Source organism: Amblyomma maculatum, chromosome 7 (assembly GCF_055883805.1).
Source record: "Amblyomma maculatum isolate TAMU_Amacu chromosome 7, ASM5588380v1, whole genome shotgun sequence".
Lineage (NCBI taxonomy): Eukaryota > Metazoa > Arthropoda > Arachnida > Ixodida > Ixodidae > Amblyomma > Amblyomma maculatum.
In genome coordinates this window covers 33,877,502-33,949,590 of record NC_139350.1, presented here as the reverse complement: position 1 = coordinate 33,949,590, position 72,089 = coordinate 33,877,502, and positions in this window count along the sequence as shown.

Genomic DNA, 72,089 nt, shown 5'->3' with positions numbered 1-72,089 from the left:
TTTTGAACCCTTTGCCATACGACTTGCCATTACTCGAACAGTAGCAAGACAGGATCGGGCTCCGTGCACCTACCATGCTTACACAGATTCACAAGCAGCGTACGCTGCATGCCGCGCAGGGGGAGCAGACTATGCCATTCTGAACGCTATTCGAACACAAGCCCGTCGCCTGAGAGAGGAGGGCAACACCTTAATTATCATATGAATTCCTGCACACGAAGGAATCACTGGAAACGAAAAGGCACACCAGGCAGCGCGCGCAGCAGCTCTTTCCGCACCTTTGCCTGGATCCACATCCGTTTCCGCTTCGTGGCCCCCTAAGGACGTTACGCATCCGTCGTCGCCTCATATGGATAGGGCGGAGACATGGCATCGATCACAACGCTATCGTCGAAGCATACTCCAGCACTTGGCCAACCCTGAGCAACTATATCGCCGCCCAGATAGCTCATTCCGGGGAGTGGAGGCAGTACTCCTTCGCCGAGCTCAGACTGGTCAGCTTCTGTCACCCGCGAAGCTGCACCTCATAAACCCGCAGGTATACCCTTCTCCTCAGTGCCCGACATGCCCGGCCAGAGGCACGGCCGAACATCTCCTGTGGAGCTGCCCTACTTTTGACGCAGTACGGGAGAGAGCACTCAAGTCCCTGGGCGGGCTTCGACCTGCAACCCTTCAGGCATGGGTCGATCCCCCATCGCACATCGGGCTACCAGACGCAACCCGGCTCTGGCGAACTTTTCTTTCTTACTTCAAGGAAGAAGAAGGACCAGGCCATTACTTCGCGGAGCCGACCTCGGGACGACCCTACCTCGAGGAAGAAGTGGACACCGGTCCCTCATATCTATCCCAATCTTCACCCCCACTCCCACCCATACCCTCACCCCCACCCTTAACCGCTCCCCCACCCTACATTCATGAAGCAGCTCAGTTCTGCCGCAAGGTAAACGCCTACCGTAAGCAGAAATAAAGACGTAATAAAAAAAACATGATTTTTTTATATGTGCTCATGGCTTCCCCTTACTGAGTAGGCATCAAAACTTCTATTTAATAATTGCTGCATTTAGTTACGTTATATCTTATGTAATACCCAAAGCCTTCTCAATGCTTTTAAAGTCGGTTTCTGCTTGTTGGCAAGGGTTGAATATAGCTTAAAACGGTATAAATTTGTTATTTCTGGCAATTTCATGGCAGAAGGCAAGTGAAGGCTGGTTGTTTTTTCTATACTGCCTTCTTTATTATTGACAGGTGCAGCAGTATTCAGTCCCAGTTTCTTAATTATAAAATTCCGGTTTTAGATTCTGGCAATATTTAACAATACTATATTGTCACGGACAACAGGGCTAGACGTGACTAAGACGACGGGAAGAAGCTGAACCAGCAGGCAAAGTTCCGCGCACAGCACGCGAGACAACTTCGGTGTCCTTTTCTTCCAGGTGCCACCTAAAAACATCAGGGACACAAGGTGGAATTACTCCCCCTACTAAAAAAAACGAAAGCACAGACTGGGCGCGAGCGATGGGCGATGCAAGTCAGCACAGAAAACGAATATAAAACGGAGGCGGTGCCCTACACAGCTAAACGAGTGCATAGTACACTGCACATTACTGCGTGAAATACGGTTTCATGCGGACAACGTGCACCACCTCGGAGCGTGGTTGCCGACGCGAGGTCTGCACAGTACCCGCTGGAAGGACTTCGTATGTCACTTCTGTGACACGGCGCAGAACCTTGTAAGGTCCAAAGTATCGCGACATCAGTTTTTCAGACAAGCCGGGCCGGCGCACCGGTGTCCACACCCAAACTTGCTCTCCTGGTTGGTATGTGACGTGTCGATGACGGAGGTTGTAGCGACGCGTATCCTTTCCCTGCTGTTGCTGAATGTGGATGCGGGCAAGTTGACATGCTTCCTCGGCGCGCTGAGCAAACTGCTCAGCGTCTGGGATGAGAGGATTATCCGTGCAGCACGGAAGCATGGCATCTAACATCGTCTGAACGTCGCGTCCATAGAGCAGGCGAAATGGAGTAAAACGCGTAGTCTCTTGGATGGCAGTGTTGTAGGCATATGTGACCTACGGGATAATCTCGTCCCAGGTCTTGTGCTGCGAGTCTATGTACATTGCAATCATGTCGGCGATCGTTTTATTGAGTCTCTCCGTGAGGCCATTCGTCTGTGGGTGATAAGCAGTGGTTTTGCGATGGCTCGTGTGACTCAGCTCAAATACGTCGTGCATAAGTTGTGCCGTAAACGCCGTGCCTCGATCGGTGATTACTTGGGACGGTGCGCCATGGCGCAACACGATCTGCTGCATAAAAAACTGGGCGATCTCAGATGACGTGCCACGCTTCACCGCCTTGGTTTCAGCATACCGTGTGAGATAGTCGGTCGCGACTATAATCCATTTGTTACCGACCGATGTCAGCGGAAATGGGCCCAGTAAGTCTATGCCGATTTGGTCAAACGGTGTTCGGGGAGGCGCAATAGGTTGGAGCAAACCCGCTGGCTTGAGAGGTGGCGCCTTTCGACGTTGGCACTCACGACAGCCTCTGACGTAGCGATGAACGGCGTCAGCGAGTTTAGGCCAATAATAGGCTTGACGAACTCGGGCGAGTGTGCGTGCAAAGCCCAAGTGACCAGAGGTGGGCTCATCATGGCAAGCAAAAAGGATATCGGCACGGAGGTCCGCTGGCACTACGAGGAGGAACGCTCGGTCAACAGTGCTGGAGTTCTGTTTGTATAGAACGCCATTCCGGACACAGAAAGCAGACAGGTTCCGAGCAAATTGCCGAGGGATATCAGCAGCGCGACCCTGTAGATGGTCAATGACAGGTCGAAGGTCCGGGTCAGCTCGCTGTCGGGTCTCTGAAGCACTCACCAGTCCAAGAAAACCGCTCTCATCGTCCGTGCTCTCATCGACTAAACCGACGGGTGCGCGCGACAGCATCTTCGTGCTTCTGGCCAGATTTATACACAATGGTGTACTCAAATTCTTGGAGGCGAAGACTCCATCGTGCTAGGCGCCCCGATGGGTCGCGGAGGTTAGCCAGCCAGCACAAAGAATGATGATCGGTGACAACTTTAAACTGGCGGCCGTAGAGGTAAGGCCTAAATTTCATGGTTGCCCACACAACCGCAAGGCATTCCTTTTCCGTAGTGGAGTAGTTTGTCTCGGCGCGGGAGAGCGTGCGGCTGGCATACGCTATTACCTTTTCGACGCCAGCTTGGTGTTGAACGAGTACAGCACCAAGGTCGATATTGCTGGCGTCGGTGTGGACTTCGGTGTCAGCGTCTTCATGAAAGTGCGCAAGAACAGGGCTTGTTTGCAGTCGGCTGCGCAGCTCCGCAAAAGCCTCTTGTTGCTCGGCGCCCCACACGAACTGTGTATCATCGCGCGTGAGGCGAGTCAGGGGGGCGGCAACTTTGGAAAAATCGGCGATGAAGCGGCGGTAGTACGTGCAGAGACCCAGGAAGCGTTTCAAACTTCTCTTGTTTGCAGGAACGGGAAATTTGGCGACAGCAGAAGTCTTGTTGGGGTCTGGCCTAACGCCTGCGGCACTCACAAGGTGACCAAGAAACTTCAACTCTTTGTAGCCAAAGTGGCACTTCTCGGGCTTGAGCGTCAAGTCAGCTGACCGGTGGGCATCTAATACTGCGCGCAGGCGTTCGAGGTGTTCTTCCAAAGGTTTCAGAGAATACGACAACGTCATCGAGATAGACTAAGCAGATTTGCCATTTGAGGCCGGCGAAGACAGTGTCCATCATGCGCTGAAAAGTAGCCGGCGCTGAACATAGGCCAAAAGGCAGCACTTTGAACTCGTATAGTCAATTTGGGGCGCCAAAAGCTGTTTTTTCGCGGTCCCGCTCATCGACCTCAATCTGCCAGTACCCACTCTTTAAGTCAATGGAGGAGAAGTACTGGGTGCGACGAAGCTTGTCGAGCGAATCGTCGATACGGGGCAGTGGATAGACGTCTTTTTTAGTGATGGCATTCAACTTTCGATAATCGACACAGAAGCGAAGGGTCCCATCTTTTTTATTTACCAGCACGACAGGGGATGACCACGGGCTGTTAGATGGTTGTATGACACCATCACAAAGCATCTCCTGAACTTGTGTCTGAATCGCTTCACGTTCCGTCGTTGAGATACGGTACGGCTGCTGGCGGATAGGGCGGGCGTCGTCAGGAGTAATGATGCGGTGCTTCACGAGAGGCGTTTGCCGTACTTTCGATGAGGGCGCAAAACAAGTGCTGAACTCTAGTAGGAGGGCACGTAGCTCACGATTCTGTATGTCCGAGAGATCCGGACTAATATCAAGACGGTCAAGTGGGGGCTGCACAGTGCTAACAGCCCCAAACGTAAAACATTCAGAAACATCCGCTAAGGAGTCAGCAAACGCGATGGCAGTAGCACGAAAAAGATTCCGGGGTTCGTTGGTGAAGTTAGTCACCAGGAGATCAGACCGGCCGGCGCGGAGGTGGATGAGGCTGCGCGCTGTACAGATGCCGTGGGTGAGCAAAAGTGACTGGTTGCCTTCCGCGACCGCATGCCTGTCACGCAGTTCGTCGCAAGTAACAGTCACAAAAACACTGGCGCGTGGCGGAATCAAAACGCTCTCGGCGGAAATTCGAAGGGCGGTGCGGCGTTGGCGATTCTTGGTGTCAGTATCAGCAGCTTTCTCGGTTGAAAATGTCACTGTGCGCTTCCGGAGATCGATAATAGCTCCATACTCCCGGAGAAAATCATCCCCAAGGATAACGTCACGGGAGCAGTCAGGTATAACGAGGCAGCTTACAATAAACGTGGAGCTGCGAATTTGAACTCGTGCCGTGCACAGGCCACAGGAGTTACGACATGTCCGCCAGCAGTGCGAATCTGCGTGCCCGACCATGGTGTCATGACTTTTTTTAGAAGCGCTGCTAGCTTCCCGCTTATAATCGAAAAATCCGCGCCAGTGTCCACCAATGCGCTAACCTTATGGCCGTCGAGAAGCACGGGTATGTCCAGCGAGAGTCTATGTTCATGCGTAGGAACTGTCGTCGGTGCCGTAAAATCCAGATCGCTCACAGGTCGCCTTGTCAGGGGGTCTTCGTCACGTCGATTGCAAGCGGCCTCGGCCCCGGAGGTCGCTGTCTTTAGTTTTCCCGGTGGGAACTTGGCGAGCGTCGCTGCGCCGTCCAGGATGATCCGGGCTGCGACGATGGTCGGCGTGGGGACGTGGATCGTGACTGCCGCTGAGAAGTTGGCGCCATGCGCTGCTGCGCTAAGTAGTCTTCAATCTCTCGGGGTCTTTGGCCTATTGCAGGGCGACGCATGTCGATGGGAAATCCGTGAAGTCCAAGGTGTCGATAGGGGCACTGGCGATGGAGATGACCTGGCTCCCCGCAATGGAAGCACATGCGCTGGCGATTTGGGGCGCGCCACAGGTCCGCCTTCCGCTGGGGTGGTCGTCGGTTGTCGACGAACGGCTCAGTGTATGCGGAATACAGTGAGCCTTGATCGGTTGGCGGTAATGGCGCCGAAGCAGGGGCAGGGCGTCGCGCCATATCTGCATAAGTTGGACGCAAGTACTCCGTGGGGAAAGGTTGTGGATCAGCGGACGCTACCGAGGGCTTCAACGCTTGAAGCTCTTCGCGGACAATGCTAGCAGACAATATTTTGAAGACTATTTTTCTAATGTGCACTTTAAGTGTATTATAAGCAAATCGCTTTGCCGCACGAGTTTTGGCGGAGTTTTGGTGGTGTTGTGGGAACATACCTAGTGGTATAGAGCTCCAAATTCTGCCTTAAATTTACAATATAACCTGCGTAATAAACAGAAAATATTTTAGTACAAACAACACAATGAATCATGCCAGTATGTATGGTTGAAAATGAACATATTTGTAGCGCGCTGCTATCGAAGCAAAGTTTGCAATTTTTACTAAATCAACTGCATAATCAAAACAAGCTTTTAATAGCTCTTATAAAAGTAAAATTTAATTAGACGTAGCGAGTAAGAAACACTGAATTTAAAAGTTTAGTGCGTAAACAGCAGGTCTCTAAACGTGCAACTTTTTGAAAAGACAAAAATCTCGTTTTCCATCTCTAGTGACATAAGATTTTTTCCGAGGAAACTACGCCGCATCTCGCAATACTAAGGGTCATTCCTTTGTGTCGAGACATTAGCCCACGACATATAAAATTTTCATTTAAAACAAAAAAAAAGGTCATAGGACCTCGATTACCGTTTTTGTCCGAAGACATCCAATTTATTTTCATTTTGTATCTTCAAAAAGGCTGGTTTAGGAAATCTGGTGAATAAAAAATATAATCGAATATATAAGTTTTTTCATGCCTTCTGTTATCCTAAAGCCCCCTGTAATATCACAACCGTTATCCGTTATTTGCAGCTGAAACATCACAAAAGGAATCCGATTGCAAATTGTTCACCAGTTAAAAAGAAGTACGAGATAACCCAAGCATATACTATTGTGGAATGCAATAAAAAAAAAAGAGCAGTTACTAATTAGAAGCAAATAAAGCAATGATATGCATCGTGTGTATTACTCCGCTTAACAGTAAACAAAGTCGATTTTTATCATTTTAATACATTTGACAAATTATTCCCTATGCACATAAGAACACTACTAATCCACGCATCTAATGCCTTGCGTGGATGACCTCGTTTGATTCCAATGCGCACGTCACTCCGAAACAAGAAGAAATCGAACTTGAAAAATTTGTCGCCTACAGAATTTTTAACGAGTATACCACAAAATTCCACTAGGTGCTCCATCTGTAGTCACATCACCTAGCAAGTGAAATGGGATAACTGAGAAGAAATCAAACACTCACCCTGATCTGCATTTTGCTTTTGTGCCATCTTTAATATTTTTTAGGCAGGTTTTTCCATTGATTATCCTCTTGTTTAATTCCCCTTCCAACCACAGTACACATATCTTCTAGACACAGAATACAAGTGATTCGACTCAATCGATCCATTTCTACTTAAAAATCACTCCAGATGAGCATTTAAAAAAAAAGCATGTATGTTAAGGATAAATCACTCACAAAAATAAAAAAAACAAGATCTAGACAATAAAATGAAATTATCACATTCAGAGCCACACGAAAGTGGGGGCCAGATAGAAAAGGAAGCGATGAAAGGCGGTTACTGAACAAAGACAGTAGAAGGAGGTCCATCATCTATAGGACTAGGAAATAAAATTAGGGCCCATTATAAGGTGCCTGCAGCAGTTACAGTGGTTCAGCTTTACCTATTTTGTTTTTAACTGCAGTGGTTGCTATAAATAATATGGCAGTTTCTCGGCATCTCAGATACCCACATTGACAATTACATATCCAAGAAACCGAGCAACAGTGGCATATTATTTGCTGCTGTTAATAGAAAGACAGGCTGTCCTATAAATGCATGCACATTTCCCCTCTTTTTGTATCTTGACTGAAAGTAACTGAACAGTGGGTGTTGCTAGAGGTCCAGCGTCCCTAGGAAAATGGAACGAAGTTTTGCTTCTAAGAAACAAAGGTACAAAATGAAACAAATATGCCTGCAATAATAGGATGATGACCTGCTTTTTCATCAACAGCTGTAAACAACTTGTCATAGCTAGTCAGTTTTTTGGATGGGGTTGCTAATGCCAAAGCTTATAACTCAGAGTAATCTGAGTAATATTTATGGCAGTCACGGCCTTAAAAACACTCCAATACTGTAATTATTCAACCGCCTATCTACGCATATTGTTCATTAAAGGACCGTTCACATCTGATTTCAGTTAGTATTTTCTACTCCCAAATGATGTCTGAGATATTAGAATAATTGGACCGCTGCTTGGTATTTACCTCGGACTCTGAATAATTTATAACAGAATTTCATTTCTTCGCATATTCCACGTTCGGTTTCAACATTTCTGCGATGAATATGACGTGCACTTCATGCATACGGCTCCTGAGGCACAAAGAGCTGTAATTGCCAAACAGGCGGACCTGATGTTCTGACTATTTCGCCAGAAAGTGCGCGCCGTAACCGAGCGCTTCGCGAGTGATATATCTCGGATGGCATGGCCGCCCTACATAGGCCGTCAGTGCACGTGGGCGTTGTTTACCTTGCAGTGACACGGACGCAGTGCACACGCGGCATGTGTGCCTTTTTGCTTGTTTTGTTATTATCTTCCTCCTCCGAACAGCGGCTGCCCGCGATTGGGAAAACGGTCCGATACAGCACGTGAAGAAGCGAGGTTGGAGGGGGGGGGGGAGGGATGGAAACTAGGGAGTCGATTGAGAAATTTTTATAACGGAGCTCACTTGCGCTGTTTAGGGCTTTCAATTCAATTCAATTTTCTCATTCAAAATGGGAAATAAATTTGACTAAATTATAGCCTGATCATCAAGCGGTGTGGCACATATAATTCCGCCCCACTGTAAAATCCTTTTGCACAGCCCGCACGGACAGTTTTCAAAACGTGCGTGAACGTGAAATCAAAAAACCGCCCTGTATACACTATTAAAAGTACAAAAACTGAGCAAGCACGGATTCTTGCGAGCAGAATAGATGCTGTCCGAAATGTATATATCTTTACTAGTTGATTGCGACGCACCGCGCACTCCAGACAAGTTGCGCAAATAGCTGCCTTGAGCGTTCGATCGCGCTTTGGTGGCACCCACACCTGGGCTCGTATTCCGAGTTTGCGTCGTTATCGAAAGTGTCGCTATCTCCCCGACCTCGAGTCAGCGGATTGATGGAAACGCCGAAACATGATGTTGACACCTCTTCCGGTTCCGTAGTGGCAACATCCGGTTCCGGCGTTTTGACCAATCAGATGACTCGAGGTCACGTGAGCTAGCGACACTTCGATAATGAAAAAAACTCGGAATAAGGGCCCTGTTATGCACGGCTGCTCAGTTTTCAGCGCGAATGTTGTACATATCGCAGCTAGCGAAATAGGTCCACGCACTCCCTTGCGTGTAACCCTAACCAAAATTTGTCCAGACCTTGAAAGTCATGCTTTGCGCAATTATTTCGAGCAGGATATGAAAACAGAACATTTGGTATTGGTAGGAGATTATGCAGAATCACGTGTGGGGCAAAGGCATGCTGCAAGGATACATATTCACGGTCTAAGATGACGACGCTCACTGCCCAGTCAACCACGGATATCCGTGGTACGCCCGATTAAGATCAGAAGCTCCATTGCCATTAGAAAACATTCGTAAGGCATGCTTACAGACGTCCAAATTCGAATATCCGCATTGGAGATTCGGTGCATGTCCGAGGGGCATCCATTATTGGATGACAAGCGGATGTCCGCACGTGGAAGACGTCCGAGAGGTATCCGTGAACGTCCGTCTATAGCTGGCATACACATTTATTTGTTCTCACACAAAACATTTGAACAAAAGATTTTGTTGCGGAGATGAGGAAATTCATCTTACCCCCTTTCTATTATTGTTAAACTGATTGCTCGAACTAACTGAATACTGCTACTTCAATATGGCGCTGATATAAAATAACCTCATCTAAATTAATTATGTGACATTATAGCATTTGATCTGATAATACCGTTTTTAATCTAGCACTCTTACTTGCCGAGGCATGCACTCTTCTTTCAGTGAAAAGGAAACTCCTGTCAGGCAGCACAGCTGGCACTGTATAACAGACCAAAGTCGATCCGATCCAATCTGGCAGGCAAGTTTTGGCGCCGTTTGTCGCGGGAGTGGCGGGTTTTGTTGTCCCTTGGTGCTTCTTTATAATTTTGTTTTTCGAGCTAATTTTGTGTTGTTTGTTTATTGTGCAGTTATTCGACTGTGCTATCAAAGCGATGTGCCAGTTATGCGCTAGTCGAGACCTTCTTCTGGCCCTGAAGCTTTCGTAAAGAGACAAAGTGTCGTTCTGCATCTGATTTCGCCGAGACATTGGTGCTTTGTTGCTTTGGATGAAAAGAGCTGCTAGTCACTCCCGAATTTAACACTGCGTGAACATTACTTTTCGGATGTTATTACAGGATAGATGAAGGGCTGTAACACAGTTGAAACCTACTGCGCACTTTGTTCGCTGTAGACATGCCTGTACCACAAAGCTCCGGAAACGACTGCGTCGTACCCCTCTACTCTATGTGTGTTTCTTATTATGAGCGTTTAGTGGCGTTTTAGTGGAAACCCTCAAGGCAATGCGGAGTTTTGGGATGAGGGAGCAATTATTACGTCCACCTGTACCCGTGCACAGTCGCATGGGGACAAAGAAAAGCTCGTAGACATTTCGTAAAGAAAAATTCGTCCTTAGGTGTGAATCGTGAATGATATGTAGTTTCATAGTTGTGATTCAGTGGAAGGCGCCTAAAGCATAATATTATAACGACCAAGACTTTGCAGTGGTGCGCGACTTTGCTATCTTTTTAATTCTTATTTTCTTTTTTTTCCTTATTTTGTAGATGTGTCTTGCCCGCGAAGCGGATTGGTGCCGAAATACTGCTATAGCTACGTCATGGAGAGAACAGGTAACCTGAAAATGCAATAAAATTGCTTGCAGAGTGACTAAACATGTACTGCACAGTATATTGCACTGTGCGGTAGAATTGTACCGGAAAGTTGAAAGGTTCTGTTAGATTTGGTGGCTTTACTCATATTCTCCACTTAAATCCTTATCTTCGTGCATAGAATTTATTATGATGATGCCATGCATTGGTGCAGCCTTGACAAACATGTCACAGCGGCTCAATGCTGAGCCAGATTGGAGGGCTTAACGGCACCATTGTAGTTACAGGTCCCTGGATTGTGAGTGGACCGCTCTTCGTTACTCCTTTGGCGCTTTGGTTTTTCAGATATGCTGTCCGTGCCCTTGCTGCATGATTTGTCAATGAACACAGGAATAAGGGCGTAACGACTGTAGTACAAAAGGAGAGAGAACTGGCAAGTGCATATTATCAGCTATTATTATGAAAACAAGGAGCCAAACTTCTTCCTTCACACCAAAGCAAATGACGTATCGCTATCTCAAAAACCCTTCTATCACTCACGCAAAGGGTGATAAACAATTATTTTTTCCTTTTTAAGAAATAAACATATGCCAAACAAGCCAAAAGCAGCCTCCACCCAGCACTCATGAAGTGGCACATTAAATTTTAGTGGCTTTTTAGATAAATAAAGAAAGGCCGCAGATGTGTCAGCGACACTTCGCTAGCTATGCACAGAAATGAAATATCTTGGAGCATTTTAGTGTCTAATGTGAGGGTCCTGTGGCAACTCTGTTTTGCTTTGTGTGTAGGTGTGCGCGACTAGCGACTGCTTCTGGTCTGAATGTGTGACTGTGCGTTTGCTGTGTTTGTCTGGCTTTGTTTCTTATGGTGGATACTGCTTTGGCTAAGATGTTTGGTACCTTTTCATTTTCAGAAAGGTAAAAAATGATTGTTGATTAGCTGTACGCACGGGTGATAGATTTTACTACATTGCGATGTGTCATTGGCTTGGGTGGGGTGGAACATGTTTGGCTCCTTGTTTTCATGCACTTGTGTCATTTCTCTCCGTGCTGTCGCCGTTGCGCGGCTGTTCTTGTCTATAATCACTTTCAGCAGAGCATAGCAGGACGAGTACAGAGCATTGAGGAATATACAGGACAAACAAGCTCCGAACCCAACAATTAAAAGAAAAAAATATATAAAGTGACGGCATGTAAAGGGTGCAAGAATACCAAGGATAAAATTAGGTAAAACCAGTGACGAAAGGAACCTCCTCACGTGAAAGGAAAACGGAGGCTGTGCTCACGCATTCAGCCTTGAGGTTTACGATCATGGCGGCTTCCACTATTCCGCATGTGAGCTTGTTTTGGCACTTTTTCAGAGGGGTCGTTTGTTCAAAAACAGGTGAAAATTTTGCATTGCTGTCACATTTGCAACTGTTCACTGCATATTTCTGGACAGTGAGCATTTAATATCATTGCTGTGCTTCATTATTATTTTATTGATAAATACGACAAAGAGAAACACTCATACTATATAATACAAGAATGCCGTCACAGCATGCACAGAAATCATCATATACTCCGTTCCACTATCTTCTGAGGAGGCACACATTTGCGAAACTGGCAGATTTATCAATAAAAGGCTAATTTATAGAGTGCAGCAATGATATTAATGGTTCATTATTGTTTAAAGTTTCACAAATGTGACAGCAATGAAAAATGTTCCCCAGTTTTTGAACAAACACCATTCTTAACAAATGCCATAATAAGCTGGCACGCAAAATAGTGGAAGCAGCCATGATCGTGAAGATCAAGGATGAATGGGCTAGCACAGCCTGTTTTCCTCTCAAGCACAGATTGCATTCATCTGTGGGTTTATCTGATTCTGTCCTCGATTTCATGTCACCCTTTACATGACCTAATTTTATATACATTTTTTTTTCTTTTAAAGGGACACTGCAGCACGTTTTGCAAAAATTGGGCTTTAGCAGAAACCCACAGCTTGTCATGCTACGAACTCGAATATCCGATTCTGACCAGGCAGAAAAAAGCAGAAATAGCCTTTTTTCAGCAGAAATATGCAGCCCGCGCGGTGGGGCTTACCGCGGGTCGCGCTGCAGCCTGTCGCATGACGACATCATGAGGACCGGGGAACCTGCTGATGCGGCTCTTTCGCTGCGCTGTGGGATGATCGCCGCTCTCTGCGGCTTTGTGAATGTCATTATGGCACTCCATTTCCACACGAATGACCATTGGGATTTTCACCTATGTATCCTTACCAGATGCGCCCACAACGATGCAGCACTTCCGTTGTGAAAACTTGCTTCGGTTATTGTAAGGTATCTAAAAAATTGTTTTGTCATTAGCAGAAGCTATACTTTGTCTAACAAGATGTTTGTAGCCCAGCGATAGGTATAGGCATCCCGGTCCAATCAGGATCACGGGCACTACAATATTCAATTGTGCTCCTACACCCCTCTCGCCCCCCAAAATGGGGGGGGGGGGCAGTAGAAGCACAATTCTCTATTATTGTGTGCAGAGGCGAGAGGAACTTAGGAGCACAATTGCAAGGGCTTCTCTGCCTTTCGCAGTGCTGCAGATATATCTTGTGAGACGAAGTATACATGGCCCTCCGCGCGTATATTCCTGGGAAGGAAGGGCAGCGAACATTGCCCTATCTACTAACTGCGTCTCAGGCTTCCCGTCCCGCCCAAAAATTCATTGTTGTGAAAAAAAGGACCCAAGGATTAGTGTACCAAATCCTGCTTTGAGCGCCAGTGGTCCTATTTTGGGGAAACGAATAATTTTATAGAAAGAATGAAGCAGTACACAGCTGCTACCAGACAAATGAACACTAAGCGAAGCACGGTTGCCGAGCTCTGCAATGCATGCGAGACATTGATGAAGCCGTTGTGCTGGAGACCAAGTCAAATGCGTGCAGAATGAGGCTTGGGTCATAGGACATTTAGCAGACTTAGAGAGCCTTTCCCTTTTATCTTAGGATTATATACGTTTCGTGAATTGACGGCTGACGTTTGTTGAAAGCCAAACGGCAAATCCGACGCACCCATACCTTTATGAGAAAACGATTTTGTGAAATGTGTTTTCTCACAAGAAACTCGTCGTTTTCATGTATACCTTAATTTGCATCGCCAAACAACACAGGACTATTACAAGGACGAGGCAGCAACGGATGCAACATCACAAGGCCATATATGAACAACTTCGATTTTTGCTTTGCTTGCACGCATCGAAGCAAACCTCGCTCTGTGCGCTGCTTACCTGAATGCGCCTATATACGCATCTGTGCGGTACACGCCTTATCTTCTAATAACGCTCCTGTAAGGGATCCACGAACATATCAGACATGTGCTGTGCAGGAAAGGATCTCGAAAAGTCTTCACAACCTAGCTGCGACGCAACAGTGGGCTCTTCTTAATCATCTGCTCGTTCGCAAAGATCATCAGCGCGTGCTGCTGATGAGTTGTCCATGTTTGGCACAGAAGCCGTTGCGCGGAGCTTTTGCGCAAAAAAAAAGACGCGAATACAACCCCGCGCTGATGCTGTCTGCCCGTCTCATCGCGAGATTGCACTCCATGAACGGATCGCAATCAACGCTAAACGCAACGGTTCACATAAAAATGAGACCTGAATACTCAGGAATTAATCGAACTAAGAATTCAAGCCTTACCTCCCTTTTATTCATTTAATAACCGCTGTTCTAGGAAATGGTAACTGGCCCGAGGCGTTTGTGCAAGGAAATAGAAGGAAATGCTTAATGATTCAGCCATGCCTTTTTGACAAAGGCCTATAGAAATCGCATTAGGAACAAACTACATGTAGTCACATTCACGAAAATGCTTCGAATAGAATGTTTACTTTGGTCGGCTTGAATTTATCTCTCTTCTCAGTAGCACCGCATTGCGCCGCGAGCTTTTCACTCGATTGAAGACTGCATCGTTGCGTCCACAAATGTTCGTGCATTCGAACACATGCAGAGCTGTGTTGTATCAGGTGCACAACACTAAGTTGACGTGTTTTGAACATCCGCAACGCATACAAGACGAGGAACAGCGCACGCCGAAAGCTCCCTCTGTTGGCTCTTAATGCTTGCGGCTCCTCACAGTGACGTCACGTTGGACAGAGAAGCGAGGTTTCTCTCTCCGCTTTCCTCTTCTGTAGCAGTCCCGCGGGGCGCGGGAAATTTGAACACGCTTTCAGTCAGCGATTGCGCAGGTGCGTTATGCATAATCGAAAAAATAACTTCACAGACGTGATCAACGAATAATCTACTTCAACAATCTATAGTATTGGCTCATTTAAAAACCGCTGCAGTGTCCCTTTAGGTCTGGTTCAGTGCTTTTCGTCCTGTGTGTTTCTCCATGCTCTGTCCTCGTTCTGTTATCTGCTGCGGAAACTGATGAAAAACCAACTAGCCCGACAGCTTGTCATCTGTGTATCGTGCACCAATGAGCCACACGATCTGTTATTCGTCAACGAACCTTTCATACCGAGTAATTTTGTCAAAGACCATGTTTTGCAGCATAATTACGTCTGCTAGTATGCTGCATATTTGTATTACATAAGTTGATTTCTCTCACTTCATTCCTTTAGCATATGTTGTGGAGGTGACTGACCTGTGTTAGCAAGCAGCAAAGTGTAGTTAAGTTGGAACTGTAATACAGGTTCCTTTCCCTCATATAATCAGCACTTTGTTGTTACTTTCTGCAGTTTGCAGGCAGAGGAATGTCCAGCCTAGTACAGTGTACTCCTACCTACTGCCGATGCACTGAGCCACAGATAACTTGCAACTCTTTGGCAAGAAATAGCATGAATCTGTCACTTTTTATTAGGCTGTCAGAGTGCTGATATTTATATCATCTGCGTAGCATAATGCGAAGGCTTTTTACGCTAAGGTATGTGTTTGCAGTGTGTTTGGAAAAGAAATATATTGTAGTTCAGTCTTGCCGCAGTGGTGCAGTGGTTAGGGCACTCGACTGCCGTACCTAAGTAGGTGAAATCAAATTTCGACTATGGTGGCTGCTTTTCTATGGAGACAAAAAGCAAGCTGCCTGTATGTAGCGTGATGTCGGTGCATGTTAAAGCACCCCAGGAGGTCGAAAGTTTCGGAGGCTTCCACTATGGCGTCTCTCATAGCCCAAGTTGCCTTGGGATGTTAAACCCCATAAACCAAAGCTATAATGCACTTCAAGAAATAATCTTCTGTTGGTTATGGGTTATGAATTGTGGAAGTCTGTTGCTTATGGGTTATGAATTGTGGAAGATATATACGCTTGCTCTTCCAGCTACATATGCTAACTTTATGAGTTGTGGGTTCGGATCCTACTGACAGCATGTGGCTGTATTTTCTTTTGCTTTCTAATCAACCAAGTTTCAGCCATAAAATAATAATTGTTCCCTATTGCTCAACACTGCAAATTGCAAAGTATGGGTACTTTTATTCTTTCCTTGGTTTTAGTTATGGTTGGAGTTCTTCGTGTCTATAACTTTGTACTAATCTTTCTGGCAGCCATTGATGAAATGTGTGATCGATGGGATGTTGCAGTCCTTGCACAGTTGCGTGTCACATCTGGATACATGAACAGTGTGCAGTGTGAAATGTTCCTTTAGGTTCTAATAAATCCTATACTTCCTCTCGAAGCCGTTTGCAGCAAAGCCAAGAGCAGGGCCACCTGGCCCAATCCTGGCACCTCTGCATTATAACAGATATGTGTGCTCCTACTGTTGACCCAACTAATTGACGGAGGGGGGGAGGCATGTTGGAGCACAATTTATTATAGTGCATGGGATCTACATGGCTCAGGTCATCTTTTTCCTGTCACAGGGCTTCTGAAAGGGAGCATCAGTTTCTGAATGACACATTTTGCTTGATACCTGCTACAGAGTAAAACTGTCATTTTGAAAGCATTCGTCTTACAACCCCTCACCTGAAATTATATGCTAGTTTTTTTGTACCTTTAGAAGAGTTTCTCTTATTTCATACTGTCTGGCATACACTGCCTTATAAGAGAGAGCAGTTACATACACAGCAGAATCTATGCTCTTTCTTGCCTCACAAGCCGTGTGATGTCAGGCTATAATTTAAGGCAGCCCCAAATGGTAACCTGGCTTTCAGCATCGCATATTTCAGCATCGCATACACAATGCTGCGGGGGTAGGCAAAACGTCTTCTGGAGGCTTGATGTTGCTTTCGCATTCATTGTTTTAAACATACATACTTAAAGGCAGTGCACGCCTATTATTACAATCGTAATAGTAAATGCTAAACAGTAGTGAGCTGTTATATTTTCTCCACAATCAATTAGAAATAATCTCCTCTCAATATTTCTTTTCTTTTTCAAACCTCTGCAAGCAGTACTTGGCGCTGCACCATACTAGTTTTACTGCTTGCTTCATTTTATTTTGTGTACTATGGGGGGGGGGGTGCATTGCAAACAATTATGTAATGCCACGAGTTTTCATTGGTATGTGGTATGAAAGTTACGGAAATAGTGGGTTTCATCTTTCAGTAATATTTTCATCACTGTCTAAAATTTCTTAACTTTTCACTGATGTTTTTTTCTTCAGAAAAACATCCCATCTCGGACTAAAAGTTCAACAGTGAGAATATTGCCTGCACACAGTAATCATTCCACTGCATGGAACTTGTACTGGTGCTCGGACTTTCTTTAAGAATGAAAGGAAGCATTAATATGAAATGAATAAAATTATTTGAATCGGCTTTGCAGTGACTAGTTTCATTGCGGTGTGCATCTGACGTGGCTAGGTGTGTCCGAATTTGAGCATCCCATGTGCTTTTATACAATCCTATGGCCCCAGCCCAGTTTATTATTAGGCTGCAGTCAACATTTCACAATTCTTTTACATATGCATGGTCATATGTATGCAAAATTATTGCAATTTGTGGGCTTATAGTGAGGTCATAGTATATTACTGGATATTATTGGCTGTGATCATTGAGGCCTGCTTTATCAATCGACAGAAAGCTTCATATTCATATATCCTCCGTAGGTGCGCTGGGGATATCCGACACGGATGTCCATGGGAGATCTAAACAGTTTCATTTGGACATCTGTCGGATGTCCGTGGGAGATCCATAGGAGATCGGCGGATCTCCCACGGGCATCCGTATATCCGAGAACGGACGTAAGTCGAATGTCCTCTGGACGTACGGTGGTTTACTGAGTCCGACAATGGCGATGTTTTCCTGCCGTTGCTGTATTTCGTACACCGGAGACATTCCACTGCTCTGCTATTCACAAATATGTAGCAAGCACAAACCGGAGTACATGTAACATGCAGAGGCGTAAAAGAACAAAATTATACACAGGACAATGTAAAAGAGAATTAAAGGAAGAAATTGAAGAAAGGCGTAAGAAGCGTTTACAGGTCTTGCAGGATCTCCAACAAGATCTGAACTTTGAAGTGAAAGCTTATGGAGGAAGCAACGTAGCCGGACAGCAACAGCCACAAGCGCTTGGTAAAAAAGCCTCCCCGTCCACCCTCCAATGTTTCGTTGTTTTGCCATTGTTTGCTCCAGATTCTCTTGGGGATCGTAGATGACATAACCCTACTTTCTGCATTTACTCCCCGGTCCGCCGAGTACAGTGCTCTCTACCCTGAGATAAGTGTTGTCACAGCCGTTCGATGAGAGCGTACTAGATGCGGCCTGCTGCGTCGCGCCGCCGTCAATGGGTAAGCGCGTCCATGGGGAGTTTACAGTTGCGCCCGCTATTTCTGCTGAGGGCGCCACTGTTCGGGCGGACGTCGCCGCCGCGGTGGCCTACTTTAAGGCCCCAATATAGTCCGACGTTTTCGACGCGAGTGGCAGAGCCGGCGACGTCGGCCACGCTACGTCGGCTACGACGGGCGCGTCTAGAAACTGCCGCCTCTACAGTCCGACGCAGTGTGGCGCGCCCAGCGTGCACGATGCCGCAGCGCGCATGCGCGGAAGGCGCTCTCAAGCGGTGTGTTTTTGGCGCGCATTTTCGAGCAGACGACACGGCTCCCGCGCAAATTTCGTCATCACGGGTCTTGAAGTCTATCAAATTGTTCTCGCACAATGCCGCTGACGGGCGAGGCAAAAGCTAAACTTGCGCTAGTACTACTGGTGCACCGCCTTAGGCGCAAACGTAGGAGAACCATGTACATACGAGAGATCTTCGAACAGAGGCCACACCTCGGCGAGTATCACCTCCTCGTACAAGAGCTCCGACGAGTGGACCCGGAGTATAATTTCAAGTATTTCAGGTAATGTAAGGCATTTTACAATATTCCCATCTCTAGGTTGCTTAAAACAGTTTAATCCTGCATGGTATTAAGTTGCTGCTCTTCTTTCCCAACCAAAACCATTTTATACGCCGACGCAAATTCACGCAACACGGGCAACGCGCACTGATTGTCAGTAATCTGTCTGCGCGTGCAGAATGACCAAGGCATCGTTTGACCGCCTACTGCAGCTCGTGTACCACAGAATTTTGCATCCTCCCAATCACCGCAGACCAATATCTCCAGGAGAAAGACTGGCTGTCACATTGAGGTGAGTGCAACACTTGAAATATGTATGCTGTGCATTGTTTGCTCCATACTACAACCCAAAATAACTTGATTACCTCTAAATGAGGTAGAAAAAAAGTTGCTTTACTTGCTTTGGTTAGTACGTTTAGTACTGCTGTAAGCTTGACAAAAATGCTAAGAGCTATATGAGCAAGGAAATTCTGTTGCTCCAGACCTATATATGAATAGAAAGTGTGCACATCCCATTGATTTCAAGATTTCTAACTCCTTTCAGGTTCCTCGCCACTAGCTGCAGCATGCAGGACATTGCAATGTCCTACTGCATGCACACGTCCACAGTGCAACAAATACTCAAGGAAATGTTACCTGCAATATGGGACTGTCTGTCACCACTTGTTCTGCGACGCCCAACAACAGCAGAGTGGGAAAAGATCAGACAGGCATACAGCAGCAAATGGGATTTTCCCAACTGCGTTGGAAGCATAGACGGCAAGCATTTTGCCATCAAGTGTCCGGATAATAGTGGGTCTGATTTCCACAATTATAAGGGATTTTTCTCTGTTGTGCTTCTTGCAGTGGTAGATGCCGACTATCATTTTCTGCTAGTTGACACTGGTGCAGAAGGCAGGTTTCCAGATGGTTTCATCTTTAAGGAAAGCATCATCAAAGAACAAATAGAAGATGGAACGCTGGGTCTGCCTTTGTCAGCAACTACGTGGCCTCCTTGCATTGTGGGTGATGCTGCTTTTCCTCTGAAGACCTATTTAATGCGTCCTTATCCTGGAAAAAACTTAGAAGAGAAGAAGAAGGTTTTCAATTACCGGCTGTCGAGGGCACGAAGGTGCGTTGAGAATGCCTTTGGCATTTTAGTTTCACGGTGGCGTTCCTTTCTCGGCACTGTAGAGGGTGATCCTGAACTGCTGACCAATATGGTGAATGCAGCAGTGTGCTTGCACAATTTTCTAATGTTAGATGATGCATACTGCCCAGCTGGCTACAGTGACAATGTGAATGGAGAAAATGTGCAAGAAGGCAATTGGCGACAAACAGTCATGGAAGTCAGTGGCAGCAGCAGATGCTTGACCGCTGCAAGTAATCGCTCAACTACAACAGCTTTGGCCCTGAGGGATGAGATTGCCGACTATTTTATGTCTGCAGCAGGCTCGCTCCCTTGGCAGCTGAACGTTGTTAGGAGGAGCTAAAAGGCATCAGCTACTGTTCTGTGAATATTCTAAGCATATACTTGAGAAATAATCTCTTCTTGCACTTTTTATTTTGTTAATTATGTGACGAGCTTCATTCTCTTTCTGCAGTTTTTATTTTGGGAAGTACCCTGTAGGCTTCATTCTGTTCAAGTGTATCGCTCCCCACTTTGTTGTTTTCCCATGTGTTGTACAAAATTGTGCTCTGAAAAATACATTCGTTTTAACTTTTTCTGCCTAAATTCTTTGTACCCTAAAAGTCGCACTGTACATGCTTCATATTTGTTTGATGTTCAGAATTTTTGTTCATCAACGATTTGCAAAAGTGCAAGTGCATTTGTGCCATGCATTTGACAGAATTAAATATGCTTACTGAGTGGAAGTAGTAGCATTCTATTTATTGTATAACAACTGATTTCAACTTCAAAGGTAGCTGTCGCAAAAGGCTAAGGTCTCCCAGCAGTTCGGACATTCCTTAATTAGGTGTCCTGCGACCTTACAGTTCTTGGAATTCCAGAAAAATATCAGGTAATTTTGCAGTGCAGGGCCTCAAAAAATTAACCTGAATCAAATTTGTCACTCAGTAAGGTGATCAGACAAAACTTTATTGGGTGAAATCACAAAATCTGTCTTGATTACAAAATTGACACTGACAATGGCTACATTTCCATACTGAAAGAAGCTGAAAAAAATTTCCAGGCTGTAGAGTACCTGAATGGTATAATAAACACTTCTCTTCCATCATGAACAGCCTTAGCTTCATATCACATTATTCGACAAATAAGTTGTAAAAATGCAGATCTGAAGTAGATATAAAATGAACAAAGTAATGTAAGTGATCAACCAGCAAAAAAGTATAAAAATTCATAAAAACACTAGGTACCTACAGAAGTAGCAATGTTCTGCAATTAAAAAAAAACATCTGCACAGGCATCATGCCGTGCTTGAATGCAGTGTTTCATCTAGACTGAGCCTAGTTAACGGTGTTCTGCAACTTTATCGTAACAGTCTCGGAAACTTTTCCCACCTGTCAAGACGGGAAATTTTCCAAGACTGTTCCGATAAAGTTGCAGAACACTATAAAGCGAACACAAGTGGTAAAAATAAGCAAAAGAATATGAGGAACATGCCACCACATTTAAAATCACAAACTTTGCACAGTGGTTTATCACAAGCATATAAATTCTCGTGCGGCCATTGCTGCCTATATTGAAACAAACAACTTGTGCAATACAGGATCTGTCCTTAAAATAACCAGACTACAGTCATGGCATTGCACGTGTTCTGAGAAAAAAGGCACAAGATGTGTGCCTGTATCACATGTGTAGAAATAGAAAAATTGCACTTATAATGACTACAAGTTGAATCAACAAGTGTTATGAAGTCAAAAAGTGTTCAAGAAGCTGCAAGGCACAAAGGATTAAAAAATGAGAATGTACACACACTTGTGCATAGTACTGATTGCATGGTTCGCCCTTTTCTTCCAGTCAGTGCATAGCTCTACTGAGTTCTTTTATTTTTCATCTCGTATTTTGGAAAAATGTACGAGGGTGAAAGCAGGCTCAAGCATTTTGGAGCAGCTCAAGGAGCAGGTTTGGAGCAATAAAATAAGAATTTGTAGCATTCAAATTATGTTTTGGAGCATGATTCTAAGGTCAAATGCCTTTAATAATTGCAACTAGGTGTTCTGACATACCAAAATACCAGATTTGATTCCTTTCTATTCAACGTTCAAAGCTTTGCCGACTACACCCACATCACTACAAACAAGAGAAGACAAATAGCAAAAACATGTACATACAGATATTTAAAGTACCACAAGTGACCTGAGGAAACATTTGGAAAAGACTAGCAGCAAACTGAATATTTTCTTCTACACTTCATAACTAAGTCTGACTGTTTTAACATGATAGGTTTAAACGTGGAGTTCACTACTTTGATGTGCTCAAGCACCAGCACTAGTTTGGAGTTGACATCAATGAAAAGCACATTTCAACTCTCTGTCTTGTGCATATCCGTTTTGAACACATACCTGCGCTGAAAAATTCCAGGGTCAATAGTACCTTTAGGAAGGATAGATGGCACTCAAGGATGGTATTTTCCACCTCCAGATTCTTTCCCTTCATAGCTATTTGCCAGTGGCTCATATTTTCACATGAGCAACACCAGCGCTTCCTTAACTTAAACACATTGGCGATAGGCCCGTGTCGCTTTCAAACACTCTTGAGAACATGTCAAGTGAATGGCACTTTTGTGCCGTCACCCCTTTATGCTTCAAGTATTGATGTAGGTTTCACACTCTTGCTACTAAAAAAGAGGCGCGATGGTGAAGTACCTGCTTGTTTTCACAGCTGAACCCTTAGAACAATTAGAGTTGTACTGTGCTGTCCGAAAACTTTCCTAGTGGCTTGAGATACCTGCTGTGACTGCTTTGCTCATTTCTCTCACTACTGACAATTCAAAAGGCTTGGAGAAGGTAACTGCCATTATTGTGCTGTCTTTGTTTCGACTATAGCGGCCCCTAGAGTGTGTACTCAGAACTCACAACATGCTGCCGCCCTAGTGGGCTTCTCAACGTCACTTAACCAAATTGCATCAAATCACATTTTTTTTAGGAAAGATCACGATTCATAAATAACCCCTGTGCAGCAAAAATCTGTGTTCTGCTAAATTTGATGGCAAAAAAAAAAAGAAACTGAATTTTGACCTACTGCACCTGGAATTCGGAAAGCACTTGCATTAGTTCAACCTTGCACCGGGCGGCCACACGCCCCTCCATCTTGTCCAAGGCTAAAGCGATTGACAGGCCAAATGCTTCATGTTCCGTCATTTTGTGCTGAAGGTGTGCAAGCAATTGCTGCTCGAAGGCATCATTAGGTTTGCGTTTTTTCCTCGCATGAACAGGCACCTCCCGAGCTGGCACTGCAAACTGCGGCTCATCATCAGGCAGTTCTGGAGGGGCTGGCATGTATTCATCATCTGCGTTGATGCTGTCAGCAGGCGATGGCACCCTTTGCTGTATTGTATTGAAAATTGCCTCTGCCGAGGTTTCGGCATTATCCGGAACTGCCGGCACAAGGTTGCACGTAGTCCTGCAATAAAGAAAGATTCATTTCACTAAATCAACACCATCTTTTAAAATGAACGAGAAAAATGTGCAGCCCTAAGTGAAAACAAAACTTGAATTGCATTGTCGTCTTCAGTGGCAGATAAGTTTTTTTTTCTTTCCATTGCAACCCTACTCCATCTTCAGGTAACTATTAAAATGCATGCAGTGGGGAAAACTTGTTAAAAAAATATTCGAGCCAATTGGAAATTAAAAATGGTTCACTTTGGTTCCTAATTACGAACCCAATTGGACATTTCAGTGCAATTGGTTAGTCCAATGGTGATGAACCAAATGGTTTTGCAGATAACAGTTGGGCATTCCATATGCATTTTCCAATGAAGTTTAACATTCATATCTAATTTTTCAAATGGCCTCAAGCTTCCGTCGGGAATGTAACTACCTTTGCTAACCCCCCCCCCCCCCCCCCAGGGTTCCGAATGATATATCTCCCAAACGGCTGGTTGGTTGGCCTCAGAAAACTATCCACATGCCCACTATGGACGAGTGTCAATTTGCCACAATTCATTCGTGCATCCTACAAATGGATATAGGTTCTTGGACACATGTAGCAGGTGTAGCAGGCGACACTGAGTGACTGCCAAAGCTCAGTCAGCCGACACAGGTCGTGGGATTTCAAAGCATTCTTTGCAAAGTGTCAGGGCTGATTTTTTTTTTGTCGATCTAGCTTTCTGATCAAGCCACACCAGCGACAAGACAGGAGTTTGTATTCACTGCCTTTGCGCACTCAGTGCAGAGTGCAGACTCACTTTCTCGGTCGGCCGCAGCTTTTGTAAAACTCCATCGCCTTCGCAAACTCCCAGGTTGTGCGGGACACGAAACCGCTGCCGCTCCGTGTAGCCATTTCGACAGCCTTCAACTCCCTTGTATAACGGTCTCGAAGGCGCTTCCAAAGCTTTTGGCATTCTTCCACTGAATAAATAAGGGAAACATCATCGTTACACCTCCTTGAGCAGTCGCGCACTGCAGCGTAGCGCTCACCTGTGTCCAGGCCACACAGCTGACAAATTGCCTCCCAGGCATTTTTTTTTCTTTCTGCATCCCTGTAATCCAACCGTTTGATGTCGTATACGCAGGGATGCGCCTGAATGCCTTCTAACAACCTTTCTGCCACTGTGTCAGAAAAATCTGACATGGTTTTGGCGCGGTTGGCACGTTCGCTACCTACACAGTGGGCCGCCATACTGACCTACTTCTCATTCCGCGCGAGGAATGCTGGGATGCGCGGCCGGCGCGGTCGGCGAAAAATAGGAGCAATTCTATTTGCGCGTCGGCGACGTTGGGCCGCGCCGGCACGCGCGCGCTACGTCCGTCACGCCGTGACGCTGGACTATAGACCTCGGTTTTTCGCCGACGTAACGTCGCGGAGGCCGGCGTGCGCGCGCGCGTGCGTTACGTCGGACTATATTGGGGCCTTTAAACGCGTGGTTTGCTTCATATTTGGACGCATTCGCATCGTGTCTATGTGGTCAACGCAAATTTTTTTTGTGTGCACGTGTGCAAGCACGTTAACGTAGAGACGGGGCGTGTTTGCTTTTTAAGGCGAAAGCCTTTCTAAGCTCATGGAACGAAAATCTGCGCAGAAGCTGTGCGTCGCATCTGTGCACTGATGTGTCAATCGCAAAAAGCGGACGCGCGAGGAGGGAGGCTAAGAATGAAAGTGACGATGGTGATAGGTAATGAATAAAAGTTATAAACAGACATCGATAGAGGTAATGACTAATGCTAACAACAAATAATGGTGATTTATAATGACTAAAATGACTCGTAATGACCAATATGTAAGACCACGACTTGCAATGACCGCAATTGATTGGAAATGACTAAAATGCTTAGTGAGGTGCGGTTATGACTGCAATGACTAGGCATGACTCATCACTACTGCCAATGACTATGAAATGACCAATATGTCAAACGACGACTTTTATTGACTACAACTGATTGGAAATGAGTAAACCTGCTTAGCTATGAGTGGTACGAAAGTCGAAACGGGGCGCGTTTGCTTTTTAAGGCGAAAGCCTTTCTAAGCTCATGGAGCGAAAATCTGCGCAAAAGATGTGCGTCGCATCTGTGCACTGATGTGTCAATTGCAAAAGGCGGACGCGCGAGTGGGGAGGTTAAGAATGAAAGTGACGATGGTGATAAGTAATAAACAGACATCGATAGGAGTAATGATTAATGCTAACGACAAATTATGGTGATTTATAATGAATAAAAATGACTCGTAATGACCAATATGTCAAACTACGACTTTTAATGACCACAATTGATTGGAAATGACTAAAAATGCTTAGTGAGGTGTGGTTATGACTGCAATGACTAGGCATGACTCATCATTACTGCTAAAGACTACGAAATGACCAATATGTCAAACGACGACTTGTATTGACCACAATTGATTGGAAATGACTAAAAATGCTTAGTGAGGTGTGGTTATGACTGCAATGACTAGGCATGACTCATCATTACTGCTAAAGACTACGAAATGACTAATATGTCAAACGACGACTTATATTGACCACAGCTGATTGGAAATGAGCAAACCTGCTTAGCTATGAGTGGTAAGGACTACGACTAGTCAGGCATGACTCATCATGAGTACGAGACGACCAACAATCAAACGTCGACTTGAAATAACTGCAAATAAGGCAAACGATATGAGATTAAGAGACATCTAAGAAAGCCACCAATTTTTGTGCTGTGCTCACTTCAGGCAACGGCAGCAGCAAGGAGTGTAAATGCACCCACTTCCTCTGAAATGAAAGCTGCGCTGAGGTTAGCAGGTCCAGATACTGAAGCATGATGCCCAACCAGCTGCCGGTATATTTGCTACCAGGGACAGCAGATTGGGCTTGGTGATTCATTAGACGTGGCGGGAACACAGGAGAAGACGGCACAACAGCGCTGGTTGTGTCGTCCTCTTCCTGTGTTCCCGTCATGTTGTTATCGCTGTTAACCTATAGTACCGGGGACCCATGTAGCTGAATTTTATTGGACCAAGCACGGTAAATCAATGGCCAATGCTTCCATAATTGGCACAATGCTGGACACCAGTCAAATTTCTGCTTGGATGTGCTGACAAGCATACCATTGGCCATGCTAAGGAAGACCAAGCATGGACAATAATTGGTAAGGTCATGGACCATGCCAACACCTACATGTGGAAACCATATTCAATCCAAGAAGTTTCTTTCATTGTATGCCAAGCATGTTGACCAATGTTTATTTTAACATCTTCCTAGCACCTTTTTTCAGCAACAACCAGTTGCATCCACCCTCCTGTAATCTTATCAAACATTTTACACCTGTACTGGTTTGGGGCCACCACTTCCGGATATAGAAAATATATATAGAGACCTTCTATGAGGTCTGAAAATACGCAATATGGCCACCTGACAAGCTGGTGTGAAAATGAAATAGTAAGCAGTTGATAGCGATGCTGCAATCTTCTTGCAAAGTAAAGTGCTAGGTACTCTTGAAACAGGTTTCCAAAGAATTCATGCAAGTTTTCCATATATATGATGCAATCCGACTTGCTGGTATGAATGGTAGGCATAATTAATGGCTTTGTGTATTTTACAATTCATAAGCTTGAATATCTGCAAATCCAACAGGAATATTGTTTGGTATGTGATGGATGAGTACTGCAAAATACACCACACTCAAGTAGTACACTGATTTTGTGCACTTTTTTAATTCAGCCAAGCGATTCAATCAGAGCTAGTTGCATAGTTTATGCACGTATTGATGCTGCAATGACACGACGCCTAGTGGTGCGGCCCCCGTCTTGATCTCCTGCAAACATAAGTCACCTTTTGTTGGCATCTGCGGCTCATGACTCCGTCATATCAAAAAGCCTGCGTGTCGCACGTGAAAAAGAGAATACATGCACAAAGTCAAAAATATAGCGCTTTGAACACTGAAACAACTCAACAATTACTTTGCGTCTTTTAAAAGAAGCACACATACGAAAAAAAAATAGAGACTTAATGAAAAAGCTAACGCAAACGGCCGGCGGCGTAGTTGGGCATCACGTGAGCGTTGTGCATACCACCCTTACGATTAAACGTTTTTTCTAAAGCTTTTTTTTTTTCATAACGGCCATGACCTGCTAGCGCTACCGGTCGATAGTTGCAATGGCAAATACGAGCCGCAAAGCGCTATATATCTCCGATGAACCACTCGTTTATTCGCGCCAAAATTCAGCGCAGATAGCAACGACCTTCAATGTCACGTTTACACGATTACTCTCTTAATTTGGTCAGAACCTTGTGCGCAGCTTGAAATATCGGTGACGCAAACGACGATAGCGAACAATGCAAGCGACGAGCAGAGTTCAATTTGTGATCGAACAGCTGAGCACATTGGCCAAACCAGAACTGAAAATTATAGATTCCGTCGTACGCCCGTATGCCGTCTGTAGGCCAAATTTCAGCTCGAAGAAGTGAGCGGTTCAACCGAATGAACCCTTTGCGGTGCAAAAGTGTTTATGTTCCCGCCAAAACCACTTGTTTTCTTTAGAGTATTAGCAATTTCGAATGTCAATCCGCGTACCTGCCCAAAGTGGCAATTACAAACTCTACTAGCCCAGGAATACACGATATAAGCAAGGTTCGGTTTCCAAAGCTGCCCGACGAGTAAATTTCAGGCTTAGCTTATACTAAGCAGCTCCAGTAGGCGACACACGTGCATCGACCGACCAATGTCTGAGGTGGGGACTAAGTGAGAGACGTGCGGCGTGCCCAGGCGGACGTATCCAAATTGTTAAAGCAAACTACTTTAGGGTAGCTTCACAAGTTGCCATGTGTAGTCTGCGTAAAACATTTCGTTTTAGTTAAATGCCATTTTAAGAGGTGATTTAATTCTACAACTGAATTTTTTTATATGAGCTATTTCTTTCATCGGCGTTGTTCGCCGGCTTCGTTCGCACCACCACATGGCTCGCACGAACCCAAGCTAGCATGGCTAGATTGTCTTATTAGCGCCTGCACGTCAAAAGAACGTGCGCGAAACGTGCGACTAAATGAAAAAGATTGTAGGCAGGTGTATAGACCATGGCAGTGTATATATGGGATGGGTGTGAGACCTATATTCTGTGAATTGTGGGATCATGCACGGTGGCCAAACAGTTGCTATGCTAAGTGACTGATTATTTTCCAGTATAGTTGGATTCTGCATGGTATCCGAACTATTTCCTATCAAAAGTGCATAGTGTTGGCCAAGTATGCTGGCCACCGAGAGGATTTCAAGACGTGTCTAATAACAGGCCATCGGCCATTGCTGCTTGGGGCTGGCCAGTAAACTAGGATTTTATTGCGATAGCAATACTACGTCATGTTTTGGCCCGTCGTGTAATCCCGGGAAGAGCCACGTTTGACCACGAACAGCCTCTAAGAAGACGAAGAAGACTAAGATGACGAAGAAGATGACGAAGACGACGAGGAAGACGGATAAGAAGACGAAGAAGACGACGAAGGAAGGGAAAAACGCTCGGTCACCCGCAGCTAATGCTTTCGCTCCTCATCCTGTTCAGCAGCATTGAACCCTTCTCATTCATATTTGGGCTGGTAGCTTACGCTCTCGCGGCATACTCTTAGAGGATGAGCTTACGTGTCCCCAATAATGTAGCACCTTACACTGATAGGGTGAGATAGAGGAATAACGTAGCAGGCAAAGGAGCTTCTGCCGTTGCTGTCGCAATTCAACTAGGGTTAACCAGAACTAAACCACAACTAATGTTTTAACGATGGTTTGTGAAGCAGATGAATGCGTTGAGGTTGCACCAGAAGCTTTACTCGCAGATTATGCTGCGAGGGCATGTCAGAAAAACGTACGAAGGGATTTTTTTTTTATATAAGCATACAATTTGTTCTAAATTTCCTGCTGGTTTGAGTCTCCTTGCAAGCAAAAAGGCCTGTGCATACAGTATTTATTTATTTATACTCTTGAGACTTTTTGAGCAGACGCGATAGAGTCAAAAGCCCCGTTCCAAAGAAAATTCAGCGCCCGCATTGTCACCGAAAAGTCGGAAAGATGCCTCTCTCGCAAGAGGAACTTTTGATGGTGATATGATAATACACATGTGGCGCAATGAGGACACATGACGTGTTCAAGGTGGCAGGTGCAACTCAGAGAGCGTCAATAAAATGTAAGGGTTAAATGGGAATTCAAAGTGGGACCCATAGATCCCAAGTCATGCACACTACTTCTATAGGACACGTATGCACGCTCGTACGGCTTCGGTAAAGTGGGCCTTTATGTATGTGCCGGGTGCTATTTCATATAATGCGATGGCTTACGACTGTATTCTAATTACTATGCGACAGAAGCGGTAATTAAGGAATGTGGTGAATAAGCGGGTAGCAAAGTGCGGGTATGCTAATTCCGCAAGGGGAGTTAAGAACCTCAAGTTTAGTTAATAATACCAGGTTAATTGTTGCTTTATGAGATAATTCGTAATAGTTTTCAGGCGACATGTCAGTCGTGCAAGAGCCTGTACTCCTGAGCCAACTGGATCAGCTACGTGCTAATGAAAAACAAGGAAAATGGAGGCTTGATTTACCCTGCAAAGGAAGAAATCAAGCTTTGTCAGCCTACGTGCGCCTTCATTAACCGGATAATGAAATCTCAAGAGGTCCGGCAAAGCAGCAAGCTGTGTAAACGTCGGATTTCAGCAATGTTTCCTCCCTGTACACAGTTTCTGCAGCTAATCTGTGAAAACGATGACCATGCCTACGCTGAGGACCTATGTAAGATATTTCTAAGTAAGTTGCTGCACCCACTGATAGCGAACTGGGCCGGAAATGTCAACTCAACAGTGGAGGGACGCTTAAGGCTATGGCATACAAATCTCTCTGAAGGAAAGTTCTCCGTCCCTGAATGTTAATTTGCTTCCTCGTTTGTTTGTTTGACCATGTAATAAACGTACCTAGCTGCTCTCTAAAGCTCGGCTGCAGTTGCGCTCGGAAGCGTTTCATAACTTCGCAATACTGAATGTATTTTCCTAACTTATGGCAGTTGAAATCCTTGATGTTCCATGGAAATGTGCTGAATATTACATTCTTGTGATAACAGATAAGAATGAGTTCCACAACTGAAACACTCGATGCGCGTTCTTCCATTGAAAATTACAAAGCAGCAAATTTATGTGGGTTCGCGAGCAGCAAACAAAAATATGCATGAAAAGCTTTAGGTATTTATACGTAGCACCTTGAGTCAAACCGGCACTACGAAGCCCGCTTACTTTGACCGGTCTTGCACAATGCGGGCAGCCATGACAGATACCGTTCTGGCAAACAAAGTCTAAGGTCTCCAACTAAGGCGTAGATCCCAGGTTATCATCTGATTTTACCTAATAAAGGTCTTCCTATTTCCACCGAAACATTTGTCAGAGAATGAGACTAGAAAGGTTGCTATAAGTCGCACTTTCAGAGAGGTTGCTCACAGTAGGACCATATATTTTATTGAATAGCTCTGACAGCTAAGAACAGGTTGCCATCAACTTTGTGTATACAAGCTGTATGCAGGAATGAGAAACTGTATGAAAAACACACGCACGAAATTCACGACATAGTGATTTAATTAAATGTTATGCATTTGGCTACAGTGGCCGCTGAACAGTATCGAATTGTACACAGCCGGGTGACATTTTCAGGTGACAAACAACTTGAACTGAATGCAACATCGCGGTAATGTGAGCATTCCAAAAGACTGGTCTTGAACTACCGTCACATTACGTTTTCTGGTGTACAATCCAGTATGCATCCTTGCCGAGCGGCGCTAAGTGCTGACATGCTCACACTAGACATGGCAGTATATACGAATGAGTGTTGCTAAACTGTGTGAAACGGAGCTCTTATATCCCTAAAATAATAGGCTCCTATTCCGCCGACGCCTCACTCAAAGCGCAGCCAGGCGAGGCTCTCCGCGCGCGGCTCTCCCCGAGCGGTGGCGCCGCGGCGGTGACGACGGGAAGTATAGGCGCCTCTCGCCGGTTTTGGGCGACGCAGCGGGCCGCACCTAGTGCGCTTTCATCGAGCGTCCGTGGTTTTGTCCTCCGAGAAAACCGAGACGACGGCAGACTGAGAGCTACAAAGGGATAGGAGAGAATGAGGGAGCGAGCGAGCCCCCGTACCATGAGCCTTGTATATATGAGCCCGACGCAGGCGGGTTGAGTAGGGGCACGGCCGCTCGATGGAAGGGAAGCGCATCGAGCGGCCATGAGCCAGCCCGACCCCTTCGGGTTTCCATGAGCTCGTTTCTGTCGGGCATAGGGTGCCTCGACGGCGACGCTGGTATCGAGGCACCCTAGTCGGGCAGAGATCGCTGCTACTCCTTGCGTCGAGCAGGTGAACCAGGCGCAAGCGGGAGAGGAGGATTGCTCAGACGAACAGCTCACGGTACCGTCTTGGCCCAGCAAGGAGGCAAGAGAGGAGGCACCGGCCCGACGCGTCAGGGTATACATGCTCCTCACCCAGCCGGTAGGGTCGAGCCAACCTACCTCCTGCAGTCGGGCTGGCGGGACCCGGCCTGAGGGTCCTCTAGCTCTACCCCCTAGCGTATACATGAGCCCGACAGCCGGTTTTCAGCCCGACAGGCTCACCCGACCCGACTTTGTCGGCCTCATGTAAACCCCCTGATAGTAAAGCCCTTCATAGAGATACGTATCCCTCTTGGGCGCGTCGACCGCGCAAGCTGTACCAGCTGTACGCGTAAATCCTGACTCTCTCTCTCTCTCTCCCCCCCCTCCCCCCGTCCCCTCTTTCAAAGCACTGGTCTCGCCGGCCGCGTTACTAACAAAAGGCATGGGGCCTCGTGCGCTGCAGCTGCAGCTTTGGCCGTACATATGGCGCCATCTGAGAGGCGCCACCGAAAAAGGCGGCTGTCTGGATCCGTAGTCGTGGGTGGTGTGTTTTAATTTCGCCTGTATCCACGTAAGAATAAAAAAATAAGCGCTGACAGAAACAAGAGCCTCTGCTTACTCTTGTCTTTTTATGGTAATTTTCAACCTCATATTGCACCCATTGCTTTTCATTTCGGCTGCGAATTTCCCATGTTTTTTTCCAGGACTGCACGCTACGTTTCTTTCAAGCATGCACGACCAATCACTTGTTTGTATCCATCGTGCGGCATGCGAAAAAAAAAAAACGGGGTAGTTTTTCTTTATTACTACTGGATCCGGCGAGAATTTTTTTTAACCGACTTAACCGACTTTTTAACCGATAGTTTCCAGCTGTTCTCGGCGCTCGCTTTTGGGAAGACTAGCCTGACATGGAAGCACGACATTGGGAGCATTGCAGGAGTGCACGCGTTCATGGCTCCCCGCAAAGACAAACGTCCTTTAAAACTAACAGCTCGACTTACTGCTGTGTTTATGGGTACCATAATAGTTATAAAAATACCGCCGGGAAGCAACCGAAAATTTAGTTTTTCGGTTTCCTTGGAAATCATACGAGAGCGACGTGACTCATCGTTAACACTTGGCCTTGCAGATGCAACTGGCATCCTTGATATTGCGTGCGTTTGCCAACAACTACATACAACAAAACCGAATTACATATGGGGGAAACAGACGCGGAAAGGGCCGAATAAAACTCACCTTCGAGCGGACGTAGTAGGAGGCGCTTTTCATTTCGGCGGCGCATTTTTCGAAGATTTATGAGGGCCCCTCTGCACTGTGAAGTTTCTCGCGCACTCCATACACGTTCTTGGATTCGTACAGTTTCTCACCGCGCACCAAGCAGCTATTTTTAAAATGAGCCTCAACATTCTCGGTGGCCCGAAATCCACAGAACAGCACGCGTCGCGGACCTTGCTCTACCATGCCTATTTTTTCGGCGCACTGCACTGTCACAAGTCGCCACTCGTTTCGGCGCATCGGGTAGAAAATCAAACAGCGACAGAACTGCCAAACGCCGAAAAAGCATGTATAGCCCGGCGCCTTAGGGCACATCTCCAGATAAAACCCGCGCTTGTCCCGTTCTGCAGAAGAGTTTTTATTTTTAAGAACCTTTCCATTGACCGACGGTACCCAGCCGTACTCGGCTCTCACTTCTGGGGTGTCTAGCATGCCGCCTACACATACATCGCCACTGAGGGGAAAATCCAGTGCTGCGTATTGCACACTGGCTTTGTTGTTTTATTCATCTCCTTACTTTCAAAATGCCGTATTGCTCGGGTTCCGAATTCTTACTTCAAAGAAAAAAAAAAAAAACGGAGAGCCGCCAGCAGGAAGCGCCGGCGGCCGTCTTCGCTTTGATTTGGGTTTATATTTCAACAATAACATATGGCAGGTGCAGTCAAAAGTAAATGGAAGGTCCGACAGCGTGGCAAACCGTGTCGCAGCGCTTTCTAATGCCGGCTCTTTTAACTGATTAGCTCGGTTGCAAGGAAGCGGCGCGCTCTATCAGCAGACCTTTATCGCTGGTCACTTTCTGCGGCTGGAACGGAGGATTGTTGCTTTTCACATGCGACGCCACGGATTTTTCTGGCGCTACCGTCGTCGTGTTCGAGGACAGATTCGCGCCGTTTGAAAACAGCTGGCAACTCGCGTGTGCGGCCTCGGGCACACATGGCAACAACCACTGCCACGACTGTTTAGTTATGCTTTTGCCGTGAGCGGCGTGTCGCAGAGCGTGTTTTTTCTTGTTTTAGGTTTCATGGCTTCTCCAGTGTCCGCTCATGAAATGAGGACCAGCAATAAACAGCCCTCGCTTTTTTTGCTGCCTTCATTTAGTTTATCGTAAGTTGCGCATATACCATAGCATATGTGATAAAAAATACGCACAAAATAATTCAAAGGACACGATGCTGGTTTATTTTGTGTCTTCTTTGTAACAGATGACGAGATGAAATACGCGAAATGCACGTATTGCTAACTGGTCAGGTAGTAACGCATGCTCAGCACGTCAAACGTAACAAGGGGAATATTTATTTTACTTCGTAATAAGAATTTCGTCGAATTACTTTCACAAGAACAAAAAATGCAAGGTCAAAAGTAAACGCGGTTTATAAGTAAACAGTCGTGGCAGGGCTCGCTGCCAGGCTGGTCTATGGCCGCACGCGCCAGCTGCCGACTTTTTCAAATGGCGCGAATTGCTTTTCAAAGACGCCGCAGGTAGCGCCTGAAAAATCCGTGGTGTCGCATGTGAAAAGCATCAAGCATCCGTTCCAGCCGCCGAAAGTGACCACCGTTACGCTGCAGATAAAGGTCTGGGGCCGAATTACGGACTCCGCTCACAAGTTTGTGAGCGTGACGTCAAAATTACGAAGTCGTGACGCAGCCTTGAGACGTCAATCGTGACGAAGTACGAAATCATCCAATTACCAGCGATATTTAGCGTGGCTCCGCCCTAGTAGTCCCGAATCCTCGGCAAAGGTTGATGCCACAGTGTGGCACAAAACTGAGCAGGGATGTCTCCTAACTTCTTCTAACACGACGCAACTAATACGCAATAATAAAACAAAGATTTATTTTGGCAATATACTATTTTTAGTATTGATTAACATTGAGCTGAAGTTGAAGCGTTCTTAGTTTTGTAGTTATACTTGTTATTAGGTAACTTTTGTTGCCGCGAGGGTGCGCAGGCGGCGTCATGGCGTGCACATGGCGTCCTGCAAGCAAACAGCTGATCCCCCGAGAAGGTGCTGCTTTTTTTAGCGTCGTCGGTCATCGAAGTACCGTGCAGGTGCCATGAGCATGCTGAAAATCTAATAGAATGCAGTCGAAGTTCAGGGCCTGCAGCGATAAAATTTCATGGAGCGCTTGACACGGAAATGGACAAAGACAACTTGCGAAGGTGTTTTCGATCGGCGCCAACTAGTATCGATGAGAAAAGTGCTGAAAGTGCAACGTGCAAGCTCTGTGGTTCTATTTGTTTCTCTTTAGGGAATGCAAGACGACTGTGAAGCATGTAGTGTAGGCCAAAATGAAGCTCTGTACTTGCATGATCATCTGTTTGTATGTAGCTGGATAGTTTAGGAAAGTGGCTGCACAGCAACCATCATCATAATCAGCCTGATTATACCCACTGCAGGGCGAAGGCCTCTCCCATATTTGTCCACTTAACCCGGTTCTGTGCTAGCTGCATCCACTTGACCCCTGCGAACTTTTTAATCTCATCCGCCCACCTAACTTTCTGCCGCCCCCCGCTACGCTTTCCTTCCCTTGGAATCCAGTTTGTTACCCTCAGCGACCATCGGTTATCCTCTCTTCGCACTACATGTCTTGCCCATGTCCATTTCTTCTTCTTAATTTCCACTAGAATGTCGGTAACTTGAGTTATTTCTCTGACCCACTCTGCACGCTTTCTATCTCTTAACGTTACCCCTACCATATTTGTTCCATAGCCCTCTGGGTTGTCCTCAACTTAAGTAGAACTCTCTTGGTTAGCCTCCACGTTTCAGCCCCATAGGTGAGAACAGGCAAGATGCAACTGTTGTATACTTTCCTCTTGAGCGATACCGGTAATCTGATAGTCATAATCTGCGAGTGCTTGCCAAATGCGCTCCATCCCAGTCTTATTCTTCTTGTTATTTCCTTTTCATGGTCCGGATCTGCGGTTACTACCTGTCCTAAGTAGACATATTCGCCTACTACTTCCAGTACTTCGCTACCTAATATAAACTGCTGTTCCTTCTCGAGGTGGTTGAACATTACCTTAGTCTTCTGTATATTGATTTTCAAGCCTACCTTTCTACTTTTCCTGTCTAGGTCATCAATCATTATTTGCAGTTCATCCCCCGGGTTGCTTAGCAAGGCAATGTCATCAGCAAATCGCAGATTACTGAGGTATTCTCCATCTACCCTTATCCCTAACTGCTCCCATTCCAAATCTCTAAATACTTCCTCTAGACAAGCTGTGAATAGTATTGGGGAGATTGTGTCTTCTTGCCTAACACCTTTCTTTATGAGAATTTTGTTACTTTCTTTATGCAGAACTATGGTTGCTGTGCAGCCACTATATATATCTTCCAGCACTTTCACGTATGGCTCGTCTACCCCCTGATTTCGCAATGCCTGCGTCACCGCCGAGGTTTCAACTGAGTCAAATGCTTTTTCGTAGTCAATGAATGCTATGTATAAGGGCTGGTTATATTCCGAGCATTTTCTATCACCTGATTGATGGTATGGATATGATCGATAGTAGAGTACCGTTTCCGAAACACTGCTTGATCCTTTGCTTGATTGCAGTCTAAGGTTGTCCTGATTCTATTAGCGATTACCTTAGTAAATACCTTATACGTAACAGACGGTAAGCTGATTGGTCTGTAATTTTTAAGGTTCTTAGAGTCCCCTTTCTTGTGAATGAGGATAATGTTTGCATTCTTCCATGGTTCCGGTACCGTGGATGACACCAGGCACTGCGTATACAGGGTGGCCAGTTTTTCTAGCACGATATCCCCCCGTCCTTCAGCAAATCTGTAGTTATCTGATCCTCTCCAGCTGATTTCCCCCTTTTCATAGTTTCTAGTGCTTTCTTGACCTCGTCCTTCGTCCCTGGTGGAACGTCTGACTGTTTTTCCCTACCGCCAATCTTATTACGGTCCTGACTACTTTGGCTACTGTAGAGATCTGTATAGAACTCCTCTGCTACTTTGACTATCTTGTCCATATTAGTGATGACGTTGCCCGCCTTGTTCCTTATCGCGTACATCTTGTTTTTCCCTATGCCCAATTTCTTCTTTACTGCTTTAGGGCTTCCCCCGTTCTTTACAGCATGCTCAATTTTCTCCATGTTATACTTCCTTATATCGGCCACCCTGCGCTTATTGATTAGCTTTGATATCTCGGCCAATTCGATCTGGTCTGTTCCCCACCCGCGGCACACTTGTAGTAGGGGAACCGCTTTTAGAATACCAGAAGCAGTCGGGTGCCGGCGCCGTGCAGACACGGGCACCTGCAAGTGATTATCCTTGGGCGCGGCCCTACACCTACCTTTCTACTTTTCCTGTCTAGGTCATCAATCATTATTTGCAGTTCATCCCCCGAGTTGCTTAGCAAGGCCATGTCATCAGCAAATCGCAGATTACTGAGGTATTCTCCATCTACTCTTATCCCTAACTGCTCCCATTCCAAGTCTCTGAATACTTCCTCTAAACAAGCTGTGAATAGTACTGTGGAGATTGTGTCTCCTTGCCTAACACCTTTCTTTATGGGAATTTTGGTACTTTCTTTATGCAGAACTATGGTTGCTGTGCAGCCACTGTCATGGGAACATGTGTAGCGGAATGTGCTGCTGGGTGCTCGTATGTATGGCACCCTTCGTACTGGCCGGTAGCGAGTACCCAAATGACCCTTCGGCCCTTTTTTTACACTGCGACTTTGAGCAGTGCGAAAGGAATTTTATCCTGTCTGCAGATGCGACAAAAGAGCGCCCGAAGAAGCATTCAGGAGTCGACTTGGGTATTGTGCTCAGAGCGGGAAATCCAGAAGCTCCCCTTTAATCCGGCGCCAGGCCTGCAGAATGGCGGCTGGTTGATCTTTCCCTTTCCATGTCGTTGCTCGTAGTGGTAAACACGGGAGGCGCGGGGCAGTGCACTGTGGAAAGGATTCAGCCAGCAGCGGCAGCGTGGATGAGGCGACGGTGTGCGGGAGACAAGTGGGAAGAAAGTCTCACGAGAGGAGAGGGTTCGACACCCTCACAGGGGAAAGAGTTTCGCTGGGCTTTGTAATTTGTATTGCTAGTGGGGCCCTGGGTTAGAGGCTAAGGCCAACGCATGAGGCTGTGCTCATCTAGCATATTTCCTTATTGGACAGTTGATGTGTGGGGCTGGCCTCTGAAAATGACCGCCCCTATTTCTTTGTTTTGTGAAGGTGTAAAATGAGACGTGATCCAAGAGTTCAGTCCAGTCTGAGCTGGGGCTCCATGCGCATATGCATATAACGCGGCTGTTCTGCTTAGGCTCTAACCAGTTAGGTCGAAGAGTAAAGTAGCGCAGAGTGTTGTTTTGCAAATTCCAGTTTTACTCTGTATATATATATATATGTCATGCTGTAAATATATGCTCTACCATCATCATCTTTAAGTACGCCTCCTGGTCTTCTCTACGCCGAACTACATAACAGGAAGGGTTTAAAGAACCTTCCGAAAGGGAACGAACAACATAATTTCTCCTGTAGGCTTGAAAATCATTATGCAGAAGACTAAGGTAATGTTCAACAGCCTCGGGAAGGAACAGCAGTTTACATTAGGTAGCGAAATACTGGAAGTAGTAGGCGAATATGTCTACTTAGGACAGGTAGTAACCTCAGATCCGGACCATGAAAAGGAAATAACAAGAAGAATAAGACTGGGATGAAGCGCATTTGGCAAGCACTCGCAGATTATGACTAGCAGATTACCGGTATCGCTCAAGAGGAAAGTATACAACAGTTGCATCTTGCCTGTTCTCACCTATGGAGCTGAAACGTGGAGGCTAACCAAGAGAGTTCTACTTAAGTTGAGGACAAACCAGAGGGCTATGGAACAAAAATGGTAGGGGTAACGTTAAGAGATAGAAAGCGCGCAGAGTGGGTCAGAGAAATAGCTCAAGTTACCGACACTCTAGTGGAAATTAAGAAGAAGAAATGACATGGGCAGGACATGTAGTGCAAAGAGAGGATAACCGATGGTCGCTGAGGGTAACAAACTATATTCCAAGGGAAGGAAAGCGTAGCAGGGAGCGGCAGAAAGGTAGGTGGGCGGATGAGATTAAGAAGTTCGCAGGGGTCAAGTGGATGCAGCTAGCATAGAACCGGGTTAAGTGGATAAATATGGGAGAGGCCTTCGCCCTGCAGTGGGTATAATCAGGCTGATGATGATGATGAGTTTAGGAAAGAACATGATCATGGGAATGCTTCCACCCCTGCCGTGACTGAACCCGAAGCCTTTATTCACTGCAGTGCCACCGTGACAGGGCTTTCGATGTAGCTTTCATTGTAGTGTGCTCTGTATTTTTTTTCTTTGTTCTCATGACTGAGTTGCTTTGTTTTTGAGCGATACCTTCTGCCCACACACCATTTGCTTGATGCATATGTGATGTGTTTGCACCAGTTTATATACCTATGAGATTTTCTGCTTACGCTACAATCACTGTGAGCACTAAAACTCGCAATATTATGCATTCAATTTGTCAGCTTTACACTGTTTAGCATTAAGAAAATGGTTTCTATGCGTCCTAACAGTATATGCAGGCCTGTAGTCCTGGAAGGTTCACTAATGGAGACTACCTTATGCAAACATTGTACATAGCACTACTTGTGTCATGTTTCTGCACTGTTAAGTGCCATACTTTGTTTCCTGATTCTGAAATGTGCCAAACCTATGACGACTGCTATGCAAGCCTGTAATCATTAAGCAACTATTCTTTTGTGTCATGCCTCTAAGTCGCAGTTTTATGCACAATACTTTCATTTCTTGTTTCTGAAGTGTGTCAGACCTGCGATGAGTACTGTGCCAGCTTACAGGCTCTAAGAAAATTATTAGTGTATGTCTTCTCTGTGTAGCACAATTGTGCAGCACGTGCAAATAACTGCCTGTGCTATTGCAGGCAGTTGGTTTCGCTGCTGCATATTCAAGCGTGTGAAACGCTGCAGGAAAATAAAGGGGCACATTCGATACACGTGCTTCTAAAAAACTTCTGTGAGACTTTCCCATTCCTATAGGCATCACAATTGCTGCCTCGTTGTGAAACACTTTAATGATGTACTCAAACGCATGCACACACACAAACATCAACATGCACGGTTGCAAGCAACAGTGAATGGGGGGGGGGGTACGAAGACAAATTTGACTTGACAGATGAGGTTCGAGAAGATTCATCTTTAGCACAACAGGTTTCTGGCACAGACATCAAACGAGAAGGCGCTGCACCTGGCTGCCTGTGATGAGTTGGTCAGCTACATGTGGTATATCATAGCCGATTGTTGCGCTGGCATTGACGCTGCAGCTGTTGCCGCACCATGGGCAGCTGTGCCAGCCAGCTCTGGTGGCAGGTTCTGTGGAACAGGCTAACATGATTCTGTATGGCTTTTCCCTAGAGGTATGCATGGCAATAGTGATCCCACCTCCAGGTAGCCGGTACACAGATGTGACCCTTTCTTGTCCAAGCCAGCAGCACCCTCCTCGTCTGCAGGCAGGAAGACATCCAAAGAAGTTATGCAACACGGCACATGCTACACGCTCTGGCTGGTAGAGGAGCGTCTAGTATTTTCGCAAGCACTGGAAGCTGCTCTTCAGCACGCCTACGCAGTTATCCACCAATAACCTTGTGGAGGTGTATGCCTTGTTCTATAACCGTTATGGAGAGTCCGGACTGGGATGCCATGGCACTGGCAGCCATGTCTCCAACAGGTACCCCTTTCACCAGTATAACCGAAAATGGCACGCTGTTAAGCACATTCTTCGTCGTTGTCGACCTCAACAGCCTCATAAACTTTAACAGCCTTGCTGACACAATGGAAGAGTCGCATCAAGTAGCTCATTGCCAGGTTTTGCTGACGATGACATTCATGGGCGTGCAGACAATGAATGATTGAACGTTTCAGCAACACTGCTGTAAGGACAGCCTTGCACTTCATATCGGTATAAATGGTGCCCCATTCCTACTCAATACAGGCCTCAAACACACGTATTCCCATCTTCGTTTCTTACGTAGGCATTTCAACAATGTACGACGTGTCTTACGTTTTAGCTTTTATAAAAGTCCAAGAACGGTAATACATGTGAGTCATGTACAGCCTACCGAAACTAACAGTGAGCAGCCCTGCTCACTGTCGTGAATTTGACGTCTCGCAGAAGGCCTGCCTCGGCCTGTGTCATGCCTGTGTGCAGCCGAGAAGGCCGCCAGAAGAAATCATCATGCCAAGATCTAACGTAGGGAGGTTCATGGCCCAAATCATGTTGGCATCTCATATCTGAAAACAGGGACATCACAAGGCTACTCGTAGACGCCCGATGGGCCGTCGACAATCGCGACGACGCCCGGTATGCTGCCGTGACGAAGGAAGCCTTTCTTCGCCGCCGCCCTAGCTGCACGCCGCAAACGCTTTCGAACTGTCGGCTGCGCGAGGCCGATGTTCGCCTCGTTGCCAGTAGCGGTTTGGAAGCCACTAGCAGCTCGGAAAAAGCGCAGTGCACACATTATCTGCCGCCGCATAGACAGCGCACTCGGCCGCACACACCTATCTTAGTTCATCGCTTCGCACAGTCACTGTCCTATATCCTTATCGGGTAGGAACATGCGTCGAAACATCTCGCCCGGCACGTTAAACAGTCTTCGTACACCGTCCTTCGCCGATGATCGCGTCGGGGCGCCGCCGCTACCGCCTCACGAGAACGCCGGCCGCCGCATAGATCGCCGCCATTTTTCCTGTGTGAGCGCTCACAAACGAGTTGTGAGCGGCTCGCGTCGCTCACAAACCCCGCTCACAATTCGCCGGTAGCCAACGTCATCACTTCAAGTGTGTTCATGACGTAAGCAGCAGACGTCGATGACTTAAAGAAAGGCCACTCCCGCCGTGTTGCCGCTGGCCAATAGGAAGATTGTGAGTGTGATTGTGAGTGTGAGCCGTCTGCTGCTGATAGCGCGCGCCGCTTCCTGGCGACTGAGCTAATCAGTTACGAGAGCCGGTGTTAGAAAGCGCTGCGACATAGTTTGCCACGCTGTCGGACCTTCCATTTACTTTTGACTGCACCTGTATATGTGTCTCTTACGTGCGCGTATGGCACGAGGCCGGAAATTACCGAAAAAAAAAAATCGTTATAACACGTTTGCTGCTGTGAAGCGTAAACTTCTAGGGTGCCTCGATGTAGCGCGCCGCCGCGCTGGTATCGAGGCACCCTATAAACTTCACGTTCACTCTGCCACCTCTCCGACGAGCTGACATACCCGTTGCGAGCGCGCAGGCAGGAGATGGCGTCACTTGTTCCAGAGCAGTGACGCCTCCATACCAGCGCACCAGGCCAGTGTCTCCTTGAGTTATTCGTGCCTGCAGCGTTCGGGATTTTGCCTCCCGCCATACACTCTCCCACTCCCTTTCTCAACAGGGCGTAATCATAGCTTCGCCTCGCAGCCACGTCGCAAAGTCATTCTCTAGCAGCATGGCCTCTGAGATCACCCCCGCGTGCGCACGTTTCGCGTGCGCGCGGGGGTGATCTCAGAGACCATGCTAGCAGACGCTCCTCGCGCCAGCGGAGCAGCCGCTAGCAGGCAACTTCCGTGCACTGTAAAGGTCTCGAAGGTGTCTGAAACCAATAGACAATCAAAAATGGTCTACGCATGCAAAAGCGCGCCTGCAAATGTCTCGCACGCGCGTAACACACGTATTGGTACAGGGCGTAACACTAGCGTCACCACACAGTCCCTCCGTGAAACAGACAGCCAATTTCAATATTACGGTGACTGGCGCGACGCTGCAGGCACTGTTCTAAAGGAGGCACTGACCAGGCCCATATGTCAGCCATTAGGCACAGTACCCCTGCGGACATAACTAAACGGAGCACGCTATTTGCTTCTAAAATTTCTGACGAGTTGCGTAATTGAAACTGGCAGTCAGGGTATGTGCTAAACGGTAGTAGACACCAGTGCCCTTTTATTTGGACAATATTGTTTTCTTATCTCCAGTGCAGAAGGTGGGATTTTAATGTGAATGGAAAAGCGTGCTCCGTTTACTTATGTCCGGTAGGCATAGTGAGGAGGTCGTTTTGTTACGCTGAGAAAGAGCTGGGGAACGAGGCTGATAAATGTTACATGTGTATATATCAAGTTCCTGACAACCTGACGCCAAGTCGGCGCAGAGAGATCAAAGTCGTAGTATGGCCCGTATAGCGTTTCGAATAACGTATGAACTTGTGGGAACCCATGCAGTTGCGTGCGTTGACAAACACGCGGATCTTTTTCTCTTCTTTCGCTTCCCACTCCTAGTAACCGCTCCTTCTCACTGGTATTTCTTTATGCCTTTTCCACCGCGCAGCGCGGTTGGAATAAAAAACTAAAATGGTAACCTCGAGAGTTTTCCTGCGCGTCATTTTGCAAGCCATATGCCTAGAAAGCACGCACAGCGCATTAGGTCCTTTCCCCAGCTAAACAGACGACGCGGCGCGAAGTGCCTTATGGATAATGCAACTGCGCTAAAAAAAATGTGACTGTGAGCATGACCGTTTGTTCGATCAACTTCCCTTGAGCAATAAAGCGGTTACCTTCTGAATGTCTCATCATCGTGCTATGGTCACACAGCTTCGTTTTGTAAGCGCGTTCTCACTGACAACTGAAGCTGTACTAGAGTTTAAGTACTCCAGCTGCTTTTACATCATTTGATCCATCTCAAAAATCCTAGGTGTACCACAGGGCTATCTCAGATCTCCCAGAATAAAATAAAAAAACGTTCGTGGTAGTGGGTATAAATATTCGTAATCTGCCGAATATTTCTCGGGAAAAAAATGCATCCTGAAGCGCGTGTTGAAATATATGTCTTGGTGTAATGCAGGGATCAGAATTGTTTTACACTTACATTAATAATATTACTCGATTTACATATTTTCGTACATATTCACATGTTCCTTCACGCTCAAGCTTAATGCAGAAATGAAAAATTTCGTCACTAAATTTTCTTTATTTCAATACCTCGCTGAAGGAACAGCGCAAGGGATGGGACACAGGGACACAAGGAAGCACAAAAACAAACACTGTCTCTGTGCCCCTGTCCCTTGCGCTGTTCCTTTACCATGCAGAACCAACTAGCCTGCCAACTCGCTCTTATTAATTTCAGTACCTCGAAAGGGCGCTATTTCTCGGCTTGATTTCAAATGCAGTGCTGATATTGTGGTTGAATAAATCATGTTCAGAGACTGCCAAGATGCGCTGTGCTTTAAAGAAGAAATAAATTGTGCTCATGATCTGTATTTCTGCTTGCAGAACAAAAATAAAATGCGCGAAAAACAGCAATTTCCAGAAACATTGGTTGCAGGATGAACGCACTGGGTCTCCACCTAAAAATATTAAGCTCTGCTCATAGTTCAATATATCTTCTTCTAACTCGATATAATTTATTTGAAATAGTTTTTGTTTTCAGCTGGAAAATATATACTTTTGTTAGTTGAGCAGTATTGCAGCGCAGCGCGCAACACACCTCGGGCACTTCAACAATTTTTAGTGGGCTGATGGTGCTGCTGGATTGATCAATGCTATAATCCGCACAAAAGGGGATTTAGTGCTACATGGCAGTAAAAAAATACAAATTAATTTTTTGTCATTGCCGTCTATGCGTTGGGGTATTGGCCAAAGAAAAAAACTCCTGTGAAACTTGACATCTCGTTTAACTGGCTGCACGAAAGAAGAAAACTGTACAGAAAATCGCATGGACGACCGTTTAATTCGGAGTCTCGCAACAAGACACCGTCCCCGCCGCCGCCTGGCCTTGTCCCGCTCCCCCCTTCCTTTGTCTTCTCTCTTTTTTTTTACTTCCTTCGTACTTGGTAGGCGTCCGGCCTGTGTGGGGTCTTTGAAGCTCGTATAGCCGCAGCGGACATATGGTTCCGTTCAAAAAAGGCGGCCGAAACAGGTCCCATTCTTCCAGTCTAAATCTCGCCGCCTCATCAGAGCCCCCTCACGGCACCCTTGCCGGTTTGAATGTCGTTGAAGTTCGGCCGCCAGCGCGTCCACACACATACACAAGCACGCACACACGCGCATGAACACACATTCACAAGCAGCCGCTCGGCCGGCGTTCAGGGCGGTGAAAGCGCCCGGAAACAAGTACGTACTAAGTCTCGGGGTACCCGCTTCGGCTTTGGCGTTTCTCTTTTTGTCCCCGACACAAGTTAGCCGCGGTTTAACTCCGCATTAACCGATCATTGTGAAAGCACTGTTTATTGGCATTGTTTGGCACGGTTAAAAGGAGATGACTTTTATTTGCCCTACATTATTCCTTTAGTAAATTGTCCTAATTTTGTTGCATTAACTGTGTGATTCCTTCAACCATGTATTATGCAGTGTTATTTTATACTAAAGTTCTAAATTGATTGCGTTCACCAAAGATGTAAGTCCAAAGCTGTGCAGCGCTCCATTAGGTTATTTATATCATTCAATTCTCCTCGCGATACATTTTACAACCTTTAATATGCCCAACAACGTATCCTTATTTCTCAAACATTGTGACACCCTGCTCATGTTGTCTACAGAAAAGGTTGTGTGTAGTGTAATACTAAAGTCATGGCAATGATTTCAATGATGGATATGACACAATTCTGACCTGAAAACCCACATGAATGATCCCAAATGACATGGACTTTCAGTATCACACAAGGTATGTGATGTCAACGCCAGTTGTATGAGAGCTGAATGAGACGGGCGACATACGATGTCGTATGGCTGACGATACCACGTAGCTTATATGACCCAAACAGAAATAATTCGACCTTTGTATTAGGTCGCACAAAAATATCATCTTTATCGTTCATATATCGTTCAAATCATACACATCAATCAGCTATCACACAATTCTCATACCTTTCTCGTACGGTTACTTTAATAGGGTACTACTACTGCTACTAATACTACTGCTGGTACTACTAGTACTAGTACAACTATATGGCTCCCATCACTAACCCCCCCACCCCGCCGACGACTTTTAGACCAAGAAGCTGTATAAGCTATCGATTAAAAGGGGATGATGTGGTGTCGTCTTGATTTGCTCGCACACGACTCCACACAATCGGGATAATGCGGTGCACATAGAAAGCTTATCTCCACCAGCCGCGATATAAGGAAACTGGGAATAAAACACCTGGTTTTGCGGCACTCGCCTTTCAAATGGTGTGTCTGCGCGTCCCCACCGAGAATTCAATAAGGCCGGTGAATCACCTTCTCTACCAGTAGCGAACGTCACAAATTACCAGAGGGACGATAAATGAGCAGCAAATGAATCTACGCGTGCGGGTATGAGTAAAGTGGCGAGGGGTCACCCCCTGACTCGACTCAGATCTGCGCTCGCACTTTCATTTTCTGCACTTTATCACCATCCGCAGTTGTTACGCAGGCTGCTGGAGTGCGCTGGTCTTGTCAAGATCTTGGTGGTGACGGTCGGCGTCTTCTTTTAAGCCATGACTCTACCCTGACACGACAGTGTTTCAAAGTTTCTGAAGGTAAGATTTTATTTCTTACCTCTCCAACGGGAAGGACTTCCAAGAATGCCAAAAGAGCGCGACAACACGGCTTAGAAGCAGACCATCTGGGTTCTAAACGTTTGACAACGACTGTTGTAGACATCATAAAAAAGAGACATACTCAAAAGGGGTTTGACAATAACCAGGCTTTCGTCAAGGCAGCACATTTCGTACGTATATTTTATTGCGAGGATTTGGCACCTCAGCGCTTAGTTCCCTGGATGGTTATCATCACCTTCTACTCCCTTCGAGGGGTAAAGACGGGCGGTCTAGCAAACTTGATGTTACCTTCACGCGACTTCGCTGTCGTGTTCCTCAGCTGAATTCTTACCTCTGAGGCCTCGTCTTGCAATCTCTCCTTTGTGCCAATATTGTGTTGAGCCGGAAACAATTGAACATAATTTGCTCTTTTGTCGCGGATGTACATCGCTCAGGAGGCGGTTCTTAGAAATGCCATCAAAGAAACTTATCTTGCGCTTGTCTTCAGAGGTTATTCTGCCCCTTACCGCTTCTATTCTGGGACGTGCCGAAGAGAATGTTTGCTCTGCCATACAAAATTTTTCTTCTAGAACCAAAACGTTTTTAATTATAACTGATTGTTATAACTCTTTAGCCATTATTTTTGATAACATTTTTGTTATGAATAATCATGTTTTTGTTTTTTTATTTTTTTTAATCTTAAAGCTCAGTAAACCCCACTACCACCTTCAACCTCCGTGAACCTGATTTGCGCAAATTTCTAATCTCAGTTCTGCAGTATGGAATCTGAGATTCTGTAACAACAGCGGCTATACCCTTCTGATTTCGACCAAGCGAAAAAGAAGTGCGCGCACTGCGTTTCGAGCTCATGCGGCTCGAGCCAAGGCCGACTGCGCGGATCTGGATTCACCTAGCAGCCATACCTGCGGTTCTCTCAGCTGCAGAACACTCGGTTCCGTAAGTCTGGCATCTTGACGCCTTTCCGAGGTACGCGCGCTCTTATCGTAGACATCGATGGTTTGGCATAGCCGACTCAACAAAGCTTCGGACCCTAATGGTGACGAACAGGGTTGTCTGTATGGATGGATGATAAGTAAGCAGGGAGCAATGAATTGATGTCACCATACCCTTTAAGCAACAGTCCAATAGAACGCACATGGCAGACTAGCCGTGCAGTGGGCAAACTTATGGATGCGGTTTACGGTGACCAAGATCCAGGTCCTTGGTAGTTTTCAGGTCATGACCTGTCATCAAATTGTACTGCTCGTTTTGGTCTAGGTTGTCGCGCAACGTTTTTCGCAATGATTCGGCTGCGACGTATCATGGCAAAGTATACTACCGGTGATGTCGTATCGCACGTGTCTGTTGCGCGCCGCAAGTGGTTCAGATGCAACGGGACATGTATTTCTAGAATAACCCCAGTTTAGATATTTGGTTTGCGATCCGAAATTATTGGATGACTATTTTCGTAGGCCACGGATGATTGCTCTCGAACCCATAGGGGCCCTCGACATATATTGCAATTCGAGTCTTCGGCATCCATTCCCTCAGCCCGGTCAAGTGCGGTTTTCACTAGTAGAAGTAATATGGAAGCAGAAACCCTAGCCCATGTCGAACCTCTGTTGCAGCTCTGCACGCCGAGGTGCTCGTTCGTGCGCACTGCGCTCTCAAAATCGATGTCATTATTCTTAGACGTTTTATTGCCCTAAAAATTGCACGCACTCATCGTCGTGCGGCGTACGTCCCGGTTTTCGAACAGCCACAGGCGCTCGATCGGTACTTGTAGTCACAGGCCCGTTTGTTCTCTTTCAGTTCGCTTCTGCCCACTCTCAGGCAAGGCAACCGTGCAAAGTGCCAGTATCCAAACTAATTAATTACATCTGCGTACTGACCAGCGGCACCTGAGAGCCATGCATGACACCTCGAAAATGGCTGTGTTGTCATATGGTTAATGTGGGTATCAGCTGCACACAAAATTGCTACTAAGCACAAATGCACTGTACAGCTCATTAGCGCGGTAAAAGCAATTGATATGACACTGTATTTATCAGAATATTAATCGCGGCCAAGCAGGCTAGAAGGTAGGTTGAACAGACGGGAATAGTTATGGCAGGACCAGTTCATCTCATATAGCGTCCACTGGATGCTATGATTGTAGGTTCTATTTAGACGTATGTGCACGGCACTTTATCTTATCGCTGACCTCCAATTTAATATGCATGTTGAGTCTGCCTCTATCTATCTTAAACCCTGATGGCGTGGCAGGAAAACTGGCAGACAAAGAACCATAGCCATGCCTACAGCAAACTGGCCACCGGGCAGGGCCAGTTCGGCAACAGGAGAAAAGGTGCCTGTAGAAGATACTGTGGCAAACGGACGAACAGAAAGCTATACGTAACGCTGGCTAGCAGCGAAGCACGAAACTATCTGGAGTGCATAACTTTGCATTCGGGTGAGATCCTCTATAGCCCTCGAACATCGTAGTTTGCGGTGCCTCGACAGTCACCTCTATTCAGTAGAAGAATCGCGAAAGGAACAGAGAATTTTCAAAAATTTCTCGCTGTTTCAAAAGTTTCTCGCAGTTCTACAGGACGACACACAACGCCGGAGTGAAAAAAAAAACGGCGCGAAGCACGTGGTGTAGATGGAAGCCCTGTAAGAAATGATCAGCCATCGTCCTCAACAAGGTTGCGGATGGAGGGAAATTTAGGACTGTAACAATGTTTTTTTCACATGCATTTAGAACCAGCGGCGCTTATGGCTAAAATGTAGGGGTACGGTGCGAGTAGGCTTCAGAGTGTTGGAGAGAAAAATGGGCTCATTCGATTCGAACTCTCGTAACCATGCAAGCATTTGAGCAAATGCAGCGCCCGCTCTAATTGTCATCTGTGCTTCGGAGATTCGACTGTCTCCGTGTTGTAGAATTCCCAGCCCAATACAAAAATTTAAGATTAGGAGGGACAGTTTTTCATCATAATGATTATGGACAGGGAACTGTCACTTGTGAAGCACATGTGACATGCACGCACGGAAGACATTTAGGTTTCAGGATTCCACATTACCGCCGCTTCCACATTTTCTTGCAGGCGCCGCGGACATGCAGACCAAAAGGAGACATATAAGAATGAAATCTACCCGGGCCTCACGCCTCCGGGCGCACCGCTCGAAAAGCAAAAAGTAAGAGAGCCTTCCGTGATTGTGCACGAGCGCTCTGTCAATAACGCGCGCCAGTCTCGCTGCAAGGAGCCTCAGTGCCGTCAACGGTGGTATAATTGGCACGCTCTAAGGAATGTCCGGTCCCGCCAGCGGTGGCGTAGCGGTAGAACATCCGCCTCGCATGCAAGAGGACCGGGGCTCAAATCCCGGTGGCGCGCAATTCTCCACCAGATAAAAAAATATTCCCCGTGTCGATGGAATTGCATAAAGAGGTTTGGGTTGCGACCTAATGTCGGTGAACACCTCGGGCAACGCACTCCCTCACCAGAACAGAAGTTGGCCACCCTGGTGCAGTAATTGGCCGCAACCTCTCATGATAAGTTTCGTAAAACCCCGACCCTCAGTCACCAGCTGCTGCGGAACAACTGACCACGGTGGCGGTCAGACCTTTGACGCAGCAGGGGGTGCTAAGAATTCCTGGCTCCGCTGGACAGGCCGCAATTGGAAACGGATCATGACAACGTTTAACCCTAGAACCCTAGATAGTGAAGCTCAGTGCTGTTAGAGGAACTAGAGGGTATGAAATGGGATGTCAGGGCTTAGTGAGGTTAGGAGGCCGAATGAGGCATATGCTGTACTGAAGGATGGGCATGTACTTTCGCAATTACGACTAATAACTGACGGTTGCACAGGCCTATGCACCTACATGTAGTTATGATGACCAGGAAGTTGAAAGCTTCTACGAAGATGTACAATCGGCAATGCGAAAAGTAGAGGCGCAGTATAACTGTACTAATGGGCGACTTCAATGCCAAGGTAGGGAAAAAGCAGGCAGGAGACCAGGCAGGAGGTGACACTGGCATTGTTTCTAGGAATAGCAGCGGGAGTTATTAGTTGAGATTGCAGAACGTAATAAGTCAAGAATCATGAATACCTTCTTCAGCAAACGGAAGAACCGGAAATGGACATGAAAAAGTCCTAACGGGGAGACTAAAAATGAAATTGACTTCATACTGTGTTCAACCCCCGCCATTATGCAAGATGTAGAGGTAATCGGTAATCGGGAAAGTGCGATTCAGTGACCACAGGATGGTGAGGTCCCGAATTAGCTTAAATCTGAAGAAGGAACGCAACAGATTAGTAGGAAAGAAACCTATCAAAGAATTAGCGGTGAGGGGGAGGGCAAAAGAGTTCAGGATCTCGCTACAGAATAGATATTCAGCTCTAATCGAGGATGGCGACATTACTCTAGAAGCAATGAACAATAACTTCAGAGATGTCATTACTGAATGTGCGGTAGAAGTAGGCGGTAGGATAGTTAGAGGGAATACCGGTAAGCTGTCTAAGGAGACAAAAGATTTGATTAAGAAACACTAAAGTATGAAGGCTTCCAGTCCAACAGACCAGATAGAATATCAAAGCTAATTAATAAGCGCAAGGTGGCCGGTATAAGGAAGTACAACATGGAGAAAATTGAGCATGCTGTAAAGAATGGTGGAAGTGTAAAGTGGAAAAGAAAAAATTCGGCATAAGCAAAAACCAGATCATCATCGACGCGCTTGGTAGAAAATGGCTCGGGTGTAATGCGTAAAAGGAAAGGAACAAAAGTTGCTGTGAAGAAAGAAAATATATGGGGCATTGTTTCGGATGAAAACGACCCCATTAGAGCACTTAAGCTTCGCTATTCAGGGTATCATGAGGCAGCTTAAATGACTCCCGTCTGCTGGTCTCCATCAGGATCCTCTATAGTGGTTAGGGAGCCACACTTAGCGGGAACACGGCTCCGCATGGCTGAACACATTCGGAAACCTACTGCGCCCAATACGGTGGCAAACCGATGCGGAGTGGCCGACGACACTAAGCACCACATCGAGCAAAAACGTCTTGTGCGCCACTATGCACTGATTCATTGCGGAGTTAGATGCAATGGCGCTCCACAGATGCGTGGCCACACGGAGTAGCGTTCCCGCTAAGTGCGATTGGCACTGCAGGTGCATTTTGCTGCTCCGCTGATCTTCATCATCATTTATTTATTTATTTACCCTCAGGGCCCAGGGGCATTACAGAGGGGAGTAATGCCTCTGTACTTTCATATACATAAGAGTATATGAAAGTACAGCAAAGTTACAGAAAAAATACACCAACTGCAGGTGGAATGTCACTCTCATATTGCTCAAATTAAACCGGTCCTGGGATAGCTTCATTCGCTTGACCCGTTGCAACTCATCTGAAACACCTGACTTTCTGCCGCCCCTACTATGCTTTTTCTATGCTTTCCTTCCCTTGGAAAACAATTTGTTAACCTTAGCGACCATCGGTTATCCTCTCTTCGCACTACATGCCCTGCCCATGCCTACGTATTGTCTTTGATTCCATCTAGGATGACTTGACTCAAGTTACTTCTCTGACCCGCTCTGCATACTTTCTATCTCAACGTTACACCGACCATTTCCCGTTCCATAGCTCTCTGCGTTCTGTTTACCTTAAGTAGAGCTCCTTTCTTTAGGCTCCACGTTTCATCTCCGTAGGTGTATACAGGCAAGCTTCCACTGTTATGCACTCTCCTCTTGAGCGATACCGGTAAGCTGCTTGTCCTAATCTTCGAGTACTGGTCAATTGGCTCCATCCTAACCTTACTCTCCTATTTATTTCTCTTTCATGATCCGGTTCTGCGGTTACTATGCTTGTCCTATGTAGACATATTGGCCTACCCCTTCCAATTCTGCAGTACCTATTGTAAACTGCTGTTCCTTCCGGAGGCTGTTGAATATTGGCTTAGTACTCTGCATACTAACTTTAACCCAACATTTATGCCTTTCCGGTCTAGGTCATGACTAATTTTTTTAATTCATTGGCAATGTCATCAGCGAATCACTGATTACTTAGGTATTCTCGACAAACCGTTATTCTTAACTGCTCCCATTCCAAGTCTGAATACTTCCTCTCAGCAAGCTGTAAATAGTACTAAGAAGATTGTGTTTCCTTGCCTAACACCTCTCTTTATGAAAATTTGATTACTTTCCTTATGCAGAACTATGGTTTGGTTCGGTTTATACGGTTTAACGTCCCAAAGCGACACAGGCTAGGAGAGACGCCGTAGTGGAGGGCTCCGCAAATTTAGACCACCTGGTGTTCTTTAACCTAGTAGACAACGCACAGCAACATGGTCGCCTAGTTTTCCGCCTCCATCCAAAAGCAGCTGGCGCTGCCTAAATTCTATCTCATATCCCTGGGCACAGTAGTTGACCGCCCTAACCACGGCACCACCACGGTGGGGTATGCAGAACTGTGGTTGTTGTGCAGCCACTATAGATATCTGATAGTACATTCACGCAAGGCTCATCTGTTACACCCTGATTTCGGATTACCTGCATGGCTGTCGAGGTTTCGATTGAATGAAAGGCTTTTTAATAATGAATGTTATGTACAGGGTGTGGGTATATTACGAGCATTGTTCTGCCATCTGGTTGATGGCATGGATATGATCAAAAGTGGAGTAACTTTTTGAAAACTTGCTTGATCCTTTGGTTGATTGAATTCGTAGCTTGTACTGATTCTATTAACGATCATCTTAGTAAATACCTTGTACATAAGTTACAGTAAGCTCTTTGGTCTGTCATTTCTCATATCCTTAGCGTCCTCTCCGTTCTTTCGTTATTCTGGTACGGTTAGTGTCATAACTTCATTGCCTATACAGGGTGCCTGTTTTTCTAGCACGATATATCTTCCGTGCTTCAACAAATCTGTAGTTAACTGGTCCTTCCCAGCCGCTTTCCCCCTTTTCATAGCTCTAAAGGGTTTATTCACCTTGCCCCTCGTTACTGGTGGAACGTCTCATTGGCTTTCACTACAGCACACTTTATTATTGTCGTGCTTCCTTCGGCTGCTGTATTGGTAAGTATAGAACTTAATCACTAATGTCTTAATTTGTGCCTGTGTTATCTTGCACATACTCGTGGCTAGCACATTTGCTGAAAGACTTCTCCGGACATAGATAATGATGCACCCGCTTTACCAAGCCGCATGGCAGCAGCGTGTCTGACTACGGATCCTGGTTCATGGTTCGATTCCCTACTCACCCAGTCCAATGTAAAGGGCAGGCGGAGTTGGCAGCTCCTGCCATCTTGGCAATGTCATGACATCACTAATATCTTAATTTGTGCCTGTGTTATCTCGCACACACTCGTGGCTAGCACATTTGCTGAAAGACCCCTCCGGACGTAGATAACAACGCACCCGCTTTGCCAAGCCGCAGCAAAATGAAATGTTTGCATGGCAGCAGCATGTCTGACTCGGGATCCAAGGGTCCTGGTTCATGTTTCTATACCCTATTCACCCACTCCAATTTAAGGAGCAAGCAGAGTTGGCAGCTGCTGCCATCTTGGCAATGTCATGACATCACTAATATCTTAATTTGTGCATGTGTTATCTTGCACACACTCGTGGCTAGCACATTTGCTGAAAGACCCCTCCTGACATAGATAACAACACACCTGCTTTGCCAAGCTGCAGCAAAATGTTTGCATGGCAGCAGCATGTCTGACTCGGGATCCAAGGGTCCTGGTTCATGTTTCTATACCCTATTCACCCACTCCAATTTAAGGAGCAAGCAGAGTTGGCAGCTCCTGCCATCTTGGCAATGTCATGACATCACTAATATCTTAATTTGTGCATGTGTTATCTTGCACACACTCGTGGCTAGCACATTTGCTGAAAGACCCCTCCGGACATAGATAACAACGCACCTGCTTTGCCAAGCTGCAGCAAAATGTTTGCATGGCAGCAGCATGTCTGACTCGGGATCCAAGGGTCCTGGTTCATGTTTCTATACCCTATTCACCCACTCCCATTTAAGGAGCAGGCGGAGTTGGCAGCTTCTGCCATCTTGGCAATGTCATGACATCACTAATATCTTAATTTGTGCCTGTGTTATCTCGCATACACTCGTGGCTAGCACATTTGCTGAAAGACCCCTCCGGACATAGATAACAACGCACCCGCTTTGCCAAGCCGCAGCAAAATGTTTGCATGGCAGCAGCATGTCTGACTCAGGATCCAAGGGTCCTGGTTCATGTTTCTATACCCTGTTCACCCACTCCAATGTAAGGAGCAGGCGGAGTTGGCAGCTCCTGCCATCTCGGCAACGTCATGATATGTCGTGTCGTCACACGACCTGGCGGCCAATCGGTGCCCGACCATCAGTCAGCTGCCAACGGCGGGATCGTGATTTTTTCGCTTAAAACGCCAAAAATGCCCGATTTTCTGGACAGCGGGGCCTCTAACGCGGCGGGGTTAAAATCTGCCGTCAATGCTGTGAGCTAAAGAAGCGTCGAAAATATGTGTACGGGACAAGAGAGGCGCAGTAAAGTGGTTAGTGTTTGTGTTAGCAACGAAATGCATGTCCGCGAACGAAGTTTTTCAAAAGGAGCCATTAACGCTACCATGAAAAATATTTAAAAGGGGAGTTTAAATTTTTTTTTTCAATGATATGTGTCAGTACTGCAGTGTAGCCTTTCATTGGCTGAAAATGATGCGCCGAATCGTTAGGACGTATTTCGTTATCTTGGTGAATGAAATGCAACTTACGAAATGCAGTAAAGTTGCGAACATAGAATGCAAAGGTTATGGCGTTCAATTACTCTGCCGAAGGATGTGAGATGGAATCCCGTCCCCGACGGCCGCTCTTCAATGAGGCGAAAAGCAAAGCCGCCCGTGTTCTGCGCGATGTCTGCGTACATTAAATAACCCCTTCCATGGAGACAGAAATAAAGCTTTTCATAATTTCTTGGATGTCCGCTAAGACATCATTCATGCTTTTAAGCTGGAGTATTAGGCCTTAAAGATATATGCGCATAACCGTTGATGCATTGTAACGCATGTACATTCCACAAATGTTGATTTAAACGTCCATCGCATCCAGACGCTTCATCTGTGTACAACGTCGTATTTCTCTCCGCTGCTCGCTATGTCTAATTTAAAAATAGGCACCTGAAGACGAGCGCCGGGAGAGTAGTCTAATTTATTAGTCCACAGTGGGGATCGTCATCATTGCAGCTAGTGACATTTGACGTAGTTTGGATATTGCGGCACGAAGCGCATTTCTGTTGTGTAGCTTTGTGCTCTCTTATTGTGTGCTCGTCTGAGAACTTTTTTTTTGTTTATTCTCAAATAGAGCCCCGGTGCCGACCAAGGCTTCCCAGGACAAGGAATCTAAGACGGATAAAGGTGTGTAGTGATTTCTATAGGAATTTCTGGAGCTGACGCAAGCGGGGCACGCCTTCTAACATTTTTCACCCGTTGGCTGTTGAAACTGTCTGTTGTAGCACGTGCATGCTGGCAACAGTCCTAGCACATTATCTCCTGAACAAATAGCCTTTCCTTATATCCAATAGGAAAGACGTGACGTAATTTAGAACGGAAGAGGCTGCTTCATTTAATGTTAGTCCGTGTGGATAGTGACTTCTAATAAAATGCAATGTTCATCGCGTCTCACAATGCTCGGGCGTGTTCTGTGCAGTGGGTTATAGCTTCACTCGCTCAGTAAGTGGTTCAACTATAATCAGCTGTCACCTCAGTCTGCAGTAAATTACATGCTACTTCTCGAATGTAACCAAAAAACATGTATTCACTTTTGTGATCGCAAGCCATGCTGAAACTATGTCGAGCATAAGAGCGATTTATATTGCAAGGTAAGAGCAAGCAGTTTCGCGCACTTGCATCGTGCTACACCAACATTCTACTGGCAATGCAGGAAGATGAAAGCTGATTGGGAAGGTCCGGTAACAGCAGATCTGTATAAAAACGGTAGGGGAGGTCGGATTGGTAAAACTGGCCAACCAGTGTACCTATGCGCCTGCCCCATGACAGCAATAGCGTGCCAGAATCTTTGAAGAACTGTAATAATACCTTAATCCTTGAGAAAGAGATGTAATATCCATAACTTCCCGAAAAGTGCATTTTTTATTTGGAGTTGCTGAAATTCCACTGAACCGGTCAGTGTATCCGCGCACCTGTTCTCGGAAGGCGTCGAAGTTTGTGCAAATAACGCTTTTGCTGTTATGAAAAACATTTCACACTGATTTTTTATTTCTCCTAGAGGACTTATTATGAAAGAAGGATGGGAATATTGGACGATTGTCTTGCACAAAAAAATGCACATATGCAGGGCATATAATCCCAATGAATTACACTTGTTGTTCGCTAAAGGGTAATTATTCTACTAAAAGTAAACCTAGCACGAGGCGCAAAATCTTGAGTGGACTGGTGAGATTTGCAAGTTTGCGAGGATGAGCTAGACGCAGCTGCAACAGGACCGAGTTAATTGATGGGAGACAGGTCTCTACTGTAGAAATGGTTTTATCAGGCCTCTTATATTGATGGCAACAGAATAGTAGTTTCAATCTGGGCTACTCTCATGTAGATAAAGGATTACTGCCAAGGGGGGCTTTGAATTTGTCGCTAGCGCTAAATAGTCTACAGCTGTAGCCTTAGGATCAAATACGGTGATCCGCCTTTTGCTCAATGCATAATTTGTACCCAACCCTCATGCATTGAGTGAGGCAGAAAAATGAACTGCGCTGAACCTGTGCAGTCTGCCTGTATTCGTGGGCACAACAATAATGTTTTGGACAGATCCCGCCATTAGATATCCAGCCGCGATATCGTATAAGTGACGGCTATTTATTGCGGTAGCGTAGATGTCTAATCCGGAAAAAATGTGTTGCTGCTCAGGAAGCTCGGTCGTTGCCCGGTGTGAACTGACTTCCCCAGGCGCAGTATTTCTCTAGTCGGCCGGAGAGGAGTAATGTCCCCAGTCCTGAAGAGGCAAATATACTTTTGGACATATCATCAACTCATCTTTGTAGCAATCTCAAGATGTTTTGCAGGGAATATGCAACCATCAGGTTAATGACTCGTAAATGTCATGTGCGCACTGAGAGGCGCAGGGTTTCAAAAACAGAACCACGACAGAATGGCACACGAAAGGAGCATTGTAAAGGAACGAATAGGAAGTCTTGCAACGTGAGTGGCTCATTGCGGCGAGCGCAAAGTTTTATGCGCGAAGTTTAATAGAAGGTTTATTTAAAATTGCTTATACAAAATTTTGATGTCTGGGTTCCAAGAGCCGCGGAAGGGTGCTTGCACTCCAGACTGGTTGATAACAATCTTTAAGGACCGTGCCTGAGTGAACTGCCAGGCATGTATTGTATAGGATGCTATGGTTTCAATCAGTTGCGTTACTCGTGTTACAAGACTTTTCACTTAAATGCGGAGGTGTTTGAAATTCCCGCCTTAAGTCGTTTAGCCGTGGTCATGATCCTGCCGACCAATCAGAATTTTTCGAAACACCTCTCGTCGACTGGATAACGTCCGCTCTTCCCCTAAAGATATTGCTTTAAAATACTTCCGACGAGGTCTGAGGGATGAAGAAGAAAGTCCCAGGTTCCGACAGCAGACTTTCAAGGCGGCTCGATGCTGGTTGACGGTAGGGCACTCGCACAATGGGTGTTCGAGAGTTTCCCGTAGGGCACCACACAGAACACACACAGCACTGATTGCACCACGGAAGCTATGCATCCCGTCTGCCGTCCACTCACAACCAATGCGGAGTCGGAGAAGGCAAAGTCAGTGCACTCAAAACATGTGCGTAGAGGAGACAGATGCGCGTTTTAGCAGCCACACGTCTGTCCCACAGTGATGCTCGCTGTCCGATCTGTGCGCCAGCTAAACAAACGGCTGCCCTCAGGCTGCTGCTAGCCTTCCTGGAAGCGACTAACTCTGCTGCCTCCTTCTGTAAACTGGCTGGGCGCGTCTCGGCTGCATAACGTCAACGACCCCCTCCCCATAAATGCCTATAGCCCACTCCTCCCTATCCACCGACCATCTTCAACTCATCTCCTCTTACATCCCCCCCCCTCTGCATAGCTCCGTTGCGGTGGTTCCTAGCTGATTCTAGGAGACAATTATTCGGCTGTGCCGCGCATATTTTACACATTCCCTACTACACCCCCCCCCCCCCCCCCCCCTAACACAGAACCTCGTGTTCGACGAGGTCATGCGCCTCTCAACAATTTTCATTGGTTCCATTGGATTACGACAATGTCTCTTGAAAATCTGGTTAGGCTAAGAGATGATTCTTTTTGGTTCAAACGCAAAAAAAAAACGATGCTAAAGTGCACTGGATGCAAATTTATTCATTCAGATAAACCCATAAGAGGTCTGTAATCCTGACAGGACGTCAGGATTACACACACACGGTGACGGATTACAGACACCGGAATACGGTGGAATTAGCCGCATATTGACCAAGTATGCTGAGACATGTGCCCCTTTTATTAGCGCAGCCGTGCAGTTGGATACATTGTCCGCCATACCGTGCACGCCTCTGCGGACCACGCGGCTCCACTTCCTCGTCTTATGCTAGTGAGCTCTGCCTGTTCATTGTCTACGCCCACTTAGGGCGGTTACTTGGTTAGGTATACGTTTTTTCGGAACAGTGAGGAAACTGACTTGAAACTACGTACAATGATTATAAAGACACGATTACATTCGAGGTTTCCGCAGCATTTTCGTGCCTGCCGCAAAATTCGGATCACGTGTCTGTCACAGCATCCTTTCGGTCAAGTCACCAATGTCATGACACTACAGTTTGTAAAAAAAGTGGGGTATGTTATCATATGACGCGCACTATTAACCTTCCCAACGTGTCACACGCTAATATGAGGGATGCCGTAATAGGGGCCTCCTGGTTAATTTAGACCATCAGACAACCCGAGAACTTGGGAGGTTTTAGTTCAGTTTATGAGGCTTACCATCTCGAAGCGACTCTAGCTGCGACGTACGCTTTAGTGGATGACGCCGAATCGTTTCGACCATCAGCGATTCTTTAGCGGTCACTGACGTAGCACTGTACGCGGGCGCATGGCGTTTCGCAGCCATCGAAATTTTGGCGTCACGCCGAGATGAAACTCGGGTCGTCAGTCGCAGTTGTCGAGTATCCAGACCAGTGAGCTACCATGGCGAGTGACCTGAGCATTTTTCAGTGCAAGTTGAGAGCATTTCAGGGTGAAAACCTCTTTTTGCTCATGCGTTGCATGTGGAGAATACGTGGTCAGCGAGTGAACAAAAATACGGTGCGATTTCGTGTCAAAATTGGGACGTTAGCATTCGTTGTGCAGCTTCTTAGGGTGGTGTCATACCAGTTCACTTCTCAATTAGTAAGCACGTGCTAGTCGACTTGGATTGCGACAGTGACTCGAACCAACGAAATATGCACCTCCATTCCTTGACTTTAATTGCAGCTGTAGATGTCCTGCAATACGAGAGACAGATACTGTGGCTTTCCTTAACAAAAGTCAAACAACCCAATTATTTTATCACTTTGAGAAACTTGTGGCCATCTTTCAACTTTTAACCGTCCATCTAAATCATGGCAAACGGAGTAAAGTACTGCTTTTGCGCTTCTTAATTGCCTTAAGTTGGATTACACCCCTGCTAATTTCTTTTTGCCTCACAGGGTCATCACTTAATTTCGTCACATTCTGGTGGTTACATTTCCATCTACAGTGACAAATTAATATAAAGCTCAGTGCTTTGGTGAATCGACGTTTAGTAGTGAAAAAAAGGGCCAGGCTAAAGTTGAAGTGACATTTGAACGCACCAGAATACATTTTAAAAGGAAGCAAAAGCACAAGCAATTATATTTTGGAAAAACAGTTTTGTTAGAAGGAGCCGACAACTGCATTCTGAAACAAAGATTGAAACCAGGCCCTAAATTTATCAAGGAAATATAAACCGAAAACTCCCAGCCCTTTTACACTTAGTATAGGAACAGCCAGTATGTGATTCCTCGGGGATTACTAACCACACCGGAAAGGTTAATAGGAAACTGGGAGTGGGCTGTGGCATCTGGACAGAAGGTGTCCCGGAGCTTCAGGCTGCTTGCGGAAATCCAGGCGCAAACCCAAAAGGGAGTTCTTCAGTTGTAGCGCATTGCAAGCTGGTCGAATCCGGCCATGGTTAGATTCCAGCCGATCGGCGGCAGTGAGTGTGACTATAACGTACGTATTCCTAACAAGTTGAAAACGACGCCTTTAAAACATCGCACAACCATGACCAGACTGCGCCACGTCTGGCATGTAGCTGATACAATGGGAGTGGAGAATGAGGTGTTAGATTCGTGTAGTTATAAGGGCGTGGTTACATTGTTATGCCTAAGAGCAATGCTCAGTAGCCTCTGGAATTAACGGCAGTTTAAATAGCTATAGAGTGACTGGAAGCAGCAAAGGAATACGTCTGCAGTGGCTGAAGACCACAGCACGAAAGAGAAAGAGAAGAATCAGATTAGGATGGAGTGCGTTTGGCAAGGAGCCGCAGGTTATGAATGGCAGTTTATAATTACTGCTCAAGAGAAAAGTAGACAAGAGCTGTATCTTGCCGGTTTTCCACATGGGTCAGTGACATGGAGGCTAACAAAAAGGATCCAACTTAAATTGATGAAATGCACAGAGCTATGGAAGAGGAAATTATAGGTGTAACGTTGGGACTGGAAGCGGTCAAGAGAAAATCTGCATTTAATGACATTCTAGTTCAAAACAAAGAAAAGAAATCGACGTGGGCTGTGCAATACGTAGTGGGAAGGCAAGAAAACTGATGGCCACTAACGGTGAGAGACTGTATTTAAATGGAGGTAAGCTTATCATCTGCGGCAAAAAGTAGGTGGGTGAATGAGGTTATAGAAGTTCACCGCAATTTTATGGACGCAGTTGACGCAGGAAGAGGTTAGCTGGATGGATGTGGAAGATATATATGCCCTGCGCTGATGGCTGGTCAAGCTGACGGTAATGATCAGGAGGGGGCGCAAAATCAGGATAACTATCGGTGATTGAAAAATGGCGTTGGTAAAAGTTTTGAGCTAAAACAGCGATATCTGATGGTTTGCATGCTGTTCAGGCGCCGCGTAAGACTTTGCAGCATCTTCTTTCGGTCCTGCTTGCCTGAAAAAAAAGAGAACTTACATTTTCGTAGTCTTGCAGCATGGGCAGAAACACAGGAGCAATACAGTGCGTATCCAGCGAAGAATAAATACCTCGCATGCTGTCGGGGGCGCCCGTCTCAGTTTTCTCAATACCGAGTTTGACACTCATCAGAGATTGCAACTCAAAAGGAAACACAGCTACATAACGCAGCAAATAATCTGCATGTAAGTTAATTTTGTTCTGAAAAAGAGTGGAAACTGTTCTCAGAAATGCTATTCGAACTGGCGGTTTGCAATGCGCTCACAAACACAACATAAATTCATTGCACAAGAAGCCCATGCGTGCTTTGCATTTTTGCGTTTTATGACTGCTTGTTAGTATACTTCTTGATCTGAATATGCGGCAACGTGAAAAAAAGGAATATACTTTTCGGTGACCCATTACCGCGAAATAGATAGCAAAAAAGATGCGGAATTCAGATAATAAAAATCACAAGACTAGTACTTGAAGTATGCAGCAATATTCTTTGAAAGCTCTCTGCATTGGACTAAGTGTACTAAGTGACTGTGTACAGTGTTCTGTTTTAGCTGTATCCTGCCGGAAGTTTGGTTTTACAAGTGCCGCCTCAACTGCACTATTGCCGCCCCGCATTGTGACCTGCACCTCCCTACATCATTTACAATCGCTTTACTGAAACTTACTAACTGCACTACAGAACACCTTAATATGCAATGTATTTGGGTATCAGTATTTGGCTTATTCTTTGTAAAGCATTGCCGAGAATAAATATTAATAACAATAGTAATACTAAATCAATAATTGAGTTATAATGGCCATTTTTGCTGTTTTATACAGACAACGAGAAGAAGACAAAGGACCTGGCAACCTGGACCTTGCTCGTGATCTTCGCAGACTTAACGGCGTTTTTCGCCAGAGCTTTCAACGCCATGCGGGCAAAGATTTTTAATTGAAGACCCCAAAGGGGCTGTGTTTTTTTTAGTGTATGTGTGTTGGTGTTTTTGTGTGAATGTTCTGAGTGTGCAGAAAGCCTTTTTCCTCTGCTTTCAAAACATGCATTTGGTTTACCAATGCTGCAAAGGAAACTACAGGGGAAAAATTGGCTTTCGACCTCAGCTTGTTCCAGGAAATGCAAAGTTGTTGAAATCCTGTGGCACCTGGAGAAACAGAATCGTCTGAGATGCTTTAAAAAGAGATGAATATTAGCATATTTAGGCATTAAGAGTTGCGTGAATTACATATATAGTTTACTGGGTACACCTCATTGAAAAGTGTATAAACGATAAAATGCATCCTGCGAACTCTTTTATGAAACATGCTTTCCTGCTGCGACTTTTTGGATAATTATATGAGCCGAGTCAGCGGTTCAGCGAGATCAGCGAAGTTATCGATAAAACGCCGGTAGTAACTGCACAAGCCGAGAAATCGGCGAACAGCTTTCTTGACACGTGGAATCGGAAATTCCGCAACAGCGGCAATCTTGTCAGGGTCGGGGTTCACGCCGGCGGCGCTGACGACATGGCCGTGAAATTTAAGCTCTCGGTAGCCAAAGTGGCATTTCTGTGGCTTAAGTTTCAGGTTAGCGGATCGAAGGGCTTCGAGTACTGACCGCAGGCGCTTAAGATGTTGTGCAAATGATTCTGCGAAGACCACCACGTCCTCTAGGTAGGCTAGGCAACACTGCCATTTAAGGCAGGCGAGGACAGTGCATCATCCGCTGAAATGCGGCCGGCGCGGAACACAGGCCGAAAGGTAGAACTTTAAATTCGTAAAGGCCGTCTGGTTTGACGAAGGCCGCCTTCTCACGATCTCGCTCATCGACCTCAATCTGCCAGCAGCCACTTTTTATATCGATGGACGAAAAATACTTTGCACGCCGAAGGCGGTCGAGAGAGTCGTCAATCCGCGGCAAGGGTAGACATCCTTCTTGGTTACGGGGTTCAGTTTGCGGTAATCGACGCAAAAACGTAACGTGCCTTCTTCCTTTTTAACTAGAACGACCGGGGAGGACCACGGGCTATTGGAAGGCTGGATAACCTCATCTTCGAGCATTTCCTTCACTTGTGACTTAATAACTTCGCTCTCGGTCGAAGAGACGCGGTAGGGGTGCTGGCGGATTGGGCGCACATCATCGAACGTCACGATCTGGTGCGATGGGAGTTTGATTCACATTTGACGACGATGTAAAACACTCTCTGAATTCGAGTAACAATGAAAACAGCTGGTCACTCTGGCTGACCGATAGTTCTGAGCTGACATCGAGATTGTCAAGGAATATGGGTGGTGGCATGGTTTCTGTGGACAAGCACTCGGAGACATGAGAGATGCGTTCGGCGAAAGCTACGGAAGTGTCACGAAAAAGGTGCCGATACTCGTGCGAAAATTGGTAACAAGTACTTTGGACTGACCACGGTGAAGATGGATCAAACTACGGGCCACGCAGACTCCTTGTGTCAACAGTAACGAGACGTTAGTTTCGGCTATTGCGTCTCCATAGTGAAGGGCATTGCATTTGGCTTTAACTAAGGTGCTGGTTCGGGGTGGCTAAGTTACAATGTCCTCATAAACTCGAAGCACATTGAGTGGTTGCTTTGCACCGCTGAAGGCCACTGCTTTCTCAGTAGAAAACGAGACCTTAGAATCCCGGAGGCCAATATAATTGCGCCATATTCACGCAGAAAATCTACGCCCAGAATCAGGTCACGCGAACAGCTTTTCAGAACAAGACAGCTTATCACAAATGTTGACTGTTGAATTTGAACTCTGGCCGTGCACATGCCCAGAGGAGTAATCAGATGACAACCCGCAGTGCGAACGTGTGTGCAAGCCCACGGAGTCAAAACCTTCTTGAGAACTGCGGTAAACTGGTTGCTCAAAATAGAATAATCAGCGCCAGTATCCAACAGAGCTGGAACGTGGTGACCATCCAGTACTACGGGTATGTCCAACGAAAGCTGCTAGCAAATGTCAGGCTTCTGCGTCTCAGTGCTTTGCGTCGGTGTACGCGGTCTGCTTCACCTGCAATAACGTCGTCGTTGCAGGTGCGTTGTTGCGGCATTCGTTACACCGGCAATTCTTCGTCGTTTAGGGTGCGTGGTTGCGTCGTTTGTTCCACGGGCATTTCGTCGTCGTTGCGGGTGCGTTGTTTCGTCGTCGGTTCCACCGGCAATTCGTTGTAGTTGCAGGTGCGTCGTGGTGGCGTCGAGGTGGCGTTATGATCGATAACCGCGGACTTGTCCAATGTCGATGTGTAGTCTTTCCGTGTCCGCATCGATGGGGGGTCTCCCGCGCAGCGATGTCCAGCGAGCCTACCCCCGAAGGTCGCTGGTTTCAGTTTTCCCTCCGGGGACTGGGCGATCGGCCCTGCGCTGCCCATGAGGAACTCCTAGCAGATGGCGACGGGCGAGCCCTTGGTGACGGTGATCTAGATTGTCGCAGACGAGACGGAACAACCCGGCGCTGATCATTGACGAAATCTTCAAAGGCTCGAGGCCGTTCGCCGTAGCGAGGCCGCGGAGAATCAGCGGAAAACCCTCCGAGACCCAGTCGACGGTAGGGACAGCGCCGATAGACATGACCCGGTTCGCCGCAGTGAAAGCATAACGGCCGTCGGTCGGGAGTACGCCACTCGTCTGCTTTCCGTGTAGGCGGTCGGGAATCCGTGACGTACTAGATCACGGGGGCTGCTGTTTTCGGCACAGCTACGTTCGCAGGAATCGGGAACGGCGACGAGGGCGGAGAGTATTGCAACACCTGGGAGTATGTCGGGCGGTGACACTCAGGATGCGTAAGAGGAGGAGCATGACGAGGTTCACCGCTTGGAAATGGAGGCCGGAGCGCTTGCTGCACCTCGTCGCGGACAAAGCTCGCAATGGAGGCAGGAGCTGGTTGAGATGTGCCATATATCAGTCGGAGTTCGTCGCGCACAATCGAAAGTATGAGCTCCCGTAGTGCTGATGTGCTCATGCTATGCGATGGGAACTCAGCAGAGACGGAGGCGGCGTGGATGGTGCGATCCTGTGCCGAAGCTCGCTGCTGAATCACTTTTTCTATAGTGGATGTTTCCGCAAGGAATTCTGCGACAGTTGTCGGCGGGCTGCGCACCAGGCCAGCGAAAAGCTGCTCTTTGACGCCACGCATGAGGTAGCGCAGCTTTTTGTCCTCAGACATCGTAAGATCCGCACGCTTGAACAGGCGCGTCATGTCTTCGATATACGCCGCGACGGTTTCGTTGGGCATTTAGATCCAAGATTGTAGAGCGCGTTCGGCCCGTTTGCGGCGATCTGAGCTACCGTAACTTGCCGCAAGATGACGTTTGAACTCACTCCAAGAAGACAGCTGCTCTTCATGGTTCTCGAACCACGTCCGAGCGCCATCCTCGAGGATGAAGTATATATTTCGAAGCCGTGCGGCGTCATCCCAGAGTTTGAATGTAGCTACCCTTTCGTAGTACTGCAACCAGTCGTCGACGTCTTCGTAGGTGTCCCCGTTAAAGGTCTTTGGGACGCGGGGGTTCTGAAACGTCGCGTAGATGGGGGTCGAGCCAGGCATTGCGACGACGTCGTGGTTGCCGGTAGTTATGTCTGATGGGGCAACTCAGGTGGTAGGCCTCGTTGCCTGCGGCTAGTGCGGTGAACAGGCGTTTCCTTGAATATATGACCAGCACTCCTTTTTAGCGTAGGAATACGGGAGGCAGACTTCACCTCCACCAGTTGCATTTTGCTATACATGGCTGAGCATCGCTTTAAGAAAGTTTGAGGAATGGGTATGGTGAAGGTGTTTTCAGCTACTTTTTTCTGTGATTATGAAGTGAGCAAGCTCTTAAAAATTGATGGACATGTTCGACGCCTTGTTTGTCTATTTGTTCTGGTAAAATTACAAAGTATTCATGTAATCAGTATTTATCACCAAGGAATTGCATCAAATACACACGGTAATAGAAATAAGAGGCAAGGTGAAATAAAAGTAGTCAGTAGCGCAACCCACAGGGTTCAAGTGCACAAAAGGGTCCGCAGTTTTGGAATATCACGATGGTAGCGCCATACAGAACCTGAATGAACAGGTATTTACGAAAGGCTGTTATATTTTCACGATGTTTTATACTGCTGGGGACAAAAGTTTCCAGGACACGAGAAAAACAAATTTGGCGTACAAACGTCACATTCTTTGGCAACATCTTGATTTGATATCTGATGTCGAAGCATAAGAGTCCGTCTGGTCTGCGGAGACCAGATGACAGAGCTACTGGCTTCGATTCCTGATTATGCGTCCTGTGAACGTTTTTCATCAGTAGTACGTAGCTCTGTTTGGCAAGAGATATGTGGAAACACCGATTCTCTTGACTGCTGCGGAACCGGTTCCGCTACTGCTACCAACGCGCTGGTACACAAAGAACACAAAGCAGTCCAGCGAACGCCAGTGACTGTTTAGTGGAAAGGCATTCAAGGTTTGGATTATTGGGTTTACAGTTCCAAAGCGGAAGTTTGGAATGACGAAGTAAAAAAAAAAGCTTTATTTCTTTATGAGGAGGACTTTCAGATCGGCTACTTAACCTTATAACTGCGAGAATAGCTTTCCATGTTCCAAAAAAATGTTGCTCTGTGTGCTCAAGCTTCCGAAAAGCATTGCTTGTTCTTTCTCATGTCGTCGGCAGGTGCTTCAGGAGATAATGCCTCACGACAAAGACAAGTTAGTCCAAAACTTCAATGCCTTTCCTGGAAGGTTTGATTTCAGAAGTTCAACGTTCCAAAGAGGCCAACTTTATAGGCAACCTGTAATGAAGTTTGCTGTGGCGACCGCCGCGCCATAACACATATCTTAGCGAGATGAGCAAATACTTCTGAGGCTGCTTTTTAGGGCGTTTTCACGCCACCTGCATGAGCTTACAGGAATCGTATTGCACACTCTGTCGAAGCTTTGCGTGGCGTGTGTCAGATAACTGGGCTACATTCAGAGCGCCTGGGCAAGGACGTCCTCATTCACACGCGTATATATAGTGCTGCTGAACATGATCGGTCATTTATCGCGAACCAAGCCGCTGAAAGCAGCATTTTTGAGTCACGCTGCGTGACAATTGCATCCCTACCTATGCAGTGCAGGTTCCCTATAGGAGATGCCGTAGTGACGGGCTACGGAAATTTCGACCTGGTGCATTTCAACGTGTACGAACATCTGACAGAACACGGACGCCTTGCTTTTCGCTTTCATTGAAAATCAGAAGCCAAGGCCAGGATTCGATCTTCTGTCCTTGGGTGGAGAAGTCGGGGGCCCTAAACACTGCGCCACCGCGGCGGGGTCGTTTATAGGAGAGCAGCGGCTTGCTCGAAATTGTTTAGAGCGCAGCGCCTTTGCGTGAGCTTCTGGGTTTCGCGTCATTATCTCCGTTGTCCCTCGTAACGAGCTCCGAAGCCGGGGCAGCGCGCGCTCCTGCCGCCACTATTCGCCGCTGCGTGTACCCCCCCCCCCCCCCCCCCTTCCTGTATGGAGGCGACGGTGTTCTACGGTTGCCGAAGCGCCGGCTCGGCATCAGCGGATCACGGTGCATACATCCCAATTCGAAGAGTCACGTTGACTCGACTCTCTAGTGGCATCAGCAGCATCTGTCAGTCGCTTTTATTTCTTGGCCGCGCAACACAACTATGAGCCCACACGCTGCCTGCCACGCGACCTCCCGATAACTTAATTGCTTCTCCTTCAATGCCACACCTGTGCGGCGGCAAACAGAGGGCCGGATCGGTCGCGGCAGATCTCGATATGTGCACCGCCCGAGCCGAAACGCCCACTGCCGTTCGCCACTGCGAACCGCCTGCCTAAATATTGTCTGTAATTGTACGTAAGTACATGTCTTTCTCGAATTATTTGCCTCAGTATACGGAAAAGATGAAACAGCTGATGCGCTGCGCCCAAATTTCGAATTAGGAAGTAACGTTATCGCCGGTAATTTTTATACAGGTTGTAATATAGGCGTTGGTTTTCAAAGTGGTCGTTGCTGATTGTGTAACGTTTTCTCGTGAAGAGATCAGCCTCTAATCTGCATGCTGTGTTATTGTAAGCCGATAAAATAGGGCTATGGTACATCCCGTAGGCACACCTTACGCACCCGTATGCAGTTATGCTATGCTTCATTTCAGTTTCAACGTGCTCTGAGATGCAGTGCGCTTAATTGCTGGTTTTGAGAAAAGCTGATGCAGGTAATACATCTGTTAACGTGGAAAAAAGTCTTTAGTAATTTTCATGGAAACATGAAATGCAGCTTCTGATGTGAATGCATAGCAAAGCAGGACCAATTCTTCGGCCAGATGTTGGCCAGGACATTTCTGAGACCTTTCCACCCAAGATAAGCAGTACCGTCTTTGCCAAAAGTAACCAGGCTGCATGTTTTGCTTCTCGTTTATGTTATAAAGACGACATGGATTCCCAGAGGATTGCAACTTGTTGAGAAGTGAGGAGAGGAGCTCGCCTTTACTTTGCATAGATTTACAGCTTCAGAAGTGCTCCGAATTTTCTGCTACCCGACGTAGATGTGGAACACGCAGCCTTGTTACTTTTGGCAAAGACGGTACTTTCAAAATACTGCGCCAGAAGAGTTCTCAAGCTCAGTTGAAATCGCATAACTATTATGGCGAAGCCAGGAGGCCAAGGCACTCCCTCTCATTTTGTGCATCAGAATGTCGTTCCAGCATGAAGGTATTGTTTTTTTCTAGAATTTGCAATATTTGAAATATTTGTAATTTCGGATATATTTCAGACAACTGTCCGCAAGAAAGGTTTAAAATCGAGAAAAACGTTTTCATTTACAATGCATCGCCTTTCAAAGGAAGAAGCATCTATAAATGCCATAAGCAACACGAACGACGACCGTTGGGGGTCCTGCACGCCCAGCAGCGATGAGCACCGTCGTGCAGCCGAACATTTTGACGCAATGATTACACGTACGCTTTTGCCCGGTAGCCTTTTTGATTGATTACCAATTTTACTGATTACCAGTAATCAAACACAGAAAAAAATTCTGAAAAAGTACCAATTGCAAGTAACTGATTGCGTACAACTCTAACAAGGATGAAGGTGGTGATCAGGAGGGGGCACAAAATCACCTGTGCAGATGCGAGCCCGATAAGTATGTCGGTGATTGGAACATGGCGATGAACAAAGGTTTTGAGCTAAAACAGCGATATCTGATTGTTTGCATATCGTCGTGCGTAAACCTTCCAGCGTTTTCTTACTGTCAAGCTTGCCTGCAAATTCAAGAGCTTTTACATTTTTACAGTCTTGCAGCTTAATCAGAAGAACAGGAGCAATACAGCACGTATCCAGCGGGGAATTGATAAATACCTTGCATGCTGTCGGGTGCGCCCGTCTCAGTTTTCTCAATGCCGAGTTTGACACTCATAAAAAAATGCAACCTAAAAGGAAACACACCGTAATAATTTAGTAAATGATTTGCATGCAAGTTAATCTTGTTTTGAAAACTATAAATAAACAGTTCGCATAAACGTGATACGAACTGGCGTTTTGTTTTGCGTTCACAAACACTGCATAAATTAATTGCGCAAGACGCCGCTACATTTTTTGCGTTCATGTGTGCGAACGCCGCCCAAAATTGCAATTGTTGTCGGTAGTAAATCGAATATATTTATATAATTTTTTTTTCGCGAAAGCAGATAATCCTTTACTGAACCGAGAAAGAAGTATAAAGATAACTAGAAATGGTTGTCGAGAAGGCCCATTTCATGCACGGTGGTCTCTCCTCCGATAATCTTCAGTACTACCACAACGTCCCGCCAACACCATTAGTTCAGTTCAGTTCAGTCGTTCAGTCGTGTCCGACTCTTCGTGACCCTATGGACCATGCCAGGTAGCACAGAATGTGGGGCCCCAGTAGGTCCGATGTAGGCAAGTGGGGCTGGGGCAACCATCATAAAACCTGCATCGTCCCCGATGGGGCAAATGTGGGCAAGCCCCATTTGGGCTTGCCCCTGCTCCTCCTGCATGGGTCCCATAGCGGCGTTTCTTGGGCTAATGCAGAGCACATTCCTGCATCCAGACCACAAGGGTCCCTTGCCGGGTATTTGAGGGCAATCCAACCTAAATGTGGGCTTTTTATGGGAAAGCCCTCATAGATCCGAAGTGAGGCCGCCCCCATTAAATCTTTGTGGGACCAACATCGGCCGTAGTGGGGCAAGAAAACGGACATACCCACATGCTGCCCAAATCGGCCCCTTGTAGGTTACTTGAGGGCAGGTGAAATAGGAATAAGGGCTCAATTTGGGCAAGCCTTCGTGAAGCCCAAATGAGGCAGCCTTAGCTAAACCGCTTTAGGTCCCACATAGGCTGTAATGGGGCTGGAAGGCGGGCGTGCCCGCGTGGTACCAAAATCGGTCCTTTGTGGGGCTTTGAAGGCCCGCGCAACAGCAGGTGGGCTCTAGGTTCAAAAACAACGTCCAGCCCAATTGGGGCTGCCCACATAAAACTGCTTTATATCCCACATGGGCCGTAATGGGGCTGGAAGGCGGGAGGGCCCGCATGATACTAAAATTGGTCCCTTGTGGGGAATTTGAAGGCACGTGCAATAGCAAGTGGGCTTTAGGTTCAAAACCAACACCCAGCCCAATTGGGGCTGCCCACACAAAACCGCTGTAGGTCCCACATCGGCCGTAATGGGGCTAGATGGAGTGCGTGCAATTTGCGTAATCATTGTTTCCAACTTTTATTTGCATTAGATGTTGCCCTAAAATACTATTATAGATGATTTGTATAACAGTTGTGGCCATGTTTAGTCGATTAGAAATTTACATGGCTTTAGTTCTCGCGCTCGTGCAAATTGCGCTACGTATACTAAACAAACTGATTGCTAACTGTTGCCTCTTATGTGGTTGCTTTGGACAGCCTGCAACTCGCAGTACAATATTACTGTTCAGAACACACATCTCCATAGCCTGAACAAGATGTACATGAAGTCATTTCGGCTAGATGAAAGATGAATTATTGTAAAATTTAATATTGTGGCTGTTTAGAAAGTGCAGACATTTATAAAGTAATTACTTAATTATGTGCCTAAATATTGATTGGGAAAACTTGGACTAGGGCTTTCCATCAATTTCCTACGTCGGACCCCTATGAGAATAATGTGGGCAAGCCCAAGTGTGGCTAGCGCTATAGAACCCGCATTGGTCCTATGTCATTTTCTGAGGGGCTAACTGAAATAAAAAAAAATGTTCCTCCAAAGCGGCTGCCCAAATCGGTCCAAAGTGGGACCATCGCGGGGAGTTCGCGGGATGTGCCCTTTTAACAATGCCGGAAAAATGTGGGCAGCCCCGCAAGGGCTGCCTGCATCGGCCCCTAGTGGGGCCAATTGGGGCTTTGTCGACAGCCCGCTTCGGGCCTACGTCGGCCCCTCTTGCAGCACCCACATTGAGCCCACCGGGGCTGTCCTGCATTGCCTACATCGGGCCCACCGGGGCCCACCCTTCATAGCCCACTTTGTGCTACCTGGGATAT